At 45.3% G+C, this 72,089-nt stretch overlaps 1 protein-coding gene across 1 annotated transcript; it reads left to right on the top strand.

Annotated features, from left to right (window-relative positions):
- Nucleotides 1–6,639: 6,639 nt before the first annotated feature.
- TP53I3 (tumor protein p53 inducible protein 3) lies at nucleotides 6,640–35,735 on the top strand. The gene is given in 7 exon segments (XM_075338797.1): nucleotides 6,640–6,689; nucleotides 8,805–8,947; nucleotides 18,207–18,474; nucleotides 18,565–18,777; nucleotides 23,955–24,002; nucleotides 24,005–24,150; nucleotides 33,427–35,735. Coding segments are annotated over 7 exon segments (1,023 nt in total). The 5' UTR covers nucleotides 6,640–6,682; the 3' UTR covers nucleotides 33,625–35,735.
- The last annotated feature ends 36,354 nt before the right edge of the window (nucleotides 35,736–72,089 follow it).

The raw sequence follows: 72,089 nt of genomic DNA on the forward strand, positions 1-72,089 counted from the left end.
GGGCGGTTCGTTCAGCGTCACAGCGACGTCATAGCAGCATCACTGAACCGCCGCCCAATAGAAGCGGAGGGGCGGAGATGAGCGGGATGTAACACCCACCCATCTCCTTCCTTCCGCATTGTGGCCGGGAGGCAGGTAAGGAGAGCTTCCTCGTTCCTGCGGTGTCACACGGAGCGATGTGTGCTGCCGCAGGAATGAGGAACAACTTCGTTACTGCTGCAGTAACGATATTTGAGAATGGACCTCCATGTCACCGATGAGCGATTTTGCACGTTTTTGCGACGATGCAAAATCGCTCATAGGTGTCACACGCAACGGCATCGCTAAAACGACCGGATGTGCGTCACCAATTCCGTGACCCCAACGACTTCGTATTAGCGATGTCGTATCATGTAAAGCCACCTTTAGGCTGCTTTCACACATCAGTTTTTTGCCATCAGGCACAATCCGGCAAAAACTAAAAAAAAAATGGATCCGGCGTCTGTTGCCGCCGGATCTGTTTTTTCCCCCATAGACTTTCATCAGCGCCGGATTGTGCTGGATGGCCTTGTGTGTCATCCGTTTTTTGCATGATCCGGTAAAATGTACTTGTCCGGCGGCCGGATGAAACGTTGAAGTGAATGTTTTTGTGTCCGGCAAAAGAAAAAGGATTGCGCCGGATCCGGCGCCGTACGGCGTGTTTTATAATGGAAGCCTATGAACGCCGGATCCGGCGTAATGCGGCAAAAACAGATCCAGACGCCGGATCCGTTTTTTTTAACTGAGCATGCTCAGAATCACACCGGATCTGTCAAAAAACTGAAGGAACTGATGGAAAAAACTGATGCAACTGATCCGTTCTTTCGCTGGATGCGTCGCATCAGTTTTTTTGCCGGATCGTGCCTGATGCCAAAAAACTGATGTGTGAAAGCAGCCTAAGCAGAAACGCAGTCAAGTCACAGGCCGACGGTCAGAATTCCAGGAGGGTACGTATTAGATTCAGGGAGCAGACAGAGACGTGGTCAGGTAACAGTCTGAGGTCAGAAGCTGGGAGGTAACGTCAAGAACAGGGACCAGACAGAGACGTGGTCAGGTAAGAGTCTGAGGTCAGAAGCTAGGAGGTAACGTCAAAAACAGGGAGCAGACAGAGATGTGGTCAGGTAATGGTCCAAGGTCAGAAGCCAGGTGGTAAAGACAAGAACAGGGAGCGGGCAGAGAGGAGTTAATCAACAGTCCGGGGTCAAGAAGGTTAGATCAGAACACAAGCACAAATACAAGCCAAGAGCACAACTGCAAAACCATAGAGTACGACTGGCGAAGTTCTGGGAGAGCATGCTATGTAATGAAACAGAGCAATTACCAGAAAGGTGGAACACCTGAGTAATCAGCACCTCCCAGAACCAGCATGGAATCCTGTGCTGTCAAACAACCTGTCAGCTAGTGCTCAAAGAAACACAGCAGAGCATCTCAAAGTGCTCTGTAGAAAGGAAACATGTCACTGCCGGCTCTGTAGTTCAGGAAGGCGCAGCAGAGCATCCCCTGTGTGCAAGATGCTCTGCACAGAGGAATCGTGACAGTTAAATTTTGTTCCCATTATAATCTCTTTACAGCGAACTTCGATGTGAACCGATTTGCAAGGTTGTTGACAATAAAAGGTCATGTTCGGCTATGTGGATGATGCAGGAAGCATCATCCACATCAATCACATCGGGAGGACAGCGATTACCAGCAGAGAGGAAGGACAGGAGCCGCTGCAATGACGTCCATCGGACCAGACCAGTTGCATTTGCATACAGCATGGGAACTATTCAAAAGGGTTTTTTGGATATGCAGGGGGTCACGCAGGGCCGGATTATAGGCGGGGCAGGCGGGGCTTCAGCCCCAGGGCCCCCACCACAAGAGCCTCTGAGGGGGCCCCCACCACCATCTGTGTGTACGCCATTTTATTAATGCCGCAGTGGTTCAAGACCGCACTGTACCTTTAAGGTATTTCAATCCCGGCCATCACTGTACTGCAGACACGCCCACTGCACGCTGTGTGGGCTGCGTCTGCCAGGATGACGTCACCGCGTACCTGCTGCGGCTTCTTCCTGCCGTAGAGGAACTTGTGGGAGGACCGGAGGTCTCAGTGGATCCCGGTAAGTATGAGGTCATTAATCATGGTGCCGATCGGGCAGGAGACTGCAGTTAGGAGGGAGCAGGACGCCGCTGATAACTCCTACGGGATTCCATAGTGTCAGCACAGCGGCCACTCTGCCCAGGATCAGTGTGAGTTATTGCAGGAGTGTGAACTGCTGCAGATCAGGCCGGGCTGTCAGTGCCAGGTCATCAGCCTCATCCCTCCCCTGCAATAACTCACACTGAGCTCCAGCAGAGACATCACTACACAGAATCCTGCACTGATCACATCTGAGCCTGCAGCACACATTATACTACAGTAACCAAAGTAGAATTGTTTGGTAGAAACACAACTCGTCGCATTTGGAGGAGACAGAATTCTGAGTTGCATCCAAAGAACACCATACCTACTGTGAAGCATGAGGGTGGCAACATCATGCTTTGGGACTGTTTTTCTGCAAAGCGACCAGGACAACTGATCCATGTACATGAAAGAATTAATGGGGCCATGTATTGTGAGATTTTAAATGGAAACCTCCTTCCTTCTGCAAGGGCATTGAACATGAAATATGGCTGGGTCTTTCAGCATGATAATGATGCCAAACACATTGCCAGGGCAATGAAGGAGCATATGAAGGTCCTGGAGTGGCCTAGGCAGTCTCCAGATCTCAACCCCATTGAAAACCTTTGGAGGGAGTTGAAAGTCCGTGTTGCCCAGCGACAGGCCCAAAACATCACTGCTCTAGAGGAGATCTGCATGGAGGAATGGGCCAACATACCACCAACAGTGTGTGCCAACCTTATGAAGGCTTACAGAAAACGTGTGACCTCTGTTATTGCCAACAAAGGATATATAAGAAAATATTGGGTTGAACTTTTGATATTAACTAAATACTTATTTTCCACCATAATTTTCAAAAAAAATCTTGCCAAATCAGACGCGGTGATTTTCTGGATGTGCTTTCTCATTTTGTCTCTCATAGTTGTGGTCACCTATGATGTCAATTACAGGCCTCTCATCCTTATAAGTGGGAGAACTTTCACAATTAGTGGCTGACGAAATACTTTTTTTCCCCCACTGTATATGGGGGCTGCATACTACTATATGGGGCAAACTGTTTCTTTAGTGAGGACATACAAGAACTCTATTGCCACCTGTTGGTGGTAGCAATCCTAAAAGTAAAAAGTGATCTTTCTATATATTGCCTGCTGACTCCACTGGGAGATTTATAGTCATTTAGTACCTAACTTAATATTTGGCAAACTTTAATTAGATTTTAATTATGTGTCACTTGACTTTTTCTTTTGGGATTATATTTGTTTTTCTAGTTTATAAAGAACATTGAACTTTGTCGCCACCTTGTGTCCAGCATGCATACTATATATTTGTTAGCACAGTGTATGATGTAACATAAATCAAGTGCATTTGCTTATATATGCATCTGTGTATGAATTTTCAAATATTATTACTGTTCAGAGTTTATGTCTGTTTTTACTTCTACTTCTTTGTTTTTTAATTGTTTTATATCCTGATTTATTAATAAAGATATATATTTTAATTGTGTATTTTCTCTAGAGTTTTTTGATTGAAAGGCTGTGTTTAATATTTAAAGAGAACTCCTATTCTATATTTTCCTGACAAATTTTTGGTTGTTTCTATATGGGGCTGCATAATACTATATGGGGGTTTCAAAATGCTATATGGGAGATGTATATTATTATATGCGGGTGCATAATACTATATGGGGGTGCAAATACTACATAGGGGTGCATAATACTACATGGGGGTACATAATACTATATGGGGGCTGCATACTAGTATAAGGGGGCTGCATAATACTAAATGGGCCCGCCTAATACTATATGGGGCTGCATACTAGTATAAGGGGCTGCCTACTACTATATGGGGGCAGCATAATACTATATGGATTAATATAAGGGGTGCGTAATACTATATGGAGGAATATAAGAGGTGCCTAATACTATATGGAGAAATATGGGGCCGCATAATACTATATGGAGGAATATAAGGGCTGCATAATACTAGATGGAGGAATATGGGGGCTGCATAATACTATATGGGGGTGCATATTACTATATGCAGGAATATAAGAGCTGCATTCTAGTATATGGGGGCTGAATACTAGTATATGGGGCTGCAGAATACTATATGGAGCTACATAATACTATATGGTGCAATATGGGGCTGCATAATACTATATGGAGGAATATGGGGTCTGCATACTATTATATGCAGGAATATGGGGGCTGCATAATACTATATGGAGTAATATAGGGCTGCATTATATTATATGGAGGATTGGTGACAGGATCTCTTTAAAAATGTCACTCTACTCTTCCTACATTCCCCCGTGCTGCTGCTGCATTATTTTCCAAATGACACAGGTTCGGAGTGCTTACGTTATCAAGCCTGTGCCACAGAGAAGGCGCCGGGGGGAAGCTGAGGACGGATTCCTGCGGCTCTGCTGCCTACATTGTACAGCAGATCTGAGGGATCGCTCTCTGCCCGGTGCACAGCTTGTGATGAGGGCAATCTGGTCTCGGGCTCTGGAGGTTCCATGGCCAGATTGACGCCCTTCGTGTCCCTTCTCCACCTCCGGGCCCCAGTGCAGCAGTTTATCCTATGGTGTGTAATAAGGCTATATGTGCACGGCACGCTGCAGTTTTAAATGCATACAAATTGCAACCAAAACTGCACTTTGTCACAGAGAGACTGGAAATGTAAAAAAAAAAAAAAACAGTTTGTAATGATGACGCGTTTTTGCCACTCTTTGGAAACACAATATGATAGGATAGGATATTTGATAGAGAAAATATAGAAAGGATAGATAGATAGATAGATAGATAGATAGATAGATAGAGGGATAGATAGATAGATAGATAGATATGATAGATAGATAGATAGATAGATAGATAGATAGATAGATAGATAGATAGATAGAGGGATAGATAGATAGATAGATAGATAGATAGATAGATAGATAGATAGATAGATAGATAGATAGATAGAGGGATAGAGGGATAGATACATAGATAGATAGATAGATAGATAGATAGAGGGATAGATAGAGGGATGGATAGATAGATAGATAGAGGGATAGATAGATAGATAGATAGATAGATAGATAGAGGGATAGATAGATAGATAGATAGATAGATAGAGGGATAGATAGATAGAGGGATAGATAGATAGATAGATAGATAGATAGATAGATAGATAGATAGATAGATAGATAGATAGAGGGATAGATAGATAGAACATATACAGTAGATAATAAGAAAGAATAGAAAGAAATAACAGAAAAGCTCAATAGAGGGATAGTTAGCTTAGCCAGCTGTTTTTTAAATTTTTTGGGGGTAAAAAAATGATGTGGTGTCCCCCACATTTTCCATATCCAGCAAAGGAACAGCAGCTGCAAGCTGCAGCCCTCAGCTGTCTGCTGTATCTTGGCTGGTTATGAAAAATAAAGGGGACCCCCACGGGCTTTTTTTTTTTTAATGACGTGGGGTCCCCCCATTTTTCGGCAAGCAGCCAGGGTACAGCAGACAACTGGTGGCTGATATTATTAGGGTGGGAGGAGCCATGGTTATTTTGCCCTTTCCAGCCTAACAATAGCAGCCCACAGCCGCCCCAGAAGTGGTGCATCCATAAGATGCGCCTATTCTGGCGCTGGACCCGGCTCTTTCCGTTGCCCTGGTGCGATGGCAATCAGGGTAATGAAGAGTTAATGGCAGCTCACAGCTGCTACTACGTCCTAGATTTGTGATGGCAGGCGTCTATGACACTCCCCCATCGTTAATCTGTAAGTGAAAGCAAATAAACACAAACTCCCAAAAATCCTTTATTTGAAATAAAAGACTAAAAAGCCCCCTCGTTCACCACTTTATTAACCCCAAAAACACCCATGCAGGTCCGACGTAATCCACACGAGGACCCACGACGCTTCCACCACTGCTACGTCTGAAACTCACAGCGAGTGCCATATAACATGACTGCCCGCTGTAATCTCCACACAGCAACTGAAGTGATCTGCGCGGTGAGAACAGTATTTATCCTAGAACAATGTGGGTGACCTGCATTTCTTTGTGACAAAAACGCAAGTACAACGCATGCAAAACGCAACAATTTGGTACCATGCATTTTTCCTTGCATTTTTCAGCCTCTCATTGATTTCAATGGGTGACAAAATGTTACAAAAAGGAAAGAACATGCTGCTTCTTTTTTTTGTCAAAAGCTTGTGACAATTGATCCCTCCACCAGGGGGCCAGGGAATCCTGAATCAGCCTGATAAAGCCACAGGAATGAGCCAACCATTGCAATCTAATAGGGAAGTAACAGAAGATCAGCATTGAAAAGTTCATTATTTATATAAACTGAACTTTTCATAGACTGTTAGACATTTTGCTAAAATATTAATGTGGTTAGTTTATGTAAAAAAGAAAAAAAACAAAAAAACTTTGCATGAAACTTCTGCTCCTCCCCCCCCCCCCCCCCCAATACTGTAGAGTGGAACATTCCTCTCAGTAATGCTCTTGGCTGGACTCTGCACAGACAGGCAGCAACATGGAGGGTGAGTGCGGAGAGATCAGAGGACAGATGGTAATGTACCCTGTGCTGGACAGTGAGCGGGGAAGCAGCCTGCACTCTGCTGCACTGCTATATAATCCTCTGTGAGCAGCAGCCTGGGCTGATTTTACCTGCACTGATACATTGTAGCAAACTACCAGAACAGGAGGCAGAATTGTGATACTGTTGCATATCCCGTACCGCTATGAGAAATATTGGGTCCAGATTTTGCAAGATCTCTACTTGCAGTCTGTGAAAGGGAAACTTTATTTTAGCCTGAGGTTGTAGAAAATAAAAAGTTTCCATTCATTTACAGCAAGAAGATGAACGTTTTATGGAATCGAAATGCGTGCACTTTTTACTAGTGTTTACATCCAGCTCACTGATAGAAGGGGTTGTCTCATGTTTGTAAATTGGTAAAATTGGAATGTGCTTGTAAAAATAAGCCACTTTGTATTGTACTTATTATTAAAGGGAATTTGTCAGCAGGTTTTTGCTATGTAATCTGACGACAGCAGGCTGTAGGGGTTAAGACACAGATTTCAGCGATGTGTCGCTTATCACCCTGTGTGCTTTTGTTTCACTGATATTTGTTTAAAGGCCCTGTCACACACAGAGATAAATTTGCGGCAGATCTGTGGTTGCAGTGAAATTGTGGACAATCAGTGCCAGGTTTGTGGCCGTGTACAAATGGCACAATACGTCCATGATTTCACTGCAACCACAGATCTGCCAAGGATTTATCTCTGTGTGTGACGGGGCCTTTAGGAGATTATCATTGCTGGACAAGGACAGCTAATCCAGTACTCTTCCTTTTGTGATTAGCAGCTCACTGTTTATGGACATTGTATATAGAGAGCCTGGTGTGGGCGGAGCAGCTTTCTCAGCTCTGCTGCATTGCTAAATCTAAACACTCTGATTTTGTCAGAACTGCTGCACCAAGTAAACTAAGTGATACATCGTTGGATTTGGGGTCTCTTTGCCTACTTCATGTTCCTCTCAGATGTTGCAGCAAAAACCTGCTGACAGATTCTCTTTAAAGATTCTCTCTGATCTCAAGAACAAAGAGATTTTTACTTTAATTGTTTATATCTCATTGCCTAAGTTACTGTCTACCACTGCAGTCAATCAGCGGTGATTGGTCTTTTTCCTAGACAAGGGGCACAGAGCTTTCAAGCCATTTATACAGCTTGTAAGCACTGCTCCTTAGATCCTGCAGAAGCAAAACTGCCTCGACTCGCAGTATCGGAGACCGCATAGTTCGGACCAGTAGTGCCATGATTACGCTGCTTCGAGCTGTCAATCAACAAGCATTGTGCTCCTTTGGATACTAAATGAGACCACATGTATAAACTACAAACCCTTCAACACCTTCATTTGCACTTAATTTTTTTCCCACTCCGTAACTTATTTTGCCATCAACATGTAGTAGAAGGAGTTGTTTTTTTTCCCTTTTGTGTGCCGATGTTAGGCTACTTTCACACATCCGGTTTGAGCACTGCGGCTCAATCCGGCTGTGAAACCTATGCAACGGATGCGGCGAAAACACCGCATCCTTTGCATAAGTTTTTACATGCGGCCGGTCCCTTTTTTTCCGGTTGCAGCACGCTACTGAGCATGCGCAGTGGAAGAAACCGCATGCGGCGGCCGGATGCGTTTTTTTCCGCATCGCGCCGCATCCGGCGTCCATAGGCATGCATTGAAAAATGCGCCGCAGCGGCCGGATGCGGTTTTTTTGCCGGAGGAAAAAACGTTGCAGGCAACGTTCCATCCGGCCGCGGCATCGGCTAAATCTGCCGCATGCGGCAAAAACCGGACCGACCGCAAGCCCATGCGGCACAATACGGCACTAATGTAAGTCTATGCAAAAAAACCCGCAACCGGCGGCAAAAAATACGGTTGCGGTTTTTCTGCAGAGCGCCGTATTGTGCCGCAGAGCAAAAACCTGATGTGTGAAAGTAGCCTAAGAGGAATGTGCTGTCTGTATAACACAGCCGGCACCTGCCCTGTGTGGAGCAGCTTCAGCTCCTGAGCATGTTCCATACTTCTCCACCCTGGTACTTTCTTTGTCGTGAAGGGTTTAGAAAATCTTCTGAAGTATATGCTTTTGGCTTTGTAGGGAAAATGCTGGCAGCCTTCTTCGATACACCCGGAGGGCCGGAAAATCTATACATTAAGGAAATTCAGCGTCCTACTCCAAAGGAGGGAGAAGTTCTGGTACAAGTCCATGCAAGTGCCCTGAACCGAGCGGATTTATTACAGGTACGCTGCATGTTAATTATTACTCATATTTCAGGCCTAATAACCTGATGATTAGTTCTCCATATTATGACGGTCGTGTGGATACCTAGTATGTGTAGAATGAACTTTTTTTTGTGTAGATGTTATGCACTAAGAATGTATGAAGAAAAGCAAAATGTTTTTTTTTCGTGGTGTGGACTCTTCCTTTTTTCCTCTCCAGATGTTTTATACATTTTTATATATATATATATATATATATATATATATATATATATATATATACAGTACTGACCAAACGTTTGAACATACCTTCTCATCTCTAGAACAACTGTTAAGAGGATACATTGTGCAGCAGGCCTTCATGGTAAAATAGCTGCTAGGAAACCACTGCTAAGGACAGGCAACAAGCAGAAGAGACTTGTTTGGGCTAAAGAACACAAGGAATGGACATTAGACCAGTGGAAATCTATGCTTTGGTCTGATGAGTCCAAATTTGAGATCTTTGGATCCAACCACCGTGTCTTTGTAGAAAAGGTGAACGGATGGATTCTACATGGCTGGTTCCCACCGTGAAGCATGGAGGAGGAGGTGTGATGGTGTGGGGGTGCTTTGCTGGTGACACTGTTGGGGATTTATTCAAAATTGAAGGCATACAGAACCAGCATGGCTACCACAGCATCTTGCAGCGGCGTCCTATTCCATCCGGTTTGCGTTTAGTTGGACCATCATTTATTTTTCATCAGGACAATGACCCCAAACACACCTCCAGGCTGTGTAAGGGATATTTGACCAAGAAGGAGAGTGATGGGGAGCTACGCCAGAAGACCTGACCTCCACAGTCACCAGACCTGAACCCAATCGAGATGGTTTGGGGTGAGCTGGACCGCAGAGTGAAGGAAAAAAGGTCAACAAGTGCTAAGCATCTCTGGGAACTCCTTCAAGACTGTTGGAAAACCATTTCCGGTGACTACCTCTTGAAGCTCATCAAGGGAATGCCAAGAGTGTGCAAAGCAGTAATCAAAGCAAAAGGTGGCTACTTTGAAGAACCTAAAATATAAGACATATTTTCAGTTGTTTCACACTTCAAGTATTTCATTCCACATGTTTTAATTCATAGTTTTGATGCCTTCAATGTGATTCTACAATTTTCAGAGTCCTGAAAATAAAGAAAAATCTTTGAATGAGAAGGTGTGTCCAAACTTTTGGTCTGTAATATATATATATATATATATATATATATACTTTGTCCCCTTAGGCCCTCTTCACACGTCCGTGAAAAACCACGCACGTTTTTCACGGACGTGTCAGAGGTGCGTTTTGCCCTCCGTGACCCGTGTTTATGGGCTACATGTGTTCTCCGTGATAACACACGGAGAACGGGAACTTTCTACTCACCTGTCCCTGGCGTCACTGTCCGTGGTGCTGATCTTCGGTCTCCGGTCCTGCCGACTCCCCGCTGCTGCAGCTTCCGGCGACAGTGAAGTGAATATTCAATAAGCATAATGAGCGGCAGAGACAGGAGGGCTGGAGAAGGTGAGTAAAATTTTGTTTTTTTTTTCTCACAGACACATGTCTTCTCTCCGGTGCGTGTCACACAAAACACATCCGTGTGGTCCGTGTGTGTTACGTGTGACAGGTTTGCGTTCCGTGTGACACCCGTGATGCCGGAGAGAAAACGGACATGTCGACGTGAGAAACACACGGACACACGTTCCGTTCGCAAATACTTACGTGTGTCTGACACCATATGAATACGTAGGTCTACGTGTGTACGTGTCTCCGGTACGTGAGAAAATTGCCAAACATGTACCGGAGGCATGTGCGTGTGAAGGGGGCCTAAGAGACCATATATAGTTCTGTGGGGAACATGTTTTTTCCTTTTATTTGTTCATTTTTTTCTCCCCTGTGGAGTCCCAGATAAAGTAGAGAACAGCACCCTGCTGTGCCACACATCACTGGCAAAGCTGAGCTAGGTCGGCCATGCTCACCAGACACCTGGTGATCAGATCATGTGATTGACAGGTCCTCTAGAATCATCAGTAGTGCCGAGCTTCCATACACTATATAGAGCTGGTGAAGTAGAAGACAGAAGCGGTAATAAACCACTTCTCTCTTCTCCCCAAGGTCCGCTGTTGTGTATGACTGCCAAGGATCGGACATGATCCTGCTGGATAGCAGACGTTTTAATCCTATTCCTTCACTCTATAGGGCAGGTTTAAAGCTGGGGACCAAGCTTTATAATTTTATAGGGATGGGGTTTGGTTCCACTTGTGCATAGTTTCTGATGCGAGAGCATCAGAAGCGATATGCCATTTAATGACCCTCATGCAACTGTGATCCAATCTTGTGATCGTATCACAAGTGCAGAGAGGAGGGAGGCAGCACTTTCTCCCCATCTCCTCCGCCACCTATCTCTGCGTACATCGCACTGCACTCGGATGACATGCGAGTGCAGTGCGATGTTTTACACTCTCCCTTAGGCTTGTATGGGGGTGTGTGAGCCGAGAATCACTGCCAAAGACAGCATGCTGCAATTCATTTCTCAGATATGGCATGAGAAATCAATTGCAGATGGACACTGCCCCATAGATTTGCACTGTGAGTGCAATCCAATGTTTTATCGGATTGCAACCGTCCGTACAAAACACAATTGGAACCGAGGTCTTCATCAGAAAATCACAGTGTGTTCTTGTAATAATATGCACATATATTTATTCATTTGTGCCAATATAATATTTTTAAATCTACCTGGATTTGCATATATTACCCTGAAAGGATCTCCTCCAGGCTCTACAGTAAGGTCCAGAAATATTTGGACAGTGACACAATTTTCGCGAGTTGGGCTCTGCATGCCACCACATTGGATTTGAAATGAAACCTCTACAACAGAATTCAAGTGCAGATTGTAACGTTTAATTTGAAGGTTTGAACAAAAATATCTGATAGAAATTGTAGGAATTGTACACATTTCTTTACAAACACTCCACATTTTAGGAGGTCAAAAGTAATTGGACAAATAAACCAAACCCAAACAAAATATTTTTATTTTCAATATTTTGTTGCGAATCCTTTGGAGGCAATCACTGCCTTAAGTCTGGAACCCATGGACATCACCAAACGCTGGGTTTCCTCCTTCTTAATGCTTTGCCAGGCCTTTACAGCGGCAGCCTTCAGGTCTTGCTTGTTTGTGGGTCTTTCCGTCTTAAGTCTGGATTTGAGCAAGTGAAATGCATGCTCAATTGGGTTAAGATCTGGTGATTGACTTGGCCATTGCAGAAGGTTCCACTTTTTTGCACTCATGAACTCCTGGGTAGCTTTGGCTGTATGCTTGGAGTCATTGTCCATCTGTACTATGAAGCGCCGTCCGATCAACTTTGCGGCATTTGGCTGAATCTGGGCTGAAAGTATATCCCGGTACACTTCAGAATTCATCCGGCTACTCTTGTCTGCTGTTATGTCATCAATAAACACAAGTGACCCAGTGCCATTGAAAGCCATGCATGCCCATGCCATCACGTTGCCTCCACCATGTTTTACAGAGGATGTGGTGTGCCTTGGATCATGTGCCGTTCCCTTTCTTCTCCAAACTTTTTTCTTCCCATCATTCTGGTACAGGTTGATCTTTGTCTCATCTGTCCATAGAATACTTTTCCAGAACTGAGCTGGCTTCATGAGGTGTTTTTCAGCAAATTTAACTCTGGCCTGTCTATTTTTGGAATTGATGAATGGTTTGCATCTAGATGTGAACCCTTTGTATTTACTTTCATGGAGTCTTCTCTTTACTGTTGACTTAGAGACAGATACACCTACTTCACTGAGAGTGTTCTGGACTTCAGTTGATGTTGTGAACGGGTTCTTCTTCACCAAAGAAAGTATGCGGCGATCATCCACCACTGTTGTCATCCGTGGACGCCCAGGCCTTTTTGAGTTCCCAAGCTCACCAGTCAATTCCTTTTTTCTCAGAATGTACCCGACTGTTGATTTTGCTACTCCAAGCATGTCTGCTATCTCTCTGATGGATTTTCTCTTTTTTTTCAGCCTCAGGATGTTCTGCTTCATCTCAATTGAGAGTTCCTTAGACCGCATGTTGTCTGGTCACAGCAACAGCTTCCAAATGCAAAACCACACACCTGTAATCAACCCCAGACCTTTTAACTACTTCATTGATTACAGGTTAACGAGGGAGACGCCTTCAGAGTTAATTGCAGCCCTTAGAGTCCCTTGTCCAATTACTTTTGGTCCCTTGAAAAAGAGGAGGCTATGCATTACAGAGCTATGATTCCTAAACCCTTTCTCCGATTTGGATGTGAAAACTCTCATATTGCAGCTGGGAGTGTGCACTTTCAGCCCATATTATATATATATAATTGTATTTCTGAACATGTTTTTGTAAACAGCTAAAATAACAAAACTTGTGTCACTGTCCAAATATTTCTGGACCTAACTGTATATACTCTTCATTTGCCTTTGCAACCATCCTATTGTAGATCCCAGTACTCTTGGTTGCCCATGCCCAGTGCAGTCTCTCCGGCAGCCTTCATACTGTCAGCGTAGCTGTGTTCTGGGCCAATGGCTGAAACTGTACTGCTCCTGTGAGTGATAATGACATGGAAAGGTGCAGGGCATCCTTCATCATGGTGCGGAGCTCAATTAAAGAAGAAGATGTTTGCCAGACTAGTAATTAGGTGGAGCAATCTGCAGGACTGGACTTTGTAAATAGGGGGCTGAGTGGAGTGATACACTGCAGGATGGGGCTGTATAAAGTTGGGTGAAAGAAAAAGTATACTGCAGGATGTGGTTGTATATAAATTGTGTAATGCAAGCCACTACTTACGTGTAGTTCAGACGGAAGAGTAGTCAGGAAAGCCGGGGTCTGGTAACAGGAGGACATGTATGGACACAGGGGAATTCAGTTGTAGTCGGGTCATGATCCGGCATCAGCATTTCAGGAAGACACGTATTACCTTCAGGGAGAAAACTGAGACGTAGTCAGCTAACGGTCTGGGGTCAAAAGCCAAGAAGTCATGACAGGCCCAGGGAGCGGGCAAAGAGAAATCGATCAACAGTTCGAGGTCAGAAAACAGAGATCAGAACAAAGCAAAGACACAGGCCAACAGCACAACTACCAAACCAGAATGTATGACTGGCAAGGTTCTATGGGAGCAGGCTCAGTAATGAATCAGGGCAATAACCAGAAAGATGAACACCTGAGCACACACCTCCCAGAACAAGAATGGAATCCTGCACAATCAATCAACCTGCCAGCTCAACAGTCTAGAAAACACAGCAGAGCATCTCCAATGCAAGATGCTCTGCATAGAGGAATCATGACAAAGTGGTTGAAAGAAGTTATATACTGCATTAGGGTACTGTGATACAGGGCTGACAGAAATATTGTGTTGCCTTATGGGACTGTACATAGAGGGGCTGAGAAGAGTGATGCACTGCAGGATTGTTCTGTATGTATAGCAGCTTAAGGCCCCCTTCACACGTCCGTGAAAAAAACGATCCGTTTTTTCACGTACGTGTTAAAGGGGTGGTTTGCTCCCCGCGTGCCGTGTTTGTGGCACAAACCTGTTCTCCGTGTGTTATACGTAATAACACATGGAGTACAGATAGTCCCACCTTACCTGATTCTTCCGGAGCTGTCTGTGGTGCTGAATGGCAGTGTCCAGCACAGGCCACGCCCCGCTGACGCTGCTACCGGCCCCAGTGAAGAAGACGCGTTGTTCAAAATCACTGGGGGACGGATGAAGGTGACAGCCGCGGCAGAGACTGCAGGGCTGGTGGAGGTGAGTATGTGTTTTTTTTTATTTTTTACAATGCCACGTGTGTTTCTCCGGCGCGTGTCACGTGGACCCGCATCCACTCCACATCCGTGTGGTACGGGTGCGGGCCGCGTGACACCCGTGCTGCCGGAGAAAAACGGACATGCCTCCGTATGGAGCACACGTGCTCACGTCTGCTCCAGACAGAGGCACGACCAATGACTGAAAACGTGCGTGCACATATACCTATTGATTTTAATGGGTATACGTGTGCCCGTGTCTCTGGTGCATGCGGGCACGGATCTAGCACGTACCGGAGACACGTGCATGTGAAGGGGTCCTAAAGGAGAGATATATTGCAGAATTGGAGAGGAGTTATATACTTCAGGATTGTTATAGAAGGACTGAGAAGAGTGATATACTGTAGGATGGGGCTGTGTATAAAGGGGCTGAAAGGAGAGATATTCTGCAAAATTGGGCTAAAGAGAGACATAATGCAGTATGGGGCTGTCTAATCAAGAAAATGACTAGAGATTTACTCTGGAATGGGAATGTATATAGAGGGTTTGAGAGGACTGATACACTGCAGGATGTGAGTGAAAGGAGCAATATACAGTTAGGTCCAGAAATATTTGGACAGTGACACAAGTTTTGTTATTTTAGCTGTTTACAAAAACATATTCAGAAATACAATTATATATATAATATGGGCTGAAAGTGCACACTCCCAGCTGCAATATGAGAGTTTTCACATCCAAATCGGAGAAAGGGTTTAGGAATCATAGCTCTATAATGCATAGCCTCCTCTTTTTCAAGGGACCAAAAGTAATTGGACAAGGGACTCTAAGGGCTGCAATTAACTCTGAAGGCGTCTCCCTCGTTAACCTGTAATCAATGAAGTAGTTAAAAGGTCTGGGGTTGATTACAGGTGTGTGGTTTTGCATTTGGAAGCTGTTGCTGTGACAAGACAACATGCGGTCTAAGGAACTCTCAATTGAGGTGAAGCAGAACATCCTGAGGGTGAAAAAATCCATCAGAGAGATGGCAGACATGCTTGGAGTAGCAAAATCAACAGTCGGGTACATTCTGAGAAAAAAGGAATTGACTGGTGAGCTTGGGAACTCAAAAAGGCCTGGGCGTCCACGGATGACAACAGTGGTGGATGATCGCCGCATACTTTCTTTGGTGAAGAAGAACCCGTTCACAACATCAACTGAAGTCCAGAACACTCTCAGTGAAGTAGGTGTATCTGTCTCTAAGTCAACAGTAAAGAGAAGACTCCATGAAAGTAAATACAAAGGGTTCACATCTAGATGCAAACCATTCATCAATTCCAAAAATAGACAGGCCAGAGTTAAATTTGCTGAAAAACACCTCATGAAGCCAGCTCAGTTCTGGAAAAGTATTCTATGGACAGATGAGACCAAGATCAACCTGTACCAGAATGATGGGAAGAAAAAAGTTTGGAGAAGAAAGGGAACGGCACATTATCCAAGGCACACCACATCCTCTGTAAAACATGGTGGAGGCAACGTGATGGCATGGGCATGCATGGCTTTCAATGGCACTGGGTCACTTGTGTTTATTGATGACATAACAGCAGACAAGAGAAGCCGGATGAATTCTGAAGTGTACCGGGATATACTTTCAGCCCAGATTCAGCCAAATGCCGCAAAGTTGATCGGACGGCGCTTCATAGTATAGATGGACAATGACCCCAAGCATACAGCCAAAGCTACCCAGGAGTTCATGAGTGCAAAAAAGTGGAACATTCTGCAATGGCCAAGTCAATTACCAGATCTTAACCCAATTGAGCATGCATTTCACTTGCTCAAATCCAGACTTAAGACGGAAAGACCCACAAACAAGCAAGACCTGAAGGCTGCGGCTGTAAAGGCCTGGCAAAGCATTAAGAAGGAGGAAACCCAGCGTTTGGTGATGTCCATGGGTTCCAGACTTAAGGCAGTGATTGCCTCCAAAGGATTCGCAACAAAATATTGAAAATAAAAATATTTTGTTTGGGTTTGGTTTATTTGTCCAATTACTTTTGACCTCCTAAAATGTGGAGTGTTTGTAAAGAAATGTGTACAATTCCTACAATTTCTATCAGATATTTTTGTTAAAACCTTCAAATTAAACGTTACAATCTGCACTTGAATTCTGTTGTAGAGGTTTCATTTCAAATCCAATGTGGTGGCATACAGAGCCCAACTCGCCAAAATTGTGTCACTGTCCAAAGATTTCTGGACCTTACTGTATACTGCAGGATGTGGTTGTATATATAGTGGTTGAAAGAAGTTATATACTGCATCAGGATACTGTGTCATGGGGCTGACAGGAATATTGTGCTGCCTTATGGGACTGTATATAGAGAGGCTGAGAGGAGTGATGCACTGCGGGATGGTTCTGTATATATAGTATCTTAAGGAGAGATGGATTGCACGATTGGAGAGGAGTTATATACTTCAGGATTGTTATAGAGGGACTGAGAAGAGTGATATACTGCAGGATGGGGCTGTGTATAAAGGGGCTGAAAGGAGAGATATACTGCAAAACTGGACTATATAGGGGCTGTAAAGAGAGACATAATGCAGTATGGGGCTGTCTATTCAGGGGAATGAGGAGAGATTTACTCTGGAATGGGGCTGTGTATATAGGGTTTGAGAGGACTGATACACTGCAGGATGGGACTGAAAGGAGCGATATATACTGCAGCATAAGATACAGTATAGAGAGAACTGAGAGAAGCAATTTACTGAAGGATGGGGCTCTGTATAGAGGGGCGGAAGAAAGGGAGATACTGCAGCATGAGGCTGTGTAATGAAGCTGAGAGCATAGCATGCAAGAGCTTGTGAGTCCTTAATACAAGATTACATATTAATGATTGAAGGATGCCGTTTTGTGCAGCGGGCTGTGGCTATTACCCAGTCAAATACCTCTGTTAATCTCTGTGATATTGCAGTATGTGATCAAATGATCGTAGGTTCAAGCCCCCCTAAAGGGACTAAAAAATGACACAATTAAAATAATAAGAAAATTAAAAATAGAAAGTCGACATACCCACCATTAAAAATAAATACATTTGGTATTGCCATATTTATTAAAGTCTGATCTATCAAAATGTAAAATTTATTAACCCGATCAGTAAAAGCTGTAACAAGTAAAATAAATGAGAACACAAAAATTGGAGATTTTCTCGCTCTAAAAAACCCCAAAAAGTCAAATGTACCCCAAGTAACACAGTCAGCTCACTATGCATAACAAAACAATCCCTCACATAGGTGAATCGAAAGAAAAATGAAAATTACCGTATTCAGAAAATGGCGACACAAACATTTTAGGGTTTTTTTTTTTTTGTTACAAGCGTGATTTCCCCCCCCCCCGCCACTTAATAAAAAAAAAACGTTTTTCACGTTTACTATGGCCGCAATCGTTCTTAGCTCACTTTTACCGCATAATGAACGGATTGCACACAACTGGTAATATTCGTTAGCTTTATTGTTGTTTTCCAGAGAAGAGGAAAATACGCGCCACCTCCTGGTGCCAGTCAGATCCTGGGCCTCGAAGCTGCGGGGACGGTGGTAACGCTCGGTCCTGGGGTTGATGGACGGTGGAAGGCTGGAGATCGAGTGATGGCACTTCTCGCTGGAGGGGGTAATGCTCAATATGTAGCGGTTCCTGCATCCCAGCTCCTGCCAATCCCGCCTAGCATGAGTGACACTGACGCCGCTGCCATTCCTGAAGCCTGGCTCACTGCCTTCCAGCTCCTGCACCTCGTAGGTGAGTCTTTCTGCTGACCCCATCCACTTAGTGCTCAGGTTTATTTCTGATTCCTTTGGGGTTTTTTTATATCATGTCCGGTCTTTACAGGTAAAGTTCAGAAAGGAGAGACGGTGCTGATCCACGCCGGCGCCAGTGGCGTTGGCACGGCCGCCATTCAGCTGTGCCGCTTGGCTGGAGCAGTTCCCATTGTCACAGCAGGTTCTTCGGAAAAAATTGAGATGGCCAAGAAACTTGGAGCTGCGGCCGGGTTCAATTATAAAAATGAGGATTTTGGGAAAAAATGCCTTCAGGCCACAAACAGTAGGTTCATCCATATATGCATTATATTCTATACATGTCTCATAAACTAGCAGCCCTTGGACACACTGTAGGGCTGGCCACCTTTGGGAACACTTTTTTTCACTATTATTTCATGCTAAAAATCTATTTTGCAATTTGGTTTTGTTAAAAATGTTTCACCGTTTGGATTTTTTCCCTGAACATTCAACATTGATGTAATCTGTAGCCATAAATCCATTGACAAGCTCAGAAAAATAAAGATAAGGTTATAGAAGACGACATTTTTAATAAAAGCCATTTAAAAAAAAAAAAAAGAAAAAAAAGATTATTTACCCCCAAATACATGCATTTAAGTAAAAAATAAAAAAGTTGTGCACGACCCCCTGTAAAAGTATTTTCCATGCACCATACAGTTTCAGAGATATGAGCCTTTTTATGTAGAAAAAAACCCTAAGAATACTCGAGAGCAATGGGAATAAAATATTGGCCTTAGGTTAAAAAGCAAAGTATAATTAAAAAAAAAAAGTAAAATATTTTTTTTCCCATAATATATATTGCATTTTTTTTATTTAAAAAAGTATTTTTCTTTGCAATGAATAATGTAAAAAAATAAATAAATATTTTTTTTGTATCCCATAAACCTGTGTATATGTAATGTAGTGCAGGTGTGGTAATATACTTGCCGATAGCTGTCTTCTTTGGTTTCCAGCGCCACTCACATCCTCTCCTTGGTCACGTGATTTCTAGTCTGACTTGCCGGGCCACACTGTGCTGTTTGTGTGATCTGTAAGTCTCTTTTAAAGTTAAAGTCTATGAAGCCTTGTTCTGAAGCTCCATAGATTTACATTGCAAAAGCGACTTCTGGCTCTCATATAAACCCCAGTGTGATTCAGCAAGTCAGAATAGAAGACGCATGAGTGAGCAGAGGACCAGAATGGTTTTGAAAAATGGGAAAGATGATAATATATCATCTACTGCAATATTTTTGCAGTATATAGAACATATCACTACTATGAAGGAACAGAGCACCAAAACCACCATCAGTACAGCAATACAGCACCATAACCATCATTGGTACAGGAAAACTGCATTAGTACTACAATCGGTACAGGAAAGCAGCACCAGAACTATCATTAGTATAGGAATATAGCACCAGAACCACCATCAGTGCAGGAATACAGCACCAGAACCACCTTTAGTATAGGAATACAGCACCAGAACCACTTTCAGTTCAGGAATACAACATCAGAACTACCATTGGTACAGGAATACAGCACCTGAACCACCATCAGTGCATGAATACAGCATCAGAAGCACCATCGGTATAGGAATACAGCACCAAAACCACCTTGAGTACAGGTATCTAATGTAATGGCAGGTCAACCCCCAATATATAGATTGGTATCACATAAACTTAACAATGGTAAGGAGATTTTAGGAGTTGTTGTTCTTGTTGCTACCATTCATCATCAGAGTGGAGATAATACAGGAACCACAGTACTGATTTGATTTGGGTAGTATGACCAACAAACATTTACACCCAAGAACCTTATAGGTGACAACATCACTGATTGGAGCCGTGCTCATGCCTTTCATGTACACCTCGTCCAGAAACCATGATGACTTTGGACGTTCATATTTACAACTCATTTCTTTAAACATCACTCTTGTCCAGCAGTCTGCACCACATCCAAACATGCTGCCCTTAAGATAATATTTGTGTCATTATAATGCTCCTGAATTCAAATATCTGCTAATGCATGGCCTCTACACAATCCTCTCCTATAAAATATTGCCTTCACACCATCTGCCTTTAAGACACAGCCACCCCTTATATACTGTATAACTGCCACACCATCTGCCCTTATTAACTACAATCTGAACTCCATTCGCCATTACGCACTATATTCTCCATATCGTCCCTCTTATGACCTATGATAACACACCATGACTCGTTATAACCTATAACCTCCAATCCATCCTCCCTTTATGAATTACTACTGCCACACTTTCCCTGCATTATGCTGTCCTCTCTCTATTGTTTACCCCCCCCCATGCTATCTTGCTCTCCACACTGTGTTCTCCAGTCTGACCCCATCATCAGTGTCCGTCTCTATACTGCTCCCCCTCTACACGGTGTTCTTTCCTCTTCTTTATACTGTGCATGACTATAATGTTCCTCCTTTATATACTCCCCCCCCCCATACTATGCTTCTTCTCTACAGCCCTCCATACACCGCTTAGTACCCCCCACAGCCTCCTACATACAGGTTTTGAAGACCCCACTGTCTTACCCACACACAGTATGAGGGCACTATATCTGCCATGGGCTGTCCGGCTCCGCAGACGCAGAGCAGTACTACAGCGTCGGACTCTATTCACATTGCAAAGTCCGACATGCAGCCTGGTCTCTCTTAAGTGCTCAGCTCGACTGAGCGTCGGCTGAGCTGTTACGCTGCTCCCAGCTGTGCAGGAGTTTATCTTTTTGGAGCAGTGTGCAACTTTTCTGAGAGCCATGCTGCTAATTACCATCTCCAGCCAGTCTTTGCCTATTTAAGGCTGAGATGTGTAGTAGGAAACTGCCGAAGATAGTTCTTGCTTTTGTGACGCCCTGGACAAGCCAGGGGTCACAGGTAATTACATCACCACACCCTACACCCTGGTTAGGCACATCTAAGCCAGACACAAAACCCTTGTTGCCTTCCTCCAGGGGCTGATGATCACACCAGGGGGTGGGCCAGGCGGTTGGTCCTGCCCACCGAGGAGTTAACAGTCCTGGAGGCGGGAAAAGAGTTCAGTTAAGCTAGGGAAGTAAAAGTGGAAGGAGTAAAGTGAAGTGGCAGTAGAGCAACTGACTGACAGCGTCCGGGTGTGTGGCCCGGGCGAGACAGCAAGGTTGGCAGACGGTGGTGACCGTCTGCAGGAGTGGCCTATCGGAGTTGCCGTAAGGACCGTGGACGGGCGGTGGCCCGGCGGTACCGGACCGGTACACAAGGAGAAGCCAGCACAATTGGCAGGGGCTTTTCGGACCCCGGCAAGGCTAGGAGTCGCCGTGAATTTGCCAAATCTGTTAGTGAAGGGGACCTCCTGGGTTTCCAAACAGTCAAGTCCCAGCAGAAGGCAACAGTCCAACCCAGTGAGAGAGACACCGCCACCGCCAAAGGCAACAGTTTCTCAGGGCCAGCGCCTGCGGGCAAAAGGGGCTCCTCCGGCCCATATCCAAGCCGGGGAGTGGGTTACCGGTGGGAACCCATTGGAACCGTCAGAAGTACGTAGGTGCAGGGAAAGGCAGTCACTGTCAACCTGCCGGGGAAAGCAACAGCAGCCGTCCGTGGGACCCGTCTTTCCAGCCGTGTGTTTTACCGAGAACTGTGTCATCGTCTCAGGCTGAGTGAGTACCACCGTGCCGTGCGGCACAGCGCTGCCCCTGCGACCCTGCACCTCGCCAGGCCCCGCAACCCGCCTGCCATCATCCATCCCTACCCCATCACCGGGCCCCGGGACAACCAACCCCCACCCACGGAGGGGAGAACTAACAACTCAGCTGCTCCCTGTCACCGCTCCCGGGATCCCCGTCCAGAGCAGCGGTGGTGTCACCTAAATCACCACAACCGTGGGTGGCGTCACGGACAATAAATCCCCACAATCAACCCCCCTTTCACTCATGGGCGAGGAGCGCCGCTCGAGTCCCCGGGATCCGGCCCTCCGCTCGAGCCACCACCGAGCAGCCGCAGCAGCAGAGGCGGGACCTGAGCAGTGGGAGAGCGCAGCGTCCCCTCCTCCGCCCGCGACACTTTCATAAACGAAATGCCAGCGTCCAAGGCAGTCCTTTTGTTGACGACCAGTGAATTGTTGTCTGTGCTGTTTGAGAGTGCAATGGTGGGAATTTCTCCTACCCCTTTTGGTTTATTCCCTCCGGTGTCGTTTTGTCTCTCCTCTATGGCTATTTGCGGTGTGAGTGTGTTTCAGTTTTATCCTCTTGTCTGTGTCTTTGGGATGTTGTTACTTGGTGTCCTGCCCATCCCGGTGATGGTGGTACAGGGGGGTATTAGGACATGGCTGGACAGGAAACAGGGCCTAAGGTGGAGACCTGGACCTCCCTACCATCAAGGGTACCTCCAGAGTCAGGGAAAGCGTAGGGCCCACAGCCTTAGGGCCAGCATAGCACCCCCATACACAATATGATACTCACACAGCCACCTATACACAGTATTTTGGTGACTATAGCACCCTATAACCAGTAGGATAGACCCTTCTTGATTGCAGCTGTGGTCACGCATCATCGGCTATCTTTGTTTATGTGTTGGCATTACTCTTCATACTGGTGTATTGTGATCATGTGTCTAGAAATCATACATTTATTACCGGATATGTACGTGATAAGTTATTTGTGGTCCATCCCATGTAAAGGGTAAGGAATGAAGATTGATGGCAATTAATGTAGTACCGTAGTAGTACGTGCAGTGCGCGGTGTTCTCTCATTTGTCTTCTGGTCATTGGTGGTCACTTGTTCTCTTCCTTCTGAGAACTTGTTGTGTCTGACAGGTCGCCACTTGCGTATTACTACCATTTTTCCAAATTTGTTTGCTTTGGACGCCTGAGGGTTAAACAAACCTGGTGAGTCACATTGTGATAAGTGCAGGGAGTGGCGGTTTTCTTTCATACATTAGTAAATATGTTGCGCGGGTATGGCGGAGGACCATGTTTAAGTATGAATTAGTCATTTGGCACGGGAGCAGACACGGGAGGTTCTCCGCTTCTCCAGCTGCCCAACGTTATACATATTGCAAGAATGTAGCGTATACCCCGCCTGTGAACTTTGTCACATGATTAAAAAAGTTGATTACACATAAAAATAGGGGGAGCTCTAAAATCTCTAAAAGGATTATTTTGAATTTTTACCCTAAAATTTGCTTGGTAAAAAAAAAAAAAAAAAGCTGGTCACTAAGGAGTTAATAGGAACGTTTAAACTGTATGCAATAAACTCCTGAGCTCCCTCTAGTGGTGTCTGCAGGCAGCCAGAATTGTATTGCTTTACTATAGTACTTTGGATCTACATACTGTACAAAGAAAGAGACCCTCTCGAGATTCCATAGTGCTTCACTGGTTTATTATGCTGCTAATGTTACACATATTTATTATTATTTTGTGGTTTCTGCGCCTTCGATTGTCCTGATCTCTCCATTTGGCTTTATCAGATGTCGGTGCAGATATCATCTTGGACTGTGTAGGAGCCACTCACTGGGAGAAAACTTGGAATGTCTGAACACTGATGGCCGCTGGGTGGTTTATGGGCTCATGGGCTCCGGGGAGATTAATGGAGACTTACTGGCAAAGCTGCTGTGGAAAAGAGGAAGCCTCATTGGCAGCCTCCTCAGATCCCGCTCCAGTGCGGTAAGTGAGCAGAGCATGTCTGTGCCCTATTCAGGGACGAATTAAGAGTACCCCGGACCCTGTGCAGTTTAGAAAGTGTGAATTTTACCCCATAACCTCCTATATACAGTATCAGCCCCCACATAGCTCCCTATATACAGTGTGAGCCATCACATAGCCTCCTATATACTTGATGAGCTCCCACATAGCCTCCTATGTACAGTATGAGCCACCACATAGCTCCCTATATACATTATGAACTCCCACTTAGCTCCCTATATACAGTATGAGCCCTCACATAGCCTCCTATATACAGGATGAGCCGTCACATAGCTCCCTATATACAAAATGAGCCATCACATAGCCTCCTATTTACCGTATGAGCACTCACTTAGCCTCCTATATACAGGATGAGCCCTCACATAGCCTCCTATATGAACACATCACTTATACATATATATAAAAAAAACAACTTTAAATGCTCACGTCACTCACGTTTCCCCGGCGCTGTGCTCTGTTCCCCCAGCACTAGCACATCACAGAAAAGGTGTCTGGTGCTCCCCTGGAGCTGTGCTGCCATTCTGTATTGCTGACAGTGGAGCTCCAGGAAAGCGCCCTGCCCAGAGGTCTCCATCACTGATGTTGGAGCACAAAACATTTTAATGAGGACAATCTGGCCATGCCCCCCCCTCCCGGAGCGGCAGGCTTCGAGCAGTAACCCATATTGCCGTCATTATAATCCACCTATGGTGTTATTATCCTAAGTGCCTTCAGAGCCCTTCAATAATGCATGATACAGCGGGCAAAAAAAAGTGCCAATGCAGCGCGTCACAGAGAGCTGAACATGCGCGCTATAGAGCACAGGTAACAATGAATTCTGGGCAAACTGCATGCGCAACCCTACAAGCGCTATATACAGTTAGGTCCAGAAATATTTGGACAGTGACACAAGTTTTGTTATTTTAGCTGTTTACAAAAACATGTTCAGAAATACAATTATATATATAATATGGGCTGAAAGTGCACACTCCCAGCTGCAATATGAGAGTTTTCACATCCAAATTGGAGAAAGGGTTTGGGAATCATAGCTCTGTAATGCATAGCCTCCTCTTTTTCAAGGGATCAAAAGTAATTGGACAAGGGACTCTAAGGGCTGCAATTAACTCTGAAGGCATCTCCCTCGTTAACATGTAATCAATGAAGTAGTTAAAAGGTCTGGGGTTGATTACAGGTGTGTGGTTTTGCATTTGGAAGCTGTTGCTGTGACCAGACAACATGCGGTCTAAGGAACTCTCAATTGAGGTGAAGCAGAACATCCTGAGGCTGAAAAAAAAGAAAAAATCCATCAGAGAGATAGCAGACATGCTTGGAGTAGCAAAATCAACAGTCGAGTACATTCTGAGAAAAAAGGAATTGACTGGTGAGCTTGGGAACTCAAAAAGGCCTGGGCGTCCACGGATGACAACAGTGGTGGATGATCGCCGCATACTTTCTTTGGTGAAGAAGAACCCGTTCACAACATCAACTGAAGTCCAGAACACTCTCAGTGAAGTAGGTGTATCTGTCTCTAAGTCAACAGTAAAGAGAAGACTCCATGAAAGTAAATACAAAGGGTTCACATCTAGATGCAAACCATTCATCAATTCCAAAAATAGACAGGCCAGAGTTAAATTTGCTGAAAAACACCTCATGAAGCCAGCTCAGTTCTGGAAAAGTATTCTATGGACAGATGAGACCAAGATCAACCTGTACCAGAATGATGGGAAGAAAAAAGTTTGGAAAAGAAAGGGAACGGCACATGATCCAAGGCACACCACATCCTCTGTAAAACATGGTGGAGGCAACGTGATGGCATGGGCATGCATGGCTTTCAATGGCACTGGGTCACTTGTGTTTATTGATGACATAACAGCAGACAAGAGTAGCCGGATGAATTCTGAAGTGTACCGGGATATAGTTTCAGCCCAGATTCAGCCAAATGCTGCAAAGTTGATCGGACGGCGCTTCATAGTACAGATGGACAATGACCCCAAGCATACAGCCAAAGCTACCCAGGAGTTCATGAGTGCAAAAAAGTGGAACATTCTGCAATGGCCAAGTCAATCACCAGATCTTAACCCAATTGAGCATGCATTTCACTTGCTCAAATCCAGACTTAAGACGGAAAGACCCACAAACAAGCAAGACCTGAAGGCTGTGGCTGTAAAGGCCTGGCAAAGCATTAAGAAGGAGGAAACCCAGCGTTTGTTGATGTCCATGGGTTCCAGACTTAAGGCAGTGATTGCCTCCAAAGGATTCGCAACAAAATATTGAAAATAAGAATATTTTGTTTGGGTTTGGTTTATTTGTCCAATTACTTTTGACCTCCTAAAATGTGGAGTGTTTGTAAAGAAATGTGTACAATTCCTACAATTTCTATCAGATATTTTTGTTCAAACCTTCAAATTAAACGTTACAATCTGCACTTGAATTCTGTTGTAGAGGTTTCATTTCAAATCCAATGTGGTGGCATGCAGAGCCCAACTCGCGAAAATCGTGCCACTGTCCAAATATTTCTGGACCTAACTGTACATATAATGCACCATACGAACTCTCTGCTCCATGCCTTACTATACAAAGGGTCTGTCACATGCCATCAGGCTCGGACTGTCCACTGGGGAACAAGTGAATCCTCCGCTCCGGTGGGCCTTACACCCCAACATGAGCCGCACTTGGCACTTGATTTGCAGTTTACAGACAGAAGCAGCATCTAATCATTATTTACCTAACTACCAAATTTACTATTATATCAAATACGAAGTTATATTTTCACATAACTGAACACGGGGCCCCCAAAAACAGTCTTAATGCACCCCCTTAGTACCGCAGTCTGACTTTGCATGCCATTATATGTACCAGGCATATGATTTTTTTATACAGTGAAGTCACACAACCCATATATACAGTACAGATACATTCCTCTCATATACAGTGTTATCAGCATGCTTCACTACACAAAGGGTTAGTCATATGCCATTATACGTGCCAGGCACAAGCATTTACTAATATGCAGTGCAGTCACATACACACACATAGGCCTGAAACACACATCCGTGAAACACGTGCGTGTTTGGTCCGTTTCCGTGTATACTGGAGACACGGCCAAACGTGCACCAATGTTATTGTATGATAAAAGCTCCACGTGCGTTTTTGATGCATGTCCGTGATCCGTACCTGTGTGCGTTTTGCACGGCAGCATGTCCGTTTTCTGCACGCAACACGCAGCATGGACCCAATGAAAGTCAATGGGTCTGTGCACACGTCCGAGTGACACGGACGCATCTCTGTTTGCTCCCTGTACGTTTCGTGCTTTTTTCATGTGATGTCGGTCTTTTTTCTTTTTCTCTTTCGTTCTCTCCCTCAGTCCGTCAGTCGGTCTCTATGTCTGTCGGTCGGTCTCTCTGTCTTATCTGTCCCTCTAGCTGTCTGTCGGTCAGTTTCCCCCCCTCTCTCATACTTACCGTTCCCCGATCTCCGGCGCGGCGCTGCACGGTTGTTATAAAAACTTCGGCGGCTTTTACTATTTTGAAAAAGCCGGCCGCCCATTAATCAATCTCGTATTCCCTGCTTTACCCGCCCACCGGCACCTGTGATTGGTTGCAGTCACACACGCCCACCACGCTGAGTGACAGCTGTCTCACTGCACCCAATCACAGCAGCCGGTGGGCGTGTCTATACTGTGCAGTGAAATAAATAAATAAATAATTAAAAAACCCGGCGTGCGGTTCCCCCCATTTTAATACCAGCCAGATAAAGCCATACGGCTGAAGGCTGGTATTCTCAGGATGGGGAGCTCCACGTTATGGGGAGCCCCCCACCCTAACAATATCAGTCAGCAGCCGCCCAGAATTGCCGCATACATTAGATGCGACAGTTCTGGGACTGTACCCGGCTCTTCCCGATTTGCCCTGGTGCGTTGGCAAATCGGGGTAATAAGGAGTTATTGGCAGCCCAGAGCTGACAATAAGTCCTAGATTAATCATGTCAGGCGTCTATGAGACACCCTCCATGATTAATCTGTAAGTGACAGTTAAAAAACACACACCTGAAAAAATCCTTTATTAGAAATAAAAAACACAAACAAATTCCCTAATTACCAATTTATTAACCCCGACAAAGCCTCCATGTCCAGCGTACTCCACGGACCTCCAGCGTCGCTTCCAGCTCTGCTGCATGGAGGTGACAGGAGCAGCAGAAGACACCGCCGCTCCGGTCACCTCCACGCAGCTAATGAGATGAGTAACGCGATCAGCTGCTGTCAGTCAGGTAACTCGCGGCCACCGCTGGATCCAGCGGTGGCCGCCGGTAACCTCACTGACAGCAGCTGACCGGCTGCTGTGATTGGGTGCAGTGATACAGCTGTCACTCAGCGTGGTGGGCGTGTCTCACTGCAACCAATCACAGGCGCCAGTGGGCGGGGAAAGCAGGGAATACGAGATTGTTTAATGAGCGGCCGGCTTTTTCAAATTAGAAAAAGCCGCCGGAGCAGTGTGAATGCCGTGCAGTGCCGGTGATCGGGGATCGGTGAGTATGAGAGAGGGGGGGACACTTCAGTCACTCGGGGGATTAGCGGTCACCGGTGAATCCTTCACAGGTGACCGCTAATCAGTACACGGCACAAAGACAGAGCCGCGGCATGACAATGAAGTCGGGTGAAGTTCACCCGAGTTCATTCTCATCCCGCTACTCTGTCTTCCGACATGTACTAGTAACGACATTTTGCATCACACACGTACATTTCACACGGACAACACACACACATGTCAGTTATTTCACTCACGCACACACGGACATTCCACACGCACATACGGCTAGCATACGGGATACACACGCAGGCCACACATACCATAAAAACGGACCTAAAAAACGGAAAACGGACCCGAAAAACGGCCCGTTTTACACGGAAGTGGTTTTCACGGATGTGTGTTTCAGGCCATAAACAGTGTACACATGCCCCCCATGTACAGTACAGATACGTCCTCCATAAGCCGTTTCACTTTCCTCCCATATACAGTACAGATGCATTCCTCCCATATACAGTGTCAGTCACTTTCCTCCCCTATACAGTGTCAGTCTTTTTCCTCCCATATACAGTGTGTCTTTTTTCCCCCCATATGCAGTGTCTTTTTCCTCCCCTATACAGTGTGTCTTTTTAACCCCCATATACAGTGTCAGAATTGTTTCCTCCAAAATACAGTATCAGTCACTATCCTCCCCTATACAGTATAGATGCATTCCTCCTATATACAGTGTCAGTCCCTTTTCTCCCCTTTACAGTGTCAGTCTTTTTCCTCCCCTATACAGTGTCAGTCTCTTATCCCCTATACAGTGTCAGTCACTTTCCTCCCCTATACAGTGTCAGTCTTTTTCCCCCCATATACAGTGTCAGATTTTCCTCCCAAATACAGTATCAGTCACTTTCCTCCCATATACAGTGTGTCACTTTCTTCCCATATACAGTGTTAGTCTTTTTCCTCCCATATACAGTGTCAGGATTTTCCTTCCATATATAGTGTCAGTATTTTTCCTCCCATATACAGTGTCAGCATTTTCCTCCCATATACAGTTTTAGGCATTTTCCTCCCATATACAGTTTCAGCCTTTTTCCTCCCATATACAGTGTCAAACACTTTCCTCCCATATACAGTGTGTCACTTCCCTCCCATATACAGCGACAGCCTTTTTCCTCCCATATACAGTGTGAGAGACTTGCCTCTCATATACAGTGTGTCACTTCCCTCCCATATACAGCGACAGCCTTTTTCCTCCCATATACAGTGTCAGTTTTTTCCTCCCATATACAGCAACAGTCACTTTCCGTCCTATACAGTACAGATGCATTCCTCCTATATACAGTCTCAGACACTTTCCTCCCATATACAGTGTCAGATTTTCCCTTCCATATACAGTGCCAGACACTTTCCTTCCATATACAGTGCCAGGCCCTTTCCTCCCATATACAGTGTCAGACTTTTTCCTCCCATATACAGTGTCAGACATTTTCCTCCCATATACAGTGTCAGTCTTTTTCCTCCCATATACAGAGTCAGTCACTTTCCTCCCATATACAGTACAGATGCATTCCTCCTATATACAGTGTCAGTCTTTTTCCTCCCATATACAGTGTCAGTCAATTTCCTCCCATATACAGTGTCAGTCACTTCCCTCCCATAAACAGTGTCAGTCACTTCCCTCCCATATACAGTACAGATGCATTCCTCCCATATTCAGTGTCATTCTTTTTCCTCCCATATACAGTGTCAGTCTTTTTCCTCCCATATACAGTGTCAGTCACTTTCATCCCATATACAGTCTCAGGCATTTTCCTCCCATATACAGTGTCAGATTTTTCCTTCCATATACAGTGCCAGACACTTTCCTTCCATATACAGTGCCAGTCCCTTTCCTCCCATATACAGTGCCAGAGCCTTTCCTCCCATATACAGTGTTAGCCTTTTTCCTCCCATATGCAGTGTCAGTCGTTTTCCTCCCCTATACAGTGTCAGTCACTTTCCTCCCCTATACAGTGTCAGTCACTTTCCTCCCCTATACAGTGTTAGTCTTTTTCCTCCCCTATACAGTATGTCTTTCCCCCCCCATATACAGTGTCAGTTTTTTCCTCCCAAATACAGTATCAGTCACTTTCTTCCCATATACAGTGTCAGTCTTTTTCCTCCCATATACAGTGTCAGGCATTTTCCTTCCATATATAGTGTCAGTCTTTTTCCTCCCATATGCAGTGTCAGGCATTTTCCTCCCATATACAGTGTCAGACATTTTCCTCCCATATACAGTGTCAGACATTTTCCTCCCATATACAGTGTCAGACATTTTCCTCCCATATACAGTGTCAGACATTTTCCTCCCATATACAGTGTCAGGCATTTTCCTCCCATATACAGTGTCAGACTTTTTCCTCCCATATACAGTGTCAGGCATTTTCCTCCCATATACAGTGTCAGAACTTCCCTCCCATATACACCAGCAGTCACTTTCCTTCCCTATACAGTACAGATGCATTCCTCCTATATACAGTGACAGACTTTTTCCTCCCATATACAGTGTGTCACTTGCCTCCCATATAAAGTGTGTCACTTGCCTCCCATATACAGTGTGTCACTTCCCTCCCTTATACAGCGACAGTCTTTTTCCTCCCATATACAGTGTCAGTCTTTTTCCTCCCATATACAGTGTCAGTCACTTTCATCCCATATACAGTGTCAGTCCCTTGCCTCCCATATAGAGTGCCAGTCCCTTTCCTCTCATATACAGTGCCAGTCCCTTTCCTCCCATGTACAGTGCCAGTCTCTTTCCTCCCATATACAGTGTCAAGCATTTTCCTCCCATATTCAGTGTCAGTCTTTTTCCTCCCATATACAGTGTGTCACTTGCCTCCCATATACAGTGTGAGAGACTTGCCTCCCATATACAGTGTGTCACTTCCCTCCGATATACAGCGACAGCCTTTTTCCTCCCATATACAGCGACAGCCTTTTTCCTCCCATATACAGTGTCAGTTTTTTTCCTCCCATATACAGCAACAGTCACTTTCCTTCCTATACAGTACAGATGCATTCCTCCTATATACAGTCTCAGACACTTTCCTCCCATATACAGTGCCAGTACTTTCCTTCCATATACAGTGCCACCACTTTCCTTCCATATACAGTGCCAGTCCCTTTTCTCCCATATACAGTGTCAATCCCTTTCCTTCCATATACAGTGCCAGGCCCTTTCCTTCCATATACAGTGCCAGGCCCGTTCCTTCCATATACAGTGCCAGGCCCTTTGCTTCCATATACAGTGCCAGGCCCTTTCCTTCCATATACAGTGTCAGTCCCTTTCCTCCCATATACAGTGCCAGTCCCTTTCCTCCCATATACAGTGTCAGCCATTTCCTCCCATATACAGTGTCAGGCATTTTCCTCCCATATACAGTGTCAGACATTTTCCTCCCATATACAGTGTCAGACATTTCCCTCCCATATACAGTGTCAGGCATTTCCCTCCCATATACAGTGTCAAGCATTTTCCTCCCATATTCAGTGTCAGTCTTTTTCCTCCCATATACAGTGTGAGAAACTTGCCTCCCATATACAGTGTGTCACTTCCCTCCGATATACAGCGACAGCCTTTTTCCTCCCATATACAGTGTCAGTCTTTTTCCTCCCATATTCAGTGTGTCACTTGCCTCCCATATACAGTGTGAGAGACTTGCCTCTCATATACAGTGTGTCACTTCCCTCCCATATACAGCGACAGCCTTTTTCCTCCCATATACAGTGTCAGTTTTTTTCCTCCCATATACAGCAACAGTCACTTTCCTTCCTATACAGTACAGATGCATTCCTCCTATATACAGTCTCAGACACTTTCCTTCCATATACAGTGCCACCACTTTCCTTCCATATACAGTGCCAGTCCCTTTTCTCCCATATACAGTGTCAATCCCTTTCCTTCCATATACAGTGCCAGGCCCTTTCCTTCCATATACAGTGCCAGGCCCTTTCCTTCCATATACAGTGCCAGGCCCTTTCCTTCCATATACAGTGCCAGGCCCTTTCCTTCCATATACAGTGTCAGTCACTTTCCTCCCATATACAGTGCCAGTCCCTTTCCTCCCATATACAGTGTCAGTCGTTTTCCTCCCATATACAGAGTCAGTCACTTTCCTCCCATATACAGTGTCAGTCACTTTCCTCCCATATACAGAGTCAGTCTTTTTCCTCCCATATACAGCGTCAGTCACTTCCCTCCCATATACAGTAGATATGCATTCCTCCCATATACAGTGTCAGTCACTTGCCTCCCATATACTACAACACTTTCCTTCCTATACAGTACAGATGCATTCCTCCTATATACAGTCTCAGCCACTTTCCTCCCATATACAGTGTCAGTTTTTTCCTCCCATATACAGCGGCAGTCTTTTTCCTCCCATATACAGCGGCAGTCACTTTATTCACCTATACAGTACAGATGTATTCCTCCTATATACAGTGCCAGTCACTTTCCTCCCATATACAGAGTTAGTCACTTTCCTCCCGTATACAGTACAGATGCATTCCTCCCATATACAGTGTTGGTCACTTGTCTCCCATATACAGTGTCAGATACACGCCTCCCGTATTCAGTGCACTCACTTTCCTCCCAGTAATTTGCGCGGCTCTGCTACATCCAGGACACTGGAGGCCGGGGAATGGCGCTTATCGAAGGGATAATGTGATAATTGACATCATTGTTCTTTCTGTGTTCCAGTATAAAGCGGAGCTGGTGCGGGCGTTTACAGAGCAGGCTCTGCCTCATTTTTCCCCCGGGGGTCCCATTCATCTGCGGCCAATAGTGGATAGTACGTTCCCGCTGCAGAAGATCGCTGATGCCCACCAGCACATGGAAGACAACAAGAACTCGGGGAAAATTGTCCTTCAGATCCCTAAAGGAAATGCTGCCTTGTAATCAGGGGTCACCGATGGCGATCACGCTTTACCTACTGATGGGTCAGTGACAGGAGCGGATCCGCTCACTGGCCCCCCCTATATAAATGTAGGCTGGGGGCATAGAGAGACCCCGTCTATCTATCCTTCTGACATGTCTGTTCTGCTGAGTTCTTGCATTTCCTATGAAATCACAATGATAAAGATTCTGTTATCTGCATTATACTGTTCCTCTGTAATTCCTCCTGGAAATATAGGAATAAATTGACATCTAGTTGTTGCCACATACTACCCAATCCGCGCTGGGCGTGCTGACAAAGTATGTGGGGGCATACCCCATTGACAAAGGGAAATTGTAAAGACATTTTCAGGAGGAATAAGAGCGTATCGACTTCATTAAAGGCTTTTATCATGGTGGTGTCGTCTTATGAGGTAAAAGGACCTTTGGACCCCCCCCCATCGGAACCAAGACCGGGTGCAATAGTTACTTCTGCACCCCCTATAGCTACATTCCTGTACTATACATTTTAGCCTGATAATGTTTAACTCAAGATTTTAATTAATAGTCCAAACCACAATATGGTTTCCTTTACAAAAATCAAGAACGTGGTTCTTAGTGAATTGCTTGACTAACTTCAAGGGCGCCATCTATTTAAAATTATACAATGATGGGCGTTATGCTTAAAAGAACACTACAGGTAATAGTGTTGTGCATAGGGTAAGGCCTGAAGGTGCGTGTATGTCACTTTAAATACCTGTAAATGCCCTTGTTTCGTCTGTGAAAATCTCCATTACTGCCTACAATATGCAATTTATGCAAAATCTGCACAAATTTCTGTTAAGTTTAAACAGCCAAAGTCATAATAATGAAAGGAGTTTAATTTAAAGGGGATCTGTCACTTGCCATAAATATGTAATTGTTTTATCTGATCTAAATGTTGCTGCTCTCCTGAATCCAGAGCTACTTTTTTTTTCGTTCCTGCTCCTTTCCTTTTCCTGTGATATGGCCTCATCTTCTCCTTATGTAAATTGAGTCTCTCTAGCAAAGTGGGCGTCGTCTTCAGCTATTCTGTGTGTGACTTAGACCACGCCCAGTTAATAAACAAACTAGATTTATATACTGATGTGAAGGTAGCCTGGGCTATAGGTTTTGTTCAGACGTAATAAGATTATCTGTGTATGTAAATAATCAAAGTATACATGTCGTTGCATAATTATCTGTGTGTCTATATGACAATCGCACAGATGCCATAATATGATTCTAAGCTGTATGTTCAAGAAAGAGTTAACCAAGGACGAGTGAAAAGATGTATAGACAAAGAACAGTAAAGCCCTTCTTAGTGAAAGTCTTATCAGTAATTTCACACAAAGAAGGAATGTGTTAACTAGATAATCAAGCCGGAATGAATAATGAACAGAGAGGTATTTCATAATATACTGAGAGAATTTTATAATTATGATTTTCTCACAGCTAACATAAGGGATGTAATATGTGGGATGATCGCTCCCTGTTCTTGCTTCAAGGTCAAATTCGAATGTTGTATGGTATAATCACGAGTCTTTTTAATACACGAATCAGTCGCCTATACTGGCTCAAACAGTGAACACGTCTCTTAGTGATCATTGTCTGAGTTATTTATTATATCTGTACAGATAGCTAATTTGGCCCGACCTCTGGATTCGCCCAGAACAAAGACTCCATTAGCAGTCTTACCTAAATTTCTCCTTTGACACTGAGAAAAGGAGCCATATCTCAGAAATGGAGAGGAGCAGGAACAAAAGTAAAACAACGCCGGATTCAGGAGAACAGCAGCATTTACACCACATAAAAAAATTTTACATCTTTATGGCAAGTGACAGGTCACCTTTAAAGAAAGTCAGCCTTGGTATGGTAAAGCAACATTTCACTCCAATTAAAAATTAAACATCTTGTTATACATGCCTGGGATCCTTCTTATAGATGATCCTGCCAACTTTACAACTGTTCTGGTGCTCCTTTCTCATCTTTATAAAACTTCCGTCATAGTTTGTGTTTTCTCTATGGAGAGTGTTTTTAAGTGGCACACATGCCCCTTCCACTTCCCGTGAACACACACATGGTTTTTATACTGTATATTGCTATCATAATAAACGGTCAGGTAATAATGTCTTGTGTCTTTTGCTTTATTGACCACCTAAGGCCGTTTATAGCATCTATGGGTCTGAAAATCACATCCATTCATCCTAATGAGGTTGTTCCAGATAAATAGGACATTTGCAAAACTATCCGCAACAAAATCCACAGCAAATACACAACGTGTTAACATTGCGTACTCCGTGTGGATTTATGTGTGGAAAATCTGCATTGTAATAAATACACAAATCTCTTCCACATGTGGCTGAAAATTTCTGTGCGTAAATTGGCCTGAAGTGCGGAGGTTACAATCTGCAGCAAGTCAATTCTGTGTTCAGAATTTAGTGTGGATCTCACCTTTTGCAATGGGGAGTGGGAAATCTGAGACAAATCTGCAGCAAGATCTGCATGTAAAAAGTTCTGATTTTGCCACTGATTTGCAGCGGAAAAATCATCACCTGATGCGCTGAGTGTGAATGTACCCTTAAGGGTACTTTACACACTGCGACATCGCTAGCGATCTCATTAGCGATGTGAAATTCTAGAGCGCAAGTGCGATCATTTGAGATCGCACATAGGTCATTTTACGCATGTGCGATCTCAAAAGATCACACTTGCGATCTAGAATTTCACATCGCTAACGAGATCGCTAGCGATGTCGCAGTGTGTAAAGTACCCTTTGGGCTATGTTCATATGTTGCGGAAAAATTCAGCTGCGCATAGGCTTACAAATGTACATGCGGTATTTATGGATTTCGTTTTTGTGCTTAATTCAGGTTGCTTAATTACAAAGCACTGATGTCACGCTAGGTACGGGGAAGTACCAAGTGAAAGGCGAAAGGGAAAGGGAACCCTTTGTGTAGTTAAGGGGGAGATGGTGACCCCTGACCAAACCTACCATTGGTTCCTGGGGTCTGTCACCATGCTAGATAGGTTTCGCACCTATGCGCCAAGCCGGATACCTGACTTTAGATATTCCAACTTCTGGGCCCTAAATGGGGAATGGGTGGAATAAGCTGTAAGTCAACCCCACTAAACACTAAAGAATACACAAGGAGGACGCACAAGGGGGAAAATTCATGAACTACTTATCCACAGATGACACCGGTAGAAGTTCATTAAAGTTACAGCAATAACATTACAGAAGAGTAGAAGCCACCTGCTTGCAACCAGTGCTTGAAAAAACTCAATAATATCACCAGCACAAGTCCAGGGAAGATAGGAGTATTTAAGCACAAGGGGAAATACTAATAATCAGCAGCTGGACGGAAGGAGAGCTCTGCTGGGTCCTAAAGGGGAAGAGATGAAAACCCAGCAGGAAGGCTACCTATTACACTGAATAGTGACAGCAGCAACAATAGAAAGGGAGCATTCTGCGCAGTCAAACACTATGACCTTCTATTGCCAGAAACCAAATGACTGTCACCCGTGACACATTGGTGACAATTGAATACAGTGAAAATTGAGCATTATTTATTAACCCCTTTCCAACATCCATGATACCAAAGTCAAAGGGGTTTTTGTTTTTGGTAAACCCCTCTCCCTCGGCAGCTGTTTGTTTATAAGAATCAAATGTGCTTTACTCGGCCTCTCCTGGTCCATCACTGAGGCCATGTGCACATGTAGAGTATTTGGTGAGCTTTTTACCTGAGTATTTATAAGCTAAAACCAGAAGGGGAACAATCAGAGGAAAAGTATAATAGACACATGGGCACCACTTCTGTATTTTTACCCACTCCTGGTTTTAAGGCTTACAAATATTGAGGTAAAAAACTCTGGAAATACTCAACATGTGCACGTGGCCTTAGTTTCCACTATTGTGTCTGTTATCTCCAGCTCCATCACATCAGTCAGTGAGCTCAGCATTATACTCCTGGCAATCCGGGAAGAATTTCCCTTCTTAAGGGGGCTTTACACGCTGCGACATCGCTAATGCGGAGTCGTTGGGGTCACGGAATTTGTGACGCACATCCGGCCACATTAGTGATGTTGCTGCGTGTGACACCGATGAGCGATTTTGCATCGTTGCAAAAACGTGCAAAATCGCTCATCGGTGACATGGGGGTCCATTCTCGATTATCGTTACTGCAGCAGTAACGATGTAGTTCGTCGCTCTTGCGGCAGCATACATCGCTATGTGTGACGCCGCAGGAACGAGGAACCTTTTCTTACCTGCCTCCCGACCGCTATGAGGAAGGAAGGAGGTGGGCGGGATGTTCCGGCCACTCATCTCCGCCCCTCCGCTTCAATTGGGCGGCCGCTCAGTGACGTCGCTGTGACGCCGCACGGACCGCCCCCTTAGAAAGGAGGCGGTTCGCCGGTCACAGCGACGTCGCCGGGCAGGTAAGTATGTGTGACGGGTCTGCGCGATGTTGTGCGGCACGGGCAGCGATTTGCCCGTGTCGCACAACAGATGGGGGCGGGTACCCACGCTAGCGATATCGGGACCGATATCGCAGCGTGTAAAGTAGCCTTTACTGTACTTTAATTCTTTTGCTTCTGTTCATCTGTTTCTGCCGTCCCCTTTTCTTTACCCCTTTTTCACTATACACTTACATATGGCTGCCCTCCAGTGGTTTCTTTTCGCATTGCATCCTTCCATTTCCTTGTACCATTCTCACACAGCACATTATACCAATGATAGCACATACGATTTATATGTTCCACTTGTCTGTGAGTGACTACAACCTGAACCTGGGTGCAGATCTAGATTCCTTGCCTAAGGCTGTTAAAAATATACTCTTAAATATATTTTTCTTCAAATACGTTAAAGCGCATGAAAGAAAGAACTTCAAAAATGTAAAAAATAAATGTATTTTATCTATTTAAAAATGGTTGTCAGGGTTCAGTTACAGAAAGGAAAAATAATATACTTCATTAGCTTACGGAAAAGAGTTCAATTAGTCCATACTGATCAATAGAAAATCTTCATCCATCTCTCCTTGGATTCTGAATGGCAAGGCAGGGGTGATATACCGTAGCCTCTCAGCATGTGTCCATCTTGCAGCCTGTAAGCATTCTGGCAGTAGGCGACGTGCAGGAGCAGCAGTAGCCCCCTCCATCGTGTGTTATATGACAACTGTCCAGTCCATATAGGGTGTTTCAACTGAACACAGTTCCATGACATAATCACTAGAAGCTTCCAGAAGATTTATATATATCCTTCCATGTCAGCACTTATGTATATTCAATATGGATATTTTAATATTTATTCCTTATAAGAACTTTATCAATAAACTATGCCCTCCAACATAAACAGAACTGTGAACATATATGTCCTACTATAAAATGTTTGATAACTAGATGTATTAATTTTAATGTTTTTACAATTCCCCCTTGAAGCGGGTGAATTAACCCCGAAAATTAATTAATACATCATTAAAATAACAAATCTTCTTTCCTTATTTGGCGATAATGGATTAATATCAATAATAATGATGAATAATAATCAATTTGCATTATTCATGTTGTAAGTTCAATAATATAATAATGTGGATTCATGTTATGGTAGGCTGTGACTGATCAATCATATAAAAATATATTATTATACTTCGCTAAACCTAAAAAGAAATTCAAAACAAATCCGGTCACCATATGATGTCCTCTGGGTTGATGTCTTCTTGTCTCCGATGTAATCCGGCATAAACACAGTCTCTTAGAAATAAATCCTTTGATAAAAGATGAATGGTTACCAATTTAATACAGTCCCGTATTGCGTTTATGATCGTTAGATCAAGTCCATAAACTTTATTCTTTATTACAAAGTCCATAGCCAATGTTGATAAACCACAGTTCATGAGTATAGAAGAATAGCATAAGTCTTTGATGTCTGTGCAGTGTAATTTACATTAGTCACCTTTATCCTCCATGCTGCCTGTTGTCAAATCCTGGAACAGATGTTAAGACGTTCTTGGTCAGCACGACAGGGGTTAACTTTAACACGTCATTGCTCTTCTTAGTAACTGTAGTGAGGTCTTAAGGCACAGATCACTGTGTTTCTGAGGTGCAAACGCGGTAAGTATTTTGTATGTAACACAGTCTTATTTGAGACGTTACCTTTTGGACCTTTTTGTAGAATCCCTTTTAACTTTAGAAAAATTATAAAGTCTTTTTATCTTCTGTAATCTTGATTGAAGACTGATTCATTCCCTAATCTAGATACCAAATATGGCAATAACTATCACTAATAAATGTCACAGCGTATCATAACTCTAATACTATAATACCATGTCATTATTATTATCGTAGAAGTATTAATATAATTGATACTTAGGGGGGGCGTGGCCTGGACATGGAGGGATAGAGACGTGAAGTGTCTTTGCTCCTGCCCTGACCCGGGCATTTATAACACCAGGGCAACATAAACGGAGATTTGAGCAGCGGATGGGCAACAGGAGGAGGGGAGGAGGCCCCCGACATACTTTTAAAACACCGGCCACGACAACGCGGGATATCAGGAGCTATCTGAGGGATCCGGAGCGGGCAGCCCCTGAGCACAAGATGGCGGACGCAGCGAGGCATACGAGAAGCGGCCGCTCCCTGGGCGCAGCCGTGGCGGCGGCAGTGGCGGCTGAGGACCCGGAGGGTGCAGCTGACGCCCGGGCTCCGGCTGCGGACACAGGCGGCAATGAAGAGCGGGCACAGGTCAGTGAGGGGCAGGCCGGAGCGGCACCTCGAGCGGCTCCTCAGGCGGGAAGGCAAAATGGCGCCGAGGCCCAGAACGCCGGCGGGACAGTGACGGAAAACTCAGTCTGCACCCAGGCGGCACTTACCATGACTGGAGCGGGAGGGGAGGGCAGTGATGCGGGGGGGTCCATGATGTTGGAGGATTCATCTGGCCCCACTTCCACTGGAGGATCGCCAGCTACTCTGGGCCTGGAGACTCGGAGGGGGGAGGGAAGGAGGGCTGCCTCACCCGACCACTGTGCTGCTGCAGGCACGGAGCTGTGCGTCTTCCCTGTGCAGATGGGAACCGCTGGGACTGTGTTCTTTGGAGGGAGCCCCCCTGCAAGCCTGTGTTTCTCAGGTGCTACATTTAATAGTGCTGCTCAAGAGGCCGGGCACCCTGGCACCAGCGGGGGAATGGGCCACACAGATCATCAGCCTTTGCTCCAGATGTGGAAGGTGTTAGAGGGCCTCAGTAGTCACATCAAAAATATCCCTACAAAAGCTGATATGGACTCATATGTAACTAGATTGGAAAGCTCCTATCGCGCAGAGCTCTCAGGCCTGAGAGACGAAGTACAGCAGATGGGGGAAAGAGTGGGGGCTGTTGAAGCTGCAGCACAATCCCTATCACTTAAAATAACAGAGCAAGATTCCCGCATTTCTTCCCACAATGCTCACTTTCAGTATCTGACTGACCTCATTGACGATATTGAAAACCGCAACCGACGAAACAATATAAGGGTCCGTGGCTTGCCGGAATCGATTGAATCTGTAGATTTGGACAAAACCCTACGCCACATTTTTAATGCTCTGTTACAAGTCCCACTAGACTCTCCCCTGGAGCTGGACCGATCACATAGAGCTTTGGGTCCCCGCTCTCAGGACCCAAACCGTCCTAGGGATGTCATCTGCAATGTACACAGATACCAACTCAAGGACGCCATAATGGGGCGGGCCCGCTCGGCTGAGAATCTAAGACACCAGGGACGGAGGATACAACTTTTGCCTGATCTCTCCAGATGGACACTCCAGAAAAGGAGGGCATTACGCCCGCTCCTGGACTCGCTGCGCCAACGGAATATCCCGTACACGTGGGGGTTCCCTTTTCGCCTGCGGGTACGGCAGGCGGGCAGGGTGCACGTATTGAGCCACCCGGTGGGGGTTCCAGCGTTTACAGCGGCCTTACGGATTCCGGAGGTGACCATCACAGACTGGCCGTGTTTGCCCCCCGGGGGACCAGGGGGCGTCCACCCTGCGGCGGTCTGGGAGAGGAGGAGAAACCAGGAAGAAGTGCCCGAAGGTCGTGGCTGAGGTCGGACATTCACAAGGAGGCGAAGATTTATGAAGGTTTATACGGCGTATAAGTCATATTACTGCAGAGATGTGGTTTGATTTTTCTCATTACAGGTTAACACACCACTGACAGTTAATGTTATATTGCATTACCAAGGATGGGTTGGAGGGGCCTCCTTTTGCCTTTTGTCTAAAGGTTGTGGCCTGAGTGTGCGTCGTCGTGGGGATGGTGAGACCATCTTAATTGGCCGCCAAGCCCCCGCGAAGAACACACTCGGTGCTAAAGTTAAAGGCTGAAGGGCGGCGTAACTTTAAAATGAAGGTTGCTGATATAAGTTGTTAAAATAATATGCTCTGGGTCAGGCGGAGCTGCCTTCCGTGTGCAGTCCGCTTCTCTATTGGGGTTGTTGCACTTGGCTGGCCTAGGTGCAGCTTTATATAGTTCTACCCCATTAACTCCGTCAGGTTTGGCGGTACGCTTTAGCCCTTTCTTGGTGCTGAAGTATTTTCTGTTCTAATTGTTCTAATTCTCCTTCTAACTCTTCTTATTTTACTTCCTCTTCTCTCTCCTCTTCTTTTCATTTTTTTTTTTTTTTTCTTCTAACTCTTCTTCTTCCTCTTTTTCTTTCTCCTCTTCACCCTTCCCCCTCCTCCCCCCCTTTTTTTTTTTTTTTTTTTTGTCTTTCTCTGTTTTTCCTACAACCTTCCCCAACTTCCCTATTATCCTTTCTCCAAACACAGGTGATTGATTGGACCCTAGGTGCGGAACCATGGCGGAACTAAAATTCGGCTCTTTGAATGTGAAGGGACTTAATACTCCCCAAAAAAGGACCCAAATTCTTTATGATATGCACAAGCAGAGGGTGCACATTCTTCTTCTCCAAGAAACTCATTATAAAACTGGTTGTGTCCCCAACATGAAAAATCGTTACTACCCGACCTGGTACCATGGTACTAACGCAGACTCTAGATCCAGGGGGGTGTCTGTTGCCTTGCATAAATCATTGAGTCACTCCCTGATAGACATGAAGTTGGACCCAGAAGGCAGATACGTTATGGTTAAATTGAGAATCTCAGGTAATGTGTTCACGGTTGCGGGTTGGTATTCGCCCAATGTAGACCAGTCAAAAGCGGGACGGGGATTTCTCAGAACCCTTACAGAATTCTCAGAGGGAGTGGTCATCTTGGGGGGAGACTTTAATATGCCCCTAGACCCACAGGTGGATACTTCAACTGGCCGAAGCGCGATCCCCTTATCCCACTTACGGTCCTTTAAACGGGAGGTGCATCAGGTTCAATTGACGGACGTGTGGCGGGTATTAAACCCCTCGGGAAGGGATTATACCTTTTACTCAAACCCACACGGCTCATATAGCCGTATTGATTTTTTTTTAGTAAGTCAACACGTCCTCACATGGCACCCAGTTGCTGAGATCGGAAGCGTGGTTTGGTCCGATCATGCACCTATTTTCCTAACAGTTTCGCCCCCGGGGGGTCAGACGCGTGAGTGGACATGGAAACTTAACGACAATCTATTGAAGGATACACTGTGCGCAAATGATGTTAAGGAAGCAATAGAGGTCTTTTTGGCAACACACGCCGGGGACTCCACCTCCCTACCTTTTCAGTGGGAAGCATTCAAGTGCGTAATTCGGGGAGTTTTAATAAAACATGGGGCACGTATTAAGAAGTTGAAGACTTCGCAAATTAGCACACTACTTGATGCGATACATAGGTTGGAAACCACACATAAAAAAAACAGATCAGCTGGGGTCTTAGCAGACCTCGTTAAAAATAGAGAGGACTTGAAGACGCTTCTTAACGAAAAATACCTTAAATACCGCTCTCATTACCAACGTTTCCTATATCAACACTCGGACAAATGTGGTAGGCCCCTGTCACGCCTTCTTCACCCCCGCAACAGCACATCATTCATACCGAGAATACAGCGGCGTGGCGGCACTGACACGAGTAACCCGGTGGAGATCATGGAGGAAATGAGGACATTTTACTCTGATCTATATAACATTAAGGGACGCCTGGCGGATATGGAGCAGAGTAAACTGATGGAGAGGATTAATGAGTACATCACAGACACGGCATCCACACCGTTGAGGGAGGAGGAGGTCTCACAATTAGAAGAACAGTTTACAGAGGAGGAGGTGGGGCTGGTGATTAAAAGCTCTCCTGCAGGAAAGAGCCCGGGCCCGGATGGGTTCTCCCCGGCATTTTACAAGACATTTAGAGAATTGATAGCCCCATTCCTTACAAGGGTTTTCAATTCGGTCTCAGACACGACTCCATTTGCGGCGCAGTCCCTGGAGGCGTTCATTACAGTCTTGCCGAAGCCCGGCAAGGACCCATCTCTGGTTACCAATTATAGGCCGATATCTTTATTAAATGTGGATGTGAAATTGTTTTCTAAAACACTGGCCAATAGACTGGCCCCTCTCCTCCCCTCAATTGTTAACTCAGATCAGGTCGGATTTGTTCAAGGTAGGGAGGCCCGCGACAATGTGAATAAGACTTTATTACTCATGGCTAATGCGATCTCTTCTTCTTCACCGGTTGGCCTTTTATCTGTGGATGCGGAGAAGGCATTCGACCGGGTGCATTGGGATTTCCTACGAACCGCGTTACAAAAGATTGGCTTGGGCCCGCTCTTTTTACAAAAAATATTGGCGTTGTATACGTGTCCCTCGGCACGGATCAAGGTCAATGGAGCATTGTCTCGACCCATTGCGATAAGGAATGGCACGAGACAGGGGTGCCCTCTCTCGCCATTGCTGTATGTGGTAGTGATGGAGCACCTCGCTAACGCTATAAGGAGGAATCCCAGTGTACATGGTCTACGGGTGGATGAGGAGACTTATAAGACTTCCCTGTATGCTGATGACCTATTGATTTATGTCTCTCAACCCCACATTACACTACCCTCTTTGATGAAGGAGTTTGAGAGATTCGGAGAGGTAAGCAATTTCAAAGTGAATTACTCAAAAACGGAAGCACTGAGTGTCACCCTAAGATCCCACGAAGTGGCATTGGCTAAACAGAATTTCCCATTCAGGTGGCAAACTAAAGCAATTAAATATTTGGGCATACAGATCCCGGCTGACCTCTCTCTCCTCTACGCGTTAAATTATCAAACCCTATTGACACGCACACTCAAAGATCTCCTATCATACCACAAAAAACCTATTTCGTGGTTTGGACGTATCAACTCTTTCAAGATGGACGTACTCCCACGGTTTCTATATGTTTTTCAAGCGGTCCCCATATCTCCACCCGCTAGCTTTTTCCGCACACTCAAATCGGCGTTGATCAAGTTTGTATGGGGACACTCGAGGGCGAGAATAAAATATCATACTTTAACCAGACCGACGGACAGGGGAGGGGCTGGACTGCCAGACCTCCGTAGATACCATCAGGCTACTCTATTAATGCGCATGTTTGACTGGCACTTTTTTGCTGAACATAAGAAGTGGGTAGCATTAGAGCAAGGGGGAGCGCATGTACCCTTGCGGTATCTACCTTGGTTGGAGTCACGAGAGGGAGTAAAGTTGCCTACGGCTGACTTCTTGGTAAAGGCCACACTAAAAGAATGGGATCGGACCCGACAAAAAAGTTCGTTATCTGGTCCTCCACTCCTGCTCACCCCGATCCTTTCCAATCCGGAATTTGCTCCGGGATCTGACCGTTCCACTTTCTTGCGCTGGGGAAAAGATGATGATGTTAGGATTCATCATGTATTAACAGGACATGACATCATGTCCTTTGGGGATCTGCAGGGTCTGGATCCCCCTTGTTCATTATCATGGATAGAGTACAGACAGTTGCACTCATTTGTAAGCAATAGATTGAGAAAATGGAAACATCTACCCAACCCTTCCTTGACCCCATTTGAAGGGTTGTTCATGCAGAAGTCCCCACCTTCTCACTTAATATCATTAATTTATAAATTGTTGAGTCAGGCAGCTCCTGAGGCAGATACGGATCCACACTTCATGTCACAATGGGAGATAGAATTGGGCACCACCTTTTCTGAAGAAGAAAAACGGAAAGCATATCTGTTTACCCATAAGCTGGCCACGGCAGGCAATGCGAAAGAAAAGAATTACAAAATTTTATCAAGATGGTACCTGTACCCAGCGAAGCTGCATAGGATTTTCCCCTCTGTATCTGAGCTGTGTTGGCGGTGTGGAAGTTCCCCGGGGACAATGCTGCATATATGGTGGGAATGCCCGCTAATTAAACCCTTCTGGCTAGAGGTGTTTCGGACATATACCAATATCTCTGGAGAGAGGGTGTTGCCCTCCCCACAGATCTCTCTGCTGTCCATGTTGCCCGGCTCAATTAAGACACAAAAAGGAGACTTACTTAGATTCTGCCTTTCGGCAGCCCGTTCGGTGGTACCTAGACACTGGCGGAAGACAACGTCTCCTTCTATGCAAGAATGGCAGCAGGAACTCTCCTCCATATGTTATATGGAGGAGCTTTCCGCGGAGGTGACAGGGGACAGCGGGAAATTCTTAAAGATTTGGCAACCTTGGATCCTTTTCAAAGAGACAAATGCGTATAGAGAACTGTTTGGTCCTTGAATAGAAGGGGAATACTGGCCGGGCCTGGTTTCTCCAACAGCCGCACCTGGGAGAACATGGACATCCCTCCCCCTCGGACTTACCCACCCTTCACCTTCTTTCTCTCTCTATGTCGTTACTATCTTCACTGCTAGCTCATTCCCCCCCCCCCCCCCTTTTTTTTTTTTTTTTTTTTTTTTCCACCCTGTTTCCTGACCTTAAGTTGGATTCTTAGCAGGGCTGTGGAGTCGGAGTCGGAGTCGTGGAGTCGGAGTCGGAGTCGGAGCTCATTTTGGTGGAGTCGGAGTCGGAGTCGGAGTCGGTATAAAATGCACCGACTCCGACTCCTAAAATATATAATAAATTGGGGACAGGAGTGCAATGCAGAATGTGCTGAATATTTTACTAAATAATAACATTTAGTATAATGCTTATATTTAAGTGAAAAATTTATTGTAGTACAATGTGAACATCAGACATTTAATTGTTTTTATGATACAATAATCAAGATATTTGGATAGAACATAAAATATTTATTGGAATATAACTTTAGAACACAAAAAACTAATAAATTGTAAATATGTAATATATATATATATATATATACACACACACAGTGTATATACACACACAAGATATATATGTAATCTACTGTATATTACATAGTGTATTACATATTTACAATTTATTACAGTTTTTTGTGTTCTAAAGTTGTATTCCAATAAATATATTTTATGTTCTATCCAAATATCTTGATTATCGTATCATAAAAATTATTAAATGTCTGATGTTCACATACACATATTCATGTACTACAATAAATTTTTCACCTAACTAAGCAATATATGTAGGAGTCGGAGTCGGAGCCGGAGTCGGAGTCGGAGCCGGAGTCGGAGTCGGTGCAAGAGAATTTGAGGAGTCGGAGTCGGAGTCGAAGGTTTGGCTTACCGACTCCACAGCCCTGATTCTTAGTGCCTAATGTTCTGGTATATGAGTCAAGTGGATACGTAGACTCCCTCTCATTATATTTTGGTTTTGAAATAATACCCTATCCAAAGTAAACAGAGGGAGTAGAGTCAAACAAATGTGGAGGGGGGGAGAGGGGCAGATAACATTCGTAATTGAAAGATCTTGAGATATGCATGTCCCCTTCCTTTCTTCCCTTCCCTCTGTTATTGCCTTTTGCTACTTTCCAGAAGGATATATGTCTACATGACTCTTTTTTGTATTTCTAAGGAATTGATTTGTAAGTCAAATTTGTATGCAATATTTGATCCTATGCTTTGGTTCTTGTCATTTGTATTGTATTTTTCTTAATAAACAAAGATTATAATTGATACTTAGAATGATAAAATAATACTGCATAATGGTATAGACAATAGTATTCTCATGTAATAACCTTTTTTTGTCATTGGTGTATTACCCTTTCAAACCCATAGGTGGCAATGGGTTTAATGTAACCAAAATGTAATATAAAATATGAAATAATATAATGTGTACCTATAACATGGATCATATTATAAATATGAAAGGCAACAATGTAGCTTATTTAGTTAGATAATTTGTGAAATTATAAACCAAAGCAAATAACTTTTTAGGAAAGACTGGATGATTCCATCAAAACACAATAATACCCATTATAAATTATTATTGATTAAAAATATAATATAAATATTATTTGTAAATATAGGAAGGTAAACCTAGATGTACCTCGATCTTCCATCTTTATTACTCTAATTTAATTTATTTGATTTGTCTATTATTTATTAAATAACCTACTATATAAGAAAATGTGTAACTATAAGTAATATTTCATCCTTATTGTGTTAACATACTAATATAAAAATAATGTATTACTAGGAAGTAAACAATTGTATATATTGATGAAGGAAGTATTCTTTTCTTCCAAAAAGTGGAACTTTTCCCTTTTAATATGATTCATATTTAATAAAGTAATATTCTTATATTGGATATTACTTAACTAAATATTGAAGTGTTTTCTCAATTGAGATATTTAAAATTTGAAGGAAAAATAAAAAATTGTAGAATTAAAATTTTGATTAAAAATTTGAATATTAAATAATAATAATTAATATAAAAAATAGGAATAAAAGGAAAAATGAAAATCGGAATAAAAATAAAAATTAAAATAAAAATAAGGCCTTCTATGTATATAACACCTATGTCTTTAATAATACATAACCTTAATATTACCAGTATCTTATAGGATTTCCATACCTATCATATCAGTAACCTATAAAAATAATTAAGTCATGTAACTTTGCAAATAATACTCTTCTCTTAGTATATAAATGCATTATGATATACTTCAAATATATATTTTTTTTATTCCCAATTCTTCCTTTGTACTTGAAATATTAATTATTAAAGTATCCTGTAAACACATATATTTATCAAGTATAAATGTGTGATTGAGACCAAAACTTTCCCTTTCAATATCATGAAATATGATGTTATAAAAATTAATGTCAAGATTAAATTAAATTAAAATTTATGTTGTATATCTTCAAGACCATATTATAAATATCACTTTCATATTTAAAAAGAAAAATGATTACCAATCTGTGTATCAGTAAAAAAGTAACACAAACCTGTATAAAAATCAAAACGTTAAAACCTTATTCTAGAATGTAATTCTTCAGAATAAACCTTTAATAAGGATCCTAGCATAGCTATACTAAAGAAATATGTCTAAGAATAAGATATATTCGGTATAAATTCCTTCATTATTTATACTTATGTACTACAACTTATTTATTCTAATAATATACATACATATTATAACCACGAAGTTAAAACAAAAATTCCCTATTTTTTTTCTTTTGGAAACTTCAAAGATCTCTTATCCAAGTACTTGACATCGGCAGCTGCTCAGACAATCAATCATTCATAGACACATCTATGCACACAAGACTGTCATGATTCTTTTAACATATACTTCTACATAGAAAACATTGACAGACACATATCCTTTTTTTTTCATTTTTTTTTTCAATGCGCATTTCAAAAAATAATGTTACTAATTTGAAGTACTTCTTGAAAAAAAATACAAATTCCAATGTATTACATATTCATGAGTAACAGATACCATTAATAGTCACATACTGTACATTTGACCATAGAACAGACATTTATTATTAGCTTTAGTAATTCAAGTCACATGCTCTGGTTACGTGCAAAGAACACCATTCCAAAACAGCAAGCAGTTTTACTTCACTCCAGAATTCATATTACATTTCTAATAACTCTAAAGAAGATATATATATTCATAAAAGAAACGTTAAACTAATGGTTCTCTGGCAATTGGTACCTGAGAAAATAATAATTATTATTAATCATGCTTTCGCGATTAACCTTACACAAAAAGATATATATTACCTGATTGAGGACAAGAACAAATGTATAAATAAAAAGTTAATACTTCATCAATCTGCTTTACTGATAAATTCTGAGGGAAATAAAAGAATAAAATTATTATCATATTTATAATAAAAAATGAAACATTTAGAATCAGTTACTTTCTCTTATTTTTACATTTTAAATATTATTATTCATATACAGAGATCAAATTATTAATTTATAACATTAAACTATCATTTAACTAAATGTAAATATGACCTTGATTTACGATCACTACTTTTAATATATATACATATATATATATATATATATATATATATATATATATATGCATAGATTCACTGTATATGAATAATCATATTTATCAAATAATAAAATTAATTTACCCAGAAATCCACTTTATTTAGCTGAAGACCAAACCTAAATTTTTCTTCAAAGATTCGATCTATTAGATTCATTTTCAACTTGTAGGAATCTCTGAAATTATTTTGTAACTCAAGTTTTTTTCTTAAATGAGAAAGAATGTCTCTCTCTGAAAGACCACCCAGCTGTTGCTGGCTGTCAAATTCTAACCCGGGGAGAGAATCTGCACAAGACACCTGTTTCTGTCTTTCAAAGCTTTTACTATCATTTGTCTGGGATCATCAATCCCAGTGACCAATCCCTTCACTGGTGACAAGGGAAACAAAGGTTTTTCCTGTGGAAAAAGATTTTTAGATGATAATAATTGGGATGGATTGTATGGTTTGTAACACGTATGCAATTTCCTGCGAATTTCATACATCCTGTCACAAAAATATCTGGATCTGGGAGACACTGTTGGCTTTTCAGAGAATCTCTCCCTTTTTCGTGTTGGTTTTTCAGAATTAATTAATTTCTGTTTTGATTGACTTTGGTGATTTCTAACAAAATCGATAAATGTCGTACATTCAAATAGGGACTTTTTACTTAATGCCACCGTACAGGTTGTATCATCAAGGAAATTGAATTTCCTTATGAATGTGGAAATTAAAGATTTTAATCTGACATTTGGAATGACCGCCCTATATAAACGTTCAAAAACGGACATAAATGAGAACGTACTTTCATTCTCTTCAATTTGTAATTCCTTTAACATCTCATAATCTGGATTCGCTTCATTCCTTGCACAGAAAATGAGATTTTTCAGCCTTATGATATCGTTATCATTTGAACAATCAAATGTCTCATTGTCAGAAGACTTTTTTAATGCCAATTGTCTAAAGAAATGCTGAGGTATCCACATATCAAACACCTGAGTCTTCTCACTATTGGTTAAATTTAATTTCTCAACGGAGCTTTCAAATATCTCTGAATTTCTGCAAACATGTAGTTTAGGATTATATGTGGGAATTAATTTGCATATGTCCAATAGATTCTTTCTAAGTTTAATTCCTAACTTAGCCTGTTCTATTTTTAGAAACTGATTGTCGCCATTTTCTCTCTGCACGTGTCCTTCTCTGGCTCCTCCCCCTTCTGGCTTCTCTACGTCATTTCCTGCTTCTTTCCCAGTATCCAGAAAGTCACATTGAATACACAGCACATGTCTGCCGCCATTATCAAGATTCTTATTTGCAAAATTACAGTCTAAATCTGACTTTTCATTTGCAACATTACAGTCAGAATTCACAATATCACTGACTGACATTCCAGGTTCTAAGCAGTCTTTGGATTTCTCTATCACTGACTTTCCTGACAATTCAGGTTGTCTATTTCCACCATTTTTACATTTTTCTACGATTAACTTGTGAAATTCATAGACTAAATGACACACATTTCTGATTTTCTGTTTCTCTCTATTAAAAGACCTTGCACATTCTATACGTGAATTCTCAAGTTCACACTCCCCATAAAAGCGTAACCAAATCTCTTCCACATTGGAAATATCTGAATAAGTGAACTGAATTTTACTTTGCTTAACATATGAAGAGATAAAATCCATTTTCTTACCTGAAATGATCAGATGATCTGATGGATGATCCTCTAAGACTTGATTCACCTTGTTCAGCAAGTAGAATACTTCTTATGGACTGACTTTATCTTTCTTGCTCAAAAATACGTCAAAAGTTAACTTCTGTGGCTTTATAAAGTCTTTAAAGTTCATTTAAAAAAACATTCATGCAACTTGACTTATACGTATTTCCTAGGTTCTGCGTGATTTTTATAATTGTCGATTCCCTGTCACTTTGCAGGAGGCATATGTCTCTGTGTCCCCCCTTATGCAAAGTGAAGGAAGAAGTACAAAAATGAATAAACACGAATGACTGAGCTCGCCAAAATGTTAAAAATATACTCTTAAATATATTTTTCTTCAAATACGTTAAAGCGCATGAAAGAAAGAACTTCAAAAATGTAAAAAATAAATGTATTTTATCTATTTAAAAATGGTTGTCAGGGTTCAGTTACAGAAAGGAAAAATAATATACTTCATTAGCTTACGGAAAAGAGTTCAATTAGTCCATACTGATCAATAGAAAATTTTCATCCATCTCTCCTTGGATTCTGAATGGCAAGGCAGGGGTGATATACCGTAGCCTCTCAGCATGTGTCCATCTTGCAGCCTGTAAGCATTCTGGCAGTAGGCGACGTGCAGGAGCAGCAGTAGCCCCCTCCATCGTGTGTTATATGACAACTGTCCAGTCCATATAGGGTGTTTCAACTGAACACAGTTCCATGACATAATCACTAGAAGCTTCCAGAAGATTTATATATATCCTTCCATGTCAGCACTTATGTATATTCAATATGGATATTTTAATATTTATTCCTTATAAGAACTTTATCAATAAACTATGCCCTCCAACATAAACAGAACTGTGAACATATATGTCCTACTATAAAATGTTTGATAACTAGATGTATTAATTTTAATGTTTTTACAAAAGCCCACTTCACACATCAGTGATTCTGGTACATATGTTGCAGTTTTTATATGTACCAGAATCACGGACATATGCAGACCCATTATGATCAATGGGTCACTGCACACATCAGTGATCTATCACTGACCGTGTATCTGCATGGCTCACATGCGTGTCCGTGTGCTCCACATGAAGACAAGTCCATTTTTTTCAGGCATCACTGATCTCACACAGACCACACTATGGTGTGATCTGTGAAACACGTACCAGAAAAATCACGTACACTTAAAATAAAAAGCTTTTTAATCTCACCCATCTCCAGCGATGCTGTCTCCAGCCGCTGCTGTCTCCTGGTTCCAGTCCGGCTAAGGCTACTTTCACACTTGCGTTGGACGGCTTTCGTTGCTATCCGCAGCCTTGAGGAATTATGGTAACCGTTGCAGGAAACCGTTATATTCCTCATAGACTTCTATTAGCTACGGATAGCAACGGATGGTCTTGCATTGCATCCGCTGCACGATGCAGCGTCGTTATTTATCCGCTGCACGATGCAGCGTCGTTATTTAGACGCTGCGTCGGGCGGAAGGAACGCTGTGATGTAGCGTTTTTTGTGTCGTTAAAATAGTGCACCTTGACGTATTCCGTTGGAATCCACCACGGTGTCTAATGATTATCTATGGTGGCGGTTTCCGCCGCTATGCGCTAAGCGGTGGAATCCGCTGACGGATTTCGTCACGTTCTACTGCGCACGCTCAGCATGTCCAGCAGTACGATCAAAATCGTTTAAAATCACTCCTGGTCTCTCTCCCCCATCCCCCCCCCCTCTCTCATACTCACCGATCACGGGCGCGACGCTGCCCAGTTGTCACAAAGCTCCAGCGGCTTTTCCTCTTTTGAAAAAGCCGTCCGCTCATTATTCCATCTAGCATTCACTGCTTCCCCCACCCACCGGCGCCTATGATTGGTTGCAGTCAAACCCGCCCCCACGCTGAGTAACAGCTGTCTCACTGCAACCAATCATAGCCGCCGGTGGGCGGGTCTATATCGTGTAGTACAATAAATAAATAAATAATTTAAAAAAAACGGCGTTTGGTCCCCCCCAATTTTGATACCAGCCAAGGTAAAGCCACATGGCTGAAGGCTGGTATTCTCAGAATGGTGAGCCCCACATTATGGGGAGCACCCCAGCCTAAAAATATCAGCCAGCAGCCACTCGGAATTGCCACATCCATTAGATGCGACAGTCCCGGGACCATACCCGGCTCATCCCGAATTGCCCTGGTGCGGTGGCAATCAGGGTAATAAGGAGTTAATGGCAGCAGCCCATAGCTGCCACTAAGTCCTAGGTTAACCATGGCAGGCGTTTATGAGACACATTCCATTATTAACCTGTAAGTGAAAGTAAATAAACACATACACCCGAAAAAAAAGCTTTATTTGGAATAAAAGACAAAAAAACCCCTCTTTCACCACTTTATTAAAATCCCCAAATACCCCTCCAGGTCCGATGTAATCCACAAGAGGTCCTGCGACGCATCCAGCTCTACTACATGAAGCTGACAGGAGTGGCAGTAGAACACCGCCACTCCTGTGAGCTCCTGTGAAGATGAGTGCTCTAGTTTCGGGATGTGTGTGGTGATGATGTGGGCGGTAATGTCGGGATGTGTGCAGTGAAGATGAGGGCTGTAGTGTCAGGATGTGTGCGGTGATGATGTGTGCGGTAACGTCGGGATGTGTGCGATGATGTGGGCGGTAGTGTCGGGATGTGTGCGGTGATGATGTGGGCGGTAATATCGGGATGTGTGCGGTGAAGATGAGGGCTCTCTCTCGGCTAAAGAACACTTAACGCAACGCGTTATTTCACTGGAATCCGTGGCCTTTATTATCACACTTTTGGCAAGGCATCCGTCACATGCGTTACACAACGCATTGTGACGGATGCCATTCAACGCAAGTGTGAATGTGGCGCCCCAGGACCTGGTCGCCACAACAGCATTGCCCCTCCAAAGGGTTAATGCTGAGCCTGGAGGTAATTGGGAGGTCTATTGGCCAGTAAGTGTAACATCCAACGCAGTTCTCCCTCAGACCAGCAGGGGGAGCTCTGAACCTGGAGTTCCAGGGAGAATTCCTTAAGTCTGGCCTGAGGGAGGAGTTAGTGTTCAGTCTGTAGAGAGAAGTGATAGCAAGCAGACGCAGAGTAGTGCTGTCCTGTGGAACTGGGGCCTAGAGCTGGAGCAGCTTGGCCCAGGGAAGCAGGAGGAGCAGAGAGGCACAGAAGAGACTCGGACATCGGAGTCTGTGGCCACCAGGGCCTAAAATACTCACTGGTAGCCGAATCCGAAGGGCAGGGGAGCTGCAAGCACCTGGCCCATACACAGCCCGAAGGTACAGCTGCATCATCAGGGCCCGGTGTGGACTCCAGCAGAGAAGCACCAGAGAGGGCCTGTGCAGCCTACCACAGAGGGAAAGGGACGTACCACCGGTCCCAGCAGCAAGAGGGCCATTGCTAACTCCAGAGAGCAGGGTCCTATCACAGCAAGGAAAAGAACAGGAGTAGGCCTCATACTCAACTGGCCAAAACGACAGCTCAGTTACTTCCAGGCCGGCCAGAGCCCTCTACCACCTGTGACGGTCTCCCTGGACAACACTGTTACCAAGTAAAAGAGGAGAAGGTAAAGAGACTGTTGTTTGTGCCTGTTTCTTTCATGCCTGTCGGCCCTGCACCGTGGTTTCCACACAACACCATAGACTCTCACGAGCACCAACTGTGCCCCGGGGCACCGCTCCACCTGTGGGGAGCAGTACCATCATTGCTGCCATTACATCACCCCGGAGGCCTCATACAGCAGCGGCGACTTAATAGCCGCATACCACAGGTGGCGTCACGAACACAAACTTATTAACCAAGCCACGTATTCTACTGACACCCACCAGGGCCACGGAGTCGGGCCCCGCCACCACTGACGACCCCCGGACTAGTCCGGCCTGGCACCGGGTGTCCCATAGCCCTGGGGTGGGCGAGTCAACTTTGGCGTCACGAACAGGATTTCGTGCCCGGCCCCACCGGGTACTGTGCGCCTGCAGAAACTGTGCCTTAAAGACTGTGTTAGGCTATGTGCGCACGTCGCGTAAAAACATGCAGTTACGCTGCGCTTTGTAGCGCAGCGTAACTGCATGCGTCCTGCGGCCCCTGCACAGTCTATGGAGATTGTGCAGGGGCCGTGCGCACGTGGCGTTTAAGAGCGCAGCGCTTCGGCTACTGCCGAAGCGCTGCGCAAAAAGAAGTGACATGTCACTTCTTTCCTGCGCTTTGCCGGCAGCTCCTGCACGGTCTATGGCAGGAGCTGCAGGCAGAGCGCATGGAATCGGCGCTCACTACGGACATTTCTGCAGCGATCTAAAGCGCACATGTGCTCTTCAGATCGCTGCAGAAATTTCTGCAGGGCTTGTACGCAACGTGCGCACATAGCCTTACTGTTTGAAAACTGCCGCCGCCATTAGCCTTGCTGAGCGCAGGAAGAAGGTGGCGTGCCTGAAAAGAGCGCGAAGGGAGCGCGCCATCAGAGCGGAGGGTCGTTAACCCCGCGCTACCCGGAAGAGATTTTGAAAAGTGAACGGAGCCTGGTGAGGTTCACTAAGGGGGAGGAAGATGTCCGACTCAGAGGGAGAGCAGGTGGCTGTGGTAGCTCAAGACGCAGCAGCACCGGCCGATGTAATCCCAGTCGCCGTCGCCCCAGGCCCCGCTGTAGCGCCGGTAATGCCGATCACAATGCCATACATCCCGGGAGCAGAATGGCTGCCGCAGTACTCCGGGGAGTCACATACCCTGAGCGACTTCATAGAAAGGCTGCACAGCTTGTTCATAGTGTATCCGCTGACTGAGAGCCAGAAGGTGGGCATATTAATGGGGCAGCTAGCCGGCGCGGCCCAGCGTGAAGTGACGTCCTGGCCTGATACAGATAAAGGGACAGCAACCCAGATACTGGCCAAGTTAAAGAGTACTTTTGACACCCGCACCGCAGCAGAAATAAAGATGAGATTCTTTGGGTGCAAACAACGGGCCACAGACAGCATAAGGGACTATGCCTTAAGCTTGCAGGAGAGCAGTTAAACAGGTAGACCCCGAGAGTGTACGTGAAGAAAACAAGCTCCTAACTGAGCAGTTCATAGAAGGGCTCCTGTCAGACGCCCACAGGACCCAGCTGCGTATCATGGTCCTGCAGAACCCTGCTCTGGACTTTGCAAAGTTTAAGCACCAGGCCATCCGGGTACTGAGAGAATCTACACCGAATGACACAGTACCCCTCCGGCCTCTTGCTATCACGTACCCAGAGGTGGTGCCTGCAACACGAGCCGCTGCAGGGGCTGAGGCACAGACCCTGGATAAAGATCCCACTGCAGAGCTCAGACAGCAGGTCCAAGAACTGACCAAGACAGTGGCTGCCCTCGCAAAAACAGTGCAGTCTCTACAAGTGACCCCATCGCCTGCAAGAATCGAGTTGGCCTCCAGTCCAGATGACGTCCCGTGGATGCGGCAAAGGAAGATTCTGCCGACCCGAGGAAAAGACACAGACCGGTATGGTTCAACTGGACAACCGATCTGCCGCCGCTGCAGCCAGGCGGGCCACATTGCAAGACACTGTCCTTTAAATGGGCCGAACCTGGGGCCAGGAGCCAACCCCCAGGTGTAAGGAAGCCCGGCTCAACTCCCAGTCGCAGCAAGTATGTGGGAGGACGACCGGTCCTTCCTATTGTGCTGGATGGGATCCCTTTGAATGCCCTCCTGGAGACGGGGTCCCAGGTAACAACCATCCCTTATAAACTGTACAAAAGATATTGGGCTGATTCAGACATTGACCATGGCCCAGATGATGATTTAACAATTGTGGCCAGTAATGGTCAGCCCTTGCCTCAAATTGGGTATAAGGAAGTAACCATTAAAGTGGGGCGGGTAGAATTGCCATGTCAGGGGATGATAATTGTAGATATTGATCGCAAAGAATCTAACCCACTGCTAACCATTGGTACAAATGTGATGGAAAATTGTCTTGCCGAAGTGATAATTTTGTTGCAGCAGGCGTCTGAAGGTGCCAGCTCCGGGCAGCAGCGTGCCCTACAGAGGGAGATCAGAGCCCTGATGAGGAGGCAGCAGGTAGAGCTGGCCGGAGGAGAAATTGGCAGTGTAAGGGTAAGTGACCCTCTCCCCATTGCAATACCCCCAAAAAGTGAAATGTTGATATGGTGTCGGGCAGCAATAGGCCTCAAGGGTCAAGATTACCAGGCCCTGGTAGAACCTGTGTATTCAGAAAGTAGGCCTGGAGTCCTGATAGCCAGAGGGGTAGCAGACGTCCGTAAGGGAAGAGTGCCCGTCCGCGTCCTGAATTGTGGGGAGGAGGAAGCCAAATTGCCCCGGTACGCCACGGTAGCAAAACTGTACACTGTCAGTAACAATACCATCAAAGCAGTGGAACCCTTGATCCCGTCCGACCAGGCGGAAGACAATGGCTCCAAGGGACAGCTGGAGGACTGGTGCCAAAAATTGCATGTGGGCACCGACTCCACCCCCTCACACCAAAAGCATGGGGCCTATCGGGTGGTACAGGAATACGAGCGGGTCTTCAGCAAACACCCCCTAGATTTTGGGCAGGTAAAAGGGGTCAAACATCAAATCCCCACTGGTGACCATCATCCCATTAAAGAGAGATACCGCCCTGTACCCCCAGCACAGTATCAGCGTGCCAAAGAAATGTTACGGGAAATGAAGGAGGCTGGGGTTATCAGAGATAGTTGTAGCCCCTGGGCAGCTCCACTAGTGCTCGTAAAGAAAAAAGATGGTACAATGAGAATGTGCGTAGATTACAGACAAATTAACTGCATTACACATAAAGATGCTTATCCACTACCTAGAATAGAGGAGTCACTAACAGCCTTAAAGTCAGCTAACTATTTCTCCACCTTGGATCTCACCAGTGGGTATTGGCAGGTTCCCGTGGCAGAGGCGGACAAGGAGAAGACTGCATTCACGACACCAATGGGCCTCTGCGAGTTCAACTGTATGCCATTCGGGCTCTGCAATGCTCCAGGGACATTCCAAAGGTTGATGGAGTGCTGCTTGGGCCACCACAACTTTGAAACCGTGCTGTTGTACCTGGATGACGTCATAGTCTACTCCAAGACTTATGAAGACCACCTGAGGCACTTATAGCAGAAGTGTTTGAGTCCTTGTCGGAGTATGGCCTGAAGATAAAGCCGTCCAAATGTCACCTCTTGAAGCCAAAGGTACAGTACCTGGGTCATGTGGTCAGCGCAGAAGGTGTGGCACCTGATCCGGAGAAAGTCACCGTAATCAAGGACTGGCCAAGATCCACCACGGTAAAGGAGGTGCGGCAGTTCCTTGGGCTGGTGGGCTACTACCGAAGGTTCATTGATGGTTTCACCAAGATAGCAGCGCCTCTTCAAGATCACGTGGTGGGCCAGCCAAAGAAGGCTAAGAAGCAAAGCCCTCCATTTGAATGGAACAGCCAAATAGAAACATCTTTTGTCCGGCTGAAAGGGGCTCTCACGGGAGAAGAAATTCTGGCCTACCCTGACTACAGCCAGCCGTTTGTACTGTACACAGACGCCAGCAACGTGGGACTGGGAGCAGTTCTGTCCCAGGTGCAGGGAGGCAGAGAGAAGGTGATACCTTACGCCAGTAGGAAGCTTCGTCCCACAGAAAGGAATCCAGAAAACTACAGTTCCTTCAAGCTGGAGTTCCTCGCTATTGTTTGGGCAGTGACTGAACGCTTCAAGCACTATCTGGCGTCGGCCAAGTTCACCATCTTCACGGACAACAATCCGTTGACACATCTGGCAACAGCCAAGCTAGGTGCATTGGAGCAGCGATGGATGGCCCGGCTGTCTAACTTTGACTTTACCATCAAGTACTGGGCTGGCAAGAAGAATAACAATTCTGATGCGCTGTCCAGAATGCCTCACTTACCCGAGTCTGGAGAAGACCTGGATGAACTCGAAGAGATAGAGTTACCGGCTTTCCATCACCAAGGTGTTTCCCAGTGTGAGCATGCTGTAGGAGAGAAGCGCTCGAGCCAGCACGAGGTCTCGGTCAACCCATTACTCCACCATAATTGGGAAGAGACACAGAACGGTGACCCGGCCGTGCGATTGGTCAAAGAAAAGCTAGCACAAGCTGAGACCCATCTTGGCCCAGATGCTCCAGAAGAAGCCCAGCAGCTGTGGAAGGAGAGGGGACGACTATTCACCTACCAAGGCAAGCTATGCAAGAGATATGTCAACTGGCGAACGAATGAACTCGTCTGGCAGATAGTGGTCCCACAGAGGGATGCTCCAATGGTCCTAGCAGCTTACCATGATAAAGCAGGACACTTCGGGTGGAAGAAGTTGGAGACCCTACTCCGTAATCGGTTCTACTGGGTGCACATGAGAAAGACGGTCGAGAAGTGGTGCCGAGACTGTGGTCCGTGTAACCTGAGGCGGAAAGATTGTGCCAGCCAGAGGTCTCCCCTACAGCCAATTGTCACGAAGCAGCCCCTAAAGTTGGTGGCCCTGGACCACGTTAACACCGAGCCGGTCAGGCTATGTTTACGCCCTCACCATTGTGGACCATTACTCTCGTTTCCTGGTAGTAGTGCCTGTGAAAGACCAGACAGCCAGAACAGCAGCTAGAGCATTTCAGGCATACTTTTGTCGACCTCACGGTTACCCTGAAAGGGTACTGACTGATTAAGGTCCTGCATTCGAGGCAGAAGTATTCCAAGAGTTCTGTAACATGTACGGTTATAAGAAAATCAGAACAACACCGTACCACCCCCAAACCAATGGATTGTGCGAGAAGATGAACCATGTGGTTATTGATATGCTCAAGACTCTACCTCTGGAAGAAAGAAACCAATGGCCAGAGAAGTTACCAGATCTGGTAGACCTGTATAACCATATCCCAGTAAATTCGACCAACTGCAGCCCTGCTTACCTGATGCGAGCAAGACCTGGCAAGTTACCTGTAGACTTGGAGATGGGAACTGTGTCACCTGAAGCAGTTCAAGAGATAGAGGATTGGGATACAGAGTGACAACGGCAGTACCGCAAAGTTCAGGAATGCGTAGAAAAGAGCCTGTCCCAAGCAAGAACGAGACAAGAACAGAACTACAATCAAACGGCCCCAGCAACTCCCTTAGCACCTGGAGAGCAGGTCCTCAAGAAAAAGCGGAGGGCGCATAAATTAGATGATCAGTGGGAGAATGAACCCTACACCATTATTCCCTCCAATTTTGATAATAGTAAGGTATGCCTCATAAGCAAGGATGAAGGCAAGACCTATCAAACAGTTTCTAGAGACCGCCTGAAAGCGTGCCCTGAGCGGTACAAAATCCAAAAAGAAGTACAAGAAAGTCCCCAAATTCAAAAATTCAAGAAAAGGAGGAAGAGATGATCCAAACAATCCTCGGAAAATTCCCCAAAACTTGGACCCGAATCAATAACGCCATAGTGGTACCAGTCTTGACGTTCCCGCAGTTGGTCGAGCCGGAGACAGAAGAGGTTCCAGATCCACCTAAGGAACTGTCCGTCCCAACACAAGATGACACGCCAGCAGTGGAACAGGAGAATCAACCCCCTGCCAGTGGTGAACCTGTCCTACCCTTGGCGAATCTGAGATCCTGTAGGCAACCATCATGCATACCTGTCAGGGTTAGGCCTACCAGTAACACGGAGGGGGCAGACACTCCAAGTAGTCAGGGACAAACCCCAGAGCTACGCCGGTCCCAACGTAGCACTCGGGGACAGCCCCCTCCAAGGTATAGAGAGTAAAAAGAAAAAGTACCTATTGGAATGTATATAGTTATGTGAAAATGTCTTGTATGTAATGTTTTGCTTTAGGTGATTAAGTAAATGGACAATTGGGCCACTGGACTATGGGTGGCCAACACTCTAATTGTACATAGTTAGCACCAGTGTGCTCAACACCCCTGAAGAAAAACCCGTCCGGCGTGCATAGAGTGGGGTCAACAATGCTCTGACGCACGCCCAGAGCCTACGTTGGGGGTTTTATCGTGGCGGGTCCCCCATGGAGCAATGTAATGGACACCCGGCAGGGAGCCACACTGGACTCTTTAGTATTGTTTAAGTTGTAACGTTTAAGTAATGTGCCTCCCATAATGGGATGAAATGTTCTAACATGTTATGTTTTGTTTTTCAGTCCGGGAGTACTGAGTTTAACTAAGGGGGAGTGTGGCGCCCCAGGACCTGGTCGCCACAACAGCATTGCCCCTCCAAAGGGTTAATGCTGAGCCTGGAGGTAATTGGGAGGTCTATTGGCCAGTAAGTGTAACATCCAACGCAGTTCTCCCTCAGACCAGCAGGGGGAGCTCTGAACCTGGAGTTCCAGGGAGCATTCCTTAAGTCTGGCCTGAGGGAGGAGTTAGTGTTCAGTCTGTAGAGAGAAGTGATAGCAAGCAGACGCAGAGTAGTGCTGTCCTGTGGAACTGGGGCCTAGAGCTGGAGCAGCTTGGCCCAGGGAAGCAGGAGGAGCAGAGAGGCACAGAAGAGACTCGGACATTGGAGTCTGTGGCCACCAGGGCCTAAAATACTCACTGGTAGCCGAATCCGAAGGGCAGGGGAGCTGCAAGCACCTGGCCCATACACAGCCCGAAGGTACAGCTGCATCATCAGGGCCCGGTGTGGACTCCAGCAGAGAAGCACCAGAGAGGGCCTGTGCAGCCTACCACAGAGGGAATGGGACGTACCACCGGTCCCAGCAGCAAGAGGGCCATTGCTAACTCCAGAGAGCAGGGTCCTATCACAGCAAGGAAAAGAACAGGAGTAGGCCTCATACTCAACTGGCCAAAACGACAGCTCAGTTACTTCCAGGCCGGCCAGAGCCCTCTACCACCTGTGACGGTCTCCCTGGACAACACTGTTACCAAGTAAAAGAGGAGAAGGTAAAGAGACTGTTGTTTGTGCCTGTTTCTTTCACTGCCTGTCGGCCCTGCACCGTGGTTTCCACACAACACCATAGACTCTCACGAGCACCAACTGTGCCCCGGGGCACCGCTCCACCTGTGGGGCGCAGTACCATCATTGCTGCCATTACATCACCCCGGAGGCCTCATACAGCAGCGGCGGCTTAATAGCCGCATACCACAGGTGGCGTCACGAACACAAACTTTATTAACCAAGCCATATATTTAACTGACACCCACCAGGGCCACGGAGTCGGGCCCCGCCACCACTGACGACCCCCGGACTAGTCCGGCCCGGCACCGGGTGTCCCATAGCCCTGGGGTGGGCGAGTCATGAAAGTAGCCTAATTATGCTCATTCATATGCATTGCACCGCGACCTGGAAGTAGCTGCAGAGGGGAGACAGCGGTGGCAAGAAACATCATCGCAGGAGACTTCAGCACTGCAGACAGCAGGAGTGTGGACATGTGAGTATAAGTGACTGATCTCCATGTATTATCACAGATAGCACACGGAGATCACACGTGTGACAAAATCACGGCACATGAAGGGACATACGCACCTTTATCACGTTAGTGAAAAATTGGTGTATTATTCACTGACATGTGAAAGAGGCCTAACAGACTCATAATATAGTAGCATACAGATTATTAGAAAAAGTATTTCTAAAGTTCGTTTATGAGATGCTAATGAGGGCAGTGACTAGTTGTGGGGGTGCTAGTTTCCTGGCTAGTCAGACCACTTAGCATGTTATTACACCCCTGTGGGTATGATAACATGATTTACAACAGCCAGCGTGATGGCAGCACAATACAAAGCTGGCTTTATACCCGTCAGCTTCAGCTTCTTTGATGCCGGGTCTATGCGTCCCTGGCTTCAAGAAGGCTCACTACCCACGATCACAAGTTGTCTGCACTTCCGGGCATACACACTACTCAGAAACTGGGTGTATGTATCTCGGCTTCAGAAAAGAGTAGTGTGCATGACTGAAAGTGAGACGACGTCTGATCATCCACCCGGCGTCAAAGAAGATCAAAGCTGATAGGTACAAAGCCATGTACGCATGTGCAGCTTTGTATTGCGCTGCCATGACGCTGGCTGTTGTAAAGCATGTTATCATGCCCCCAGAGGCGTACTAATATGCTAAGTGGGCCGACTAGTCAGGGAACTAACGCCCCAGTGACTAGTCACTGCCCTCATTAGCATCTCATAAACAGTCTTTAGAAATACATTTTGTAACAACCTGTTTGTATGCCACTAGGTGCAGGGATAGGCTATGTGTGTGCGCTGCAGAAAATTTGTTAAAAAAAACAACTGCACCTCGTGGCAGAAAACACAACTAGAAATGCATGTGGTTTTTTTCCATGGATTTTTTTGGGGGTGAAATCAACGGCTGGTAGGGCTAAAAAAACATGCCGAGAATTGACATGCTGCAGTTTTTTGTCAATCCAAAATTGCTGGGGGAAAAAAAGCAACGTGAGCACAGCATTTCTGAATTCTCATAGACTTTACTGGGGAAGGAAAAGCATGAAGTTTTGGTCAACAAATCACGAAAAAATACAGCGTGTGGACATGTGGCGCCCCTGCAGCTTCAGGCGCCACAGGGTACTGCACCTCACCCGAGGTGTAGTATGCATCACGGATACGGAGGAGGTCGTCACCAGTAAACAACCAACAACACACTCAACCAATACATAACACGGGAGCTCTTCCACTGGGACTGGGCTAGGGTAAGTGCTGGCGTGGCCATTATGAGGTATGGGACCTCTTGCCCACTAGTTCAGGGGAGTTAGGAGCCATCTCACACAGTAATTAGTCAGCTCCGGGCGCGGGAAGCACCAGGTCGCACTCAGGAGGGGATAAGCAAGCACGGACACGGATAGTCAGGGGCCAATGGTCTGGAGCTGGAAGCTCGAACTGGGTTCTTAAGAAGGGGAATCCTAGGGTTTGCAGTGAGTGCAGAAGGCACCCATGACCCGTTCCGCAGCCCAGGAGTTGGGGTGGAGGGAAACCGTCGAAAGGCGACGCAGAGAAGAAAACACCGGCCTCAACCTCCGAAGTATCCGGGATTGGCTGAAGTCCATCACAGCGCAGCCTGGTACTCCAACGGCAGTGTGCTTCCAGTGAGTAAAGAACTTGATCTGCACCCTCTGTGTCGTCCCATCATTGCCGGCGCTCCCGTCATCGCGCCCCTGCGCCATAAGCGACTACTACCACTCATCATCCTCCCTGGGGCCAAGCTCTACCTGTGGGGAACTGCAACACCCGAGCTGCGTTACCATCCACCCCAGAAGAGAGAGACTTTCTGCAGCGGCGGCTAATAACTTGCCGCATACCACAGGTGGCATCACGAATAACTACTCCCATCATCCCCATCCCTATCTTTATTGACACCGCCGGGGTGACGAAACCAGGCCGCTGTGACAACCCAAGATGACACCAGCCCAGTGACGAGTAACCCCCGAGACCCCCGTGGGCACGTCACACACAGCTTTAGGCAGGGATTAGCAATATGCACCCAGAACTGCTTGTGGTTCTGGGTGCACAGGGGACCTGACAGGTTCATTTTTAAAGACCGAAACGTTATTTCATGGATTGCGGTTCCCAATAAATCCAGTTTTTTCACTTTTGTCACTGTGGGACTGCCAGATTTATTTTTGCACAGTATATACACCTAAAAGAGTGCTATCCTATCTGGTAATCCTGGAGTGATGTGTATTTATCTTTAACCTCTGATTGCAGGTACCAATAGGCCATATAATAGGAATCATAGGATATTGGTAAGGTCACTAAATACTGTAGCACTTAAAAATGGCAGTATATACTGTAGATAGAGATTACAACACCAAGAAGAAAAAAGTTGTGGAATTTTGGGAATCGCAGGCTGGATGTGGACATGTTACAGATTTGCAAGTGAGGAAGAAGTGGAAATCACATTTTGAAAACTTGTTGCTTTTTTCAGTATGGAGTATGGGCGCCACATGCAGAAATGTCGTATAGCAAAGAAAAAGGTATACCAAAAAGGGATCACAACACCATTAAATGAGTGGAAAATGATTTTTATTGCAACAAAAGTGAATCACACATCACCACACATAGAGTGAGGCACACAAGAACATGATTAAAAACACTTAAAAAGCCAGAGGCATGATAAACCAACCCGCCAGGAAACAATGTAATGAGATCACAATATGAATAAATAGATGATATAGAACTCTCCCAGAGACAGAGAAAATGTCCAGTCATATAGTTAATATGCTAGTGTACAGTGCTTAAAGAAGGACCATAAGCCACCTAATACATGGACCAATAGTAGAATTTGAGCTGGTACTTTAAATTTAAGAGAGCATATTTATAGTACACACTAATCTGTGGTTGCATGTATGACACAAATTGTACTAGTCAATGTAAATTATAAATACGCAGTTTGTGAGTCAATAACAAGGTTTGTACTTGGCACTTCATTTTAGACAGACATGATTATAGTATGAACCGGTCTATGACCACATATATACCACAGTTGGACAGGCCAATTGGCAATACCAGTCATACCCATAAGAGTGTGCACTATCAACCAGTGATAGATGATGGTGACAAGCAGACTTAAAAAGTACAGCCCATATACAAGTCCTAAGCACTTGGGCAAACTAGCAGCAGCCCTATCTCTAGATGGTAAGACTGCTTTAGCCCTATAGGGCAAACAAGGGCAATGTTGTTTTGCCCAGAGCAAAACATAGTTACATAGTTACTAAGGTTGAAAAAAGACCTAGGTCATTCTAGTTCAACCTTCCTCCACCAGTTCTACATTTAGTCACTTAGTCATTTATAACGAACAATGTTTTGTGTACTGAGGAAATCATCCAGCCCTTTTTTGAAAGCTGTTATAGTATCTGCCATTACTACCTCTTGTGGTCGGCATTCCACAGTCTGATTGCTCTAACTGTAAAGAACCCTTTCCTATTTAGCTGCCGGAATCGCTTTTCTTGCACTCGCAGTGAGTGCCCCCTGGTCCTTAGTACTGTCTTTGGAAGGAATAAGTCATGTGCCAGTCCTTTATATTGACCACACATGTATTTATATATATAAATGAGATCTCCTCTGAGACGTCTTTTTTCTAAGCTAAACATATCTAACTTTTTCAACCTGTGATCATACGGGCGGCCTCCATTCCTTGTAGTAGTCTAGTTGCCCGCCTTTGAACTGACTCTAACACCTATACTTACTACCAGGGATAGCTGGCAAAAATGTAAGCACAAGTGATGGGGGGAGTCAAACGATTCCTGGCGTGGTGACCCCACACGTATCGCCACCTATAATGGTGGCTTCCTCAGGGGAAGAAAATGTCGGCACTTACAGCCTTGGCTGCCATCACTGAGGTCATTAATGTTGGGCTGGAATATTTTGCGACAGTGAATGCAAATCATCAAGATCCGCTGCTGGCAGCTCCCTGTGCAACTGCCAACCATTTTTACAAGAAAACTGCCAACATACTCTAGCAACCAATCACAGCATAGCTTTCTTTTCATAAACAGCTCAGGTAAAATTAAAGCAGCTCTGTGATTGGTTGCTAAGGGCAATAAAGCCATTAGGTCTGCTAGTTTTTATTAATGTGGCTCATTACAGTCACATCACTAAAAGTAGCTGTGTAAAATATTAGCTCAGAAAATGGTTGACAGGTACAGTAGTTGCTAGAAGATACCAGAGCTTCATTCTTGTAAAATCCCCTTATAACCTTCCATCGTTCTTATTATAACAATAAGATATTAATAAGCGAATGGTGAAATGATTTAGTAAACGTTTGAACATTTAAACCCTATGTAATATCATACAAAATATAAATATAAATATATTTTGCCCGAATTAAAAATGGCCGCCAGCCACGGATCACGTGACATACAGATGACTTCACGCCCCGTGCGACGGATGGCAATGTGCGGGCGATGATGACGTCACGGGTCGCAGATTCCTTTTCCGGTTTCTCAGACTAGTGGACGTCGCTTGCTTCTTTTTCATCGTCTACGGGAATTTCTCTTTACCAGCGGCCACAATGGCGATGCAAGCGGCGAAACGCGCGAATGTGAGTCCTGATGGAGGGGAGGGACGGAGGCCATGATAATACCCTGTAATGTGACTGTACAATGTGTATGTGATGTTGAGGATGAGGCTGGTTCTCTATCGCACCTGAGTAGGATATATGAGTCTCCAACTGGTGACACACTACAACTCCCAGCATGCCCTGACCACTATTGGCACGACATAGGCGCAGGGCTCGCTGGGAGTTGTAGTTCCACTGCAGCAGTTCAGTCACTTTAGAGTAAACAATGCGTCACTGCCCTCATTAGGGTACTTTCACACTTGCGTTATTTTCCTTCCGTTACAATCCGCCCTTTTGGGAAACAGCGGAATCCGTTAACGGATTCCGCTGTTTCCCATAGACTTGTATGGTTGACGGATTGTACCAAAAGGAGCTGCGTTGCTTCCGCTGGGCGACGCTCCGTTGCTTCCGCCCAGCGGGAGGAACGCAGCATGTAACGTTATTTTGAGCAGCGGAATCCTCTGGATTTCACTGCGCATGCTCTTTTTTTTTTTTTTTTAAATCAAACTTTATTTTGGCTCGCGGTGGCCGAACGTTCAGCTGAGCGCCCGGCCGTCGGCAAGCGACAGCGCTCAGCTGAATGACCGGCCACCAGCATGCCCGGCCGCCGGCAAGTCACAGCGCTCAGCTGAGCGCCCGCCCGCCGGCATGCCCGGGCGCCGGCAAGTGACAGCGATCAGCTGATCACCCGGCGGCCGGCTGCAGGGAGCGATCAGCTGATCACCCGGCGGCCGGGAGCGATCAGCTGATCACCCGGCAGCCGGCTGCAGGGAGCGATCAGCTGATCACCCGGCGGCCGGCTGCAGGGAGCGATCAGCTGATCACCCGGCTGCAGGGAGCGATCAGCTGATCACCCGGCTGCAGGGAGCGATCAGCTGATCACCCGGCTGCAGGGAGCGATCAGCTGATCACCCGGCGGCCGGGAGCGATCAGCTGATCACCCGGCAGCCGGGAGCGATCAGCTGATCACCCGGCAGCCGGCTGCAGGGAGCGATCAGCTGATCACCCGGCAGCCGGCTGCAGGGAGCGATCAGCTGATCACCCGGCAGCCGGCTGCAGGGAGCGATCAGCTGATCACCCGGCAGCCGGCTGCAGGGAGCGATCAGCTGATCAACCGGCGGCCGGGAGCGATCAGCTGATCACCCGGCGGCCGGCTACTGGGAGCGATCAGCTGATCACCCAGCGGCCGGCTGCAGGGAACGATCAGCTGATCGTTCACTATAGTCTGCCGCTGGTAAAACCGGGAAAAAAAAAAAATCAAAACGAATTGCGTTGTTTTGCAGCATCCGTTGCATCCGTTGTGTCACTATATGCAACACATCCGTTGCATCCGTTACACAACGCAATGCAACGGATACCGTTCAACGCAAGTGTGAAAGTAGCCTTACATGTATTTTTGACCAAAGATGATATTTGCATTTGTGTTTCAGTAACACTTGTGCATGCTTGCCTCCCTCAGCCTCTCCTAGCACCACATCTAGAATGAGTTAACAGAGGATCCATCAGTGAGCTCATTCGGAAGGTTTACTGGCAGATTTTGTCACTCCTTTTTACGTGACTTATTTTTAATCTCCTCAAAGCTGATTTATAACCACCGACCACATCAACGTTGAATTTGCCGGAAAACAAAAATTCTGTAAAAGCCAAACAGGGCAACATTTTTAATTAAACTGAATAGCAAAAATGAGTGTTAGCCCCCAATACATGCATTTAAGCAAGAAAGTCTTCAGCAGAGGTAGACAATGCTTTTTTATGTTGTTTCCAGTAGTGATGAGTGGGCACTACAATGCTCAGGGGCTCAGTACTCCTAGCTAACGGATGCTCAGATGGGTGCAACTCAAGTACCGAGTATAATGGAAAGTTGGAAACGTGAGCATTTTTTGAAGATTTTCGCATTGAATTCCATTATTCTTGGGTACTCAAGTTACACCCATCCGGGCATCAGACTAATTAGTTTATGTTCACACACTGCATTTTTTCTAACCAAAAAGATGCAGCGTTTTTGGCCCCAAAAAAAATGCCCCCATGGCAAAACACAAACCGCATTCCACATTTTTACCGCATTTTGCCCAATGCATTTTTTACGTCAAATCTATTGACTGGAAGTGCTCAAAAACGCAAAAAGAATAGACATGCTGCATCTTCAAAAATGCAGCCAAGATGCAGCCAAAAAAAAGATGCTCAGTGTGGACAGCAAAATAGAAATCTCAGACTTTGCTGGGAGAGAGAAAGAAATGCATGCATATTGGTGCATCTTTGTGACCTCAAAAATGCACTAGAAATGCAGAAAAGATAGTGTGAACATAACCTTACAAGTACCGAGCATGGAAGTGCCCGCTCATGACTAGTTACGAGTACCTGAGCATGGTAGTACCCGCTCATCACTAGTTACGAGTACCTGAGCATGGTAGTGCTCGCTCATTACTAGTTACGAGTACCAAGCACCCGAGTATGGTAGTGCTCGCTCATCACTAGTTACGAGTACCGAGCATGGTAGTGCCCGCTCATCACTAGTTACGAGTACCTGAGCATGGTAGTGCCCGTTCATCACTAGTTACCAGTACAGAGCACCTGAGCATGGTAGTGCTCGCTCATCACTAGTTACGAGTACCGAGCACCCGAGTATGGTAGTGCCCGCTCATCACTAGTTACGAGTACCGAGCACCTGAGCATGGTAGTGCCCGCTCATCACTAGTTACGAGTACCGAGCACCTGAGCATGGTAGTGCCCACTCATCACTAGTTACGAGTACCGAGCATGGTAGTGCCCGCTCATCACTAGTTACGAGTACCTGAGCATGGTAGTGCCCGTTCATCACTAGTTACCAGTACAGAGCACCTGAGCATGGTAGTGCTCGCTCATCACTAGTTACAAGTACCGAGCACCCGAGTATGGTAGTGCCCGCTCATCACTAGTTACCAGTACCGAGCACCCGAGCATGGTAGTGCCCGCTCATCACTAGTTACGAGTACTGAGCACCCAAGCATGGTAGTGCCCGCTCATCACTAGTTACGAGTACCGAGCACCCGAGCATGGTAGTGCCCGCTCATCACTAGTTACGAGTACCGAGCACCCGAGCATGGTAGTGCCCGCTCATCACTAGTAACAAGTACTGAGTACCTGAGCATGGTAGTGCCCGCTCATCACTAGTTACAAGTACTGAGCACCCGAGCATGGTAGTGCCCGCTCATCACTAGTTACAAGTACTGAGCACCCGAGCATGGTAGTGCTCGCTCATCACTAGTTACGAGTACTGAGCACCTGAGCATGGTAGTGCTCGCTCATCACTAGTTACGAGTACTGAGCACCTGAGCATGGTAGTGCTCGCTCATCACTAGTTACGAGTACCGAGCACCTGAGCATGGTAGTGCTCACTCATCACTAGTTACGAGTACCGAGCACCTGAGCATGGTAGTGCCTGCTCATCACTAGTTACCAGTACTGTGCACCTGAGCATGGTAGTGCTCACTCATCACTAGTTACGAGTACCGAGCATGGTAGTGCCCGCTCATCACTAGGTACGAGTACTGAGCACCCGAGCATGGTAGTGCCCGCTCATCACTAGTTACCAGTACCGAGCACCCGAGCATGGTAGTGCCCGCTCATCACTAGTTACGAGTACTGAGCACCCGAGCATGGTAGTGCCCGCTCATCACTAGTTACGAGTACCGAGCACCCGAGCATGGTAGTGCCCGCTCATCACTAGTTACGAGTACCGAGCACCCGAGCATGGTAGTGCCCGCTCATCACTAGTAACAAGTACTGAGTACCTGAGCATGGTAGTGCCCGCTCATCACTAGTTACAAGTACTGAGCACCCGAGCATGGTAGTGCCCGCTCATCACTAGTTACAAGTACTGAGCACCCGAGCATGGTAGTGCTCGCTCATCACTAGTTACGAGTACTGAGCACCTGAGCATGGTAGTGCTCGCTCATCACTAGTTACGAGTACTGAGCACCTGAGCATGGTAGTGCTCGCTCATCACTAGTTACGAGTACTGAGCACCTGAGCATGGTAGTGCCCGCTCATCACTAGTTACAAGTACTGAGCACCCGAGCATGGTAGTGGCCGCTCATCACTAGTTACAAGTACTGAGCACCCGAGCATGGTAGTGGCCGCTCATCACTAGTTACAAGTACTGAGCACCCGAGCATGGTAGTGCCCGCTCATCACTAGTAACAAGTACTGAGTACCTGAGCATGGTAGTGCCCGCTCATCACTAGTTACAAGTACTGAGCACCCGAGCATGGTAGTGCCCGCTCATCACTAGTTACAAGTACTGAGCACCCGAGCATGGTAGTGCTCGCTCATCACTAGTTACGAGTACTGAGCACCTGAGCATGGTAGTGCTCGCTCATCACTAGTTACGAGTACTGAGCACCTGAGCATGGTAGTGCTCGCTCATCACTAGTTACGAGTACTGAGCACCTGAGCATGGTAGTGCCCGCTCATCACTAGTTACAAGTACTGAGCACCCGAGCATGGTAGTGGCCGCTCATCACTA

Source organism: Anomaloglossus baeobatrachus, chromosome 3, assembly GCF_048569485.1.
Source record: "Anomaloglossus baeobatrachus isolate aAnoBae1 chromosome 3, aAnoBae1.hap1, whole genome shotgun sequence".
NCBI classification, from domain to species: domain Eukaryota; kingdom Metazoa; phylum Chordata; class Amphibia; order Anura; family Aromobatidae; genus Anomaloglossus; species Anomaloglossus baeobatrachus.